Source organism: Mixophyes fleayi, chromosome 12 (assembly GCF_038048845.1).
Source record: "Mixophyes fleayi isolate aMixFle1 chromosome 12, aMixFle1.hap1, whole genome shotgun sequence".
Lineage (NCBI taxonomy): Eukaryota > Metazoa > Chordata > Amphibia > Anura > Limnodynastidae > Mixophyes > Mixophyes fleayi.
The window spans coordinates 5,338,201-5,410,289 of record NC_134413.1 but is presented as its reverse complement, the minus strand read 5'-3'; the positions used below and the strand labels follow the sequence as shown (position 1 = coordinate 5,410,289).

Below are 72,089 nucleotides of genomic sequence, written 5' to 3'. Positions count from 1 at the left end.
AATCCAAAACCAAAACACACGAGGGCAGTTTTGCCAAAACCAAAACACGAAGCTAATCCAGATCCAAAACCAAAACCAGTTCACGGGGGTCAGTGAGCATCTCTAGAGCAAATACGCAGCAATGATGACTTGTCATAAACAAGGTACATACGCTGATGAGACGGAGGCATCCAGATGTGTACAACTCTTCATATGGGGGGAAACACGCTCATTTTTCATAGTTTAATCCCATTTTGCATCTAACACGACATCACCTCCTAAATGACAGCAATAGTGTGTTTTTGCTCCTGTTTTTAATTTGGGAAATGCCGACGTACCTGGATGCTTTCTCCTTCTATTAAAGGGTTCTCCACCTTCAGATGATAATTCTCTGGCTTACACATACCCTCCTGCCACTTTAATAAATACACCAACTTACCACCTTATCTGTGCCGTTTACATCTGTGCCTTCTAGCCTGTATTTATTTCATCAGTCACAGTTGTTCATTTCCGTTGTCCTGGGATAATAATCTGGGGCCTGATTCATTAGTGATCTTATCTTGTGCAAAAGTTAATATGCTTATTTTTAAGAAGAAACGGGGAGATAAGAGTGAAGTTAAAATGGATTTTCATCTTAACTTAAGATATTCTTCACTTACGCAGTGGATTTTGCTTATCTCCATTTACTGAGCATGCACAGAGTGGATTTGCTTAAGATAAGCAAAAAACGGCAGATAAGATCACTAAAAAATCAGGCTCCTGCTCTCTGGGTACAACTACAATTCTCAATATTTACCATATACCTGACAATACTCATAAAATAGTTGCATGTTATTTTCCACTTGTTTTGTGTTTACAAATATCAATATAATAAACTATGTTGTCTACACTATCAAGTCTTCGCTTCACCTCTCCTGAAAACTATTTATTTTAATTTCTGCAAAGATATACGTGCGATAGATTTCACAGATACAATGAAGCAAAAGTGTCTTTCGAGCAAGAGCAGAAATTGTGTGAAAGAAAAAAAAACAAATAAACTGAATGTAATTATGTTCTTAATCCTGTTTTTAATTAAAAAAGGATGTGTTGTCTGCTCGTACGGTGACTTTGAATGAAGAAGGTAAAGGCCACTGTCACGGATGTCACCCATTCAGGGGAACTCTTGTGGTGTGGCGTGGCCCGGGATCGGGGAAATACGATGCACATTGTGACCCCTTGAAATATCCAGCAGGCATCGGCGTGTAACCCTCCTGTAATTGAATCTTTATGTGAGAAAACAGATCTAAGCAGAATGGCATTTCAGCGTTTAATAAATAAGCAATAATAGGAAGCAGAGGCGGGTTATGTGGGATTAACACACAGCGGGGGGGCATTTTGCACCTAGGGGTGTGTTAATCCTCACAGAAGCCCCCTCCTGACTTACGCTGAGGAGAGGCCATTTCATGAATTCTTTTTTTTCACAATTTTTTTTTTTTAATCATCCATTAGCTTAGTGATTATATGAGCATCATTATTTGGAATTATTTTTATGGATTGTCTGACATGCTATTCTTGTGAAAGATTTACTTTTTGTGCTGTACAAATCTGAATGCCTCCAAATTTGGGCATTTTAAATAGCAATAAAGTTTATTCTGCTAGCGCAAAGTCAGTTATGTTGTGTAATATTGTGACAACTTCTGAGCACATTAGAAAGTGGTGTGTAACAAATCTTAGGCTGTCTCTGGTTTCAAACATTGGTTGTGTTCCTCTGGTTGGTATTTGGGAGACGGCGTTGGGACTGGTCAGGGCCAAGCTCAGGAAATACGGAGCAGGTCTGGTTGTGAGACAACAATTTGGAAATAGGGGGTGGAAAATTTTTAATAACTGAGCTAGTGTAAGATAGCTCCTGGTCAGTAATGTGGTTAAAGTTTCATGGTGGGAACTACATTGCAAGAAGGTCCACATTTGGGCATAAAAGTCTGGCCTAAAACCACAATTTAAATCCAGCTCCTAGTGAAAGGTGTTTCGGAAAATGAAGGTCGATCAGAGCTTGGTGCGAAATGAAGATAGCGCCTCTCTTAGGGTGGTTGGATAATGACAGTTTTTGGGTCCAAGAGTTGGCTTAATACAATGTCTCAGTTAAAGATATTGATAAATAGCTGTAAATCTCCTACTGTCAGTTAAATTACCGAAGCAGACTTCTCCGGTTAATTATGGCCAAGGCTACATTGTTGCAAGATGGAAACCCACTATACCAAAGTTCACAAACCTATAGAAGAAAAGTGTGGGAGCTTTTGGCTAGACCATAGCGCTCTCTTCACTTCTATCTTATATGCAACTGTATCTTATATACAATTGTACATTTATAAGAACACGTGACTTGTATATGTGTAGGGTCCCCTAGCCACCGTCCTCACCCATGTACTTGCAGAAAAGCGATTATAAATAGTCACATTATTCCTCCACCGAATAGAGAATAACGATTAGCTGGTAGACCTTTACTTGACCGACCCGTTCCTGAAACTGCGGCCTGCGGACAGCGAGATAAGAGGAGACTTTCACCGATGGGTCTTCACCTAGAACGGACAGCACAAAACCCTTACACTAGCACTAAAACAAAACCAAGAGGCTCAGTGATTACCAAGTTACCAGACAGCAATTTATATATAAAAAGTAAAAAAAGAAATAAAACATTTATGAATCCCATATAAAGAAGAAAAATTTTTACATTTTGTGGTGCTAATTTATTGAAGCCAGGGACCCAACAGAATTGTAGATGTTGGGACTTTGAAATGTAATTATGTTGGTGGCGGTAAGTGGCGTATTGACGCTGCAAGAGGCAGGATCGAAACTGCGCTCCTCTGCGCCCTATTCTGCAAGTCAGTCCCTCCATTGACTATGCCCAGTTTTACCAGGTACCGCGACAGCACAAAGGAAAGATGTCCAATAGTATGGACCCTCATAATTGGACTATAGTATCGACTCTAATAATTGGACTATAGCATGGACTCTCATAATTGGACTATAGCATGGACTCTCATAATTGAACTATAGCATGGACTCTCATAATTGGACTATAGCATGGACTCTCATAATTGGACTATAGCATGGACTCTCATAATTGAACTATAGCATGGACTCTCATAATTGGACTATAGCATGGACTCTCATAATTGGACTATAGTATCGACTCTAATAATTGGACTATAGCATGGACTCTCATAATTGGACTATAGCATGGACTCTCATAATTGGACTATAGTATCGACTCTAATAATTAGACTATAGCATGGACTCTCATAATTGGACTATAGTATGGACCCTCATAATCAAGGAGAATAGTGGATTAAGATTTACAGTTATTAGTGGAATTACCCTTTTCGAGTTGTATTTTGATTTCCATTAGCCGCATAACGAGACTTTTTCACTTCTCTTCTTTTTTTATGGCATGAATGTCCTCTCCGATAATGTGACCAACTGTGTGAGTTCATTGTTTCTCTTATCTCTGCTGATTATGCAAAATCGAGTTTATAAACCTGGAAATGTGTTACCAGCATTGAGGAGTAACAACAAACAGGTCTGTCAAATTTACGAACCGCTTTCTTACACCCCCTGGGCTACCCTACCTGATCCCCCCCCCCCTGTACAATGTTCACTGAAAGCTTACATTCTTTTTCTATGCTCAAATAACCTACTGACCCCCAAACCACGGCTGCTGTGAGACTGGATCCTCCATATCATTTTACAGGTGCCTAATATTACCTGTGTCTGGGAAAGTAAAGGTGGAGAGCGTTGTGTTGTATCTGTAGGTTATAGGACATAGATTACTATATTATAGTTATGTGGAGTTTGCCTTTAAGGCAGCAGGTGAGTCGGTTATGGAAAGGTCACACATAGCTGTGCATTTGCTGGTATTTGTTCCACATTATTTACCATCTTGTCATTGACAGCTGGAGATGAATGGACTGTAAATCAACAGCGACTGTCCAGCAATAACCCTTGGAAAGTGTATCCAACTCACCCTGCTCCTTCTAATGGCTTCTGGCGACATCTCACCCAACTCTGTACGATCACCACTATCTGCTCACGCTTCTCTCTTCGACAAAACTTCTGATTCACCTCGTACTCCCAAACCCTTCAACCTTATTCACATCTCGCCATTACCCTACCTCCTTTTTTTCCTATGCATTCTGGAACTAGAAATCTGATTGTAACAAATTCAAATCTATCCATGATTTATTCTTTTAAAAATCCCTCACACTCCTTATCATTATTATTATTATTATTCTTATGTGGCGCCACAAGGTTTCTACAGCGCCGTACAAATACAATTACCAAGTACAATACAAACAGTGGACTCTATAGGGTACAATAATACAGAACGCGACAAGTAAAACTAAAACTCCAATAGATCCAAGCACAGAAAGTACAATGGGTGAAGAGAAGAAGAAATGGAATTGAGACGGAAGAGGACCCTGCACGTAAGAGCTTCCCTACTAAAGGGAGGTGAAACAGACAGCGGGCACGAGAGGAGTCAGTAGAGGAAGAGCGTGAAGGTGAAGAAGGTTGGAGAAGGTTAGGTAGATGGCTGGTAGGCTTTGAGGTAAAGATGATTTTTGAGTGCCCGTTTGAAGGAGCTCAGATTAGGGGACAGATGGATGGAGCGAGGGAGGTCGTTCCAATGGAGGGGGGCAGCGTGGGAGAAATCTTGAAATCTGGTGTTGGATGAGGTGTTTAGTGCAGAGGAGAGGCGACGGTTATTGGGGCGAGTGCAGGAAACGGGTGGGAGTGTGGATGGAGAGTGGGTGTTCTTACAGAACAGGTAAGCTACCTTATCAGTACAGAAAGCTGACTTACCTCCTCTTTCTGTGCCAGAAACAGACAAGGTGGAGCAGTAGTGGCTCTTCTTTCTTCATCCACAATCTTCCAAGTTATACCCCCGGAACTTTCACTCTACTTTTCTTCTTTTGAAGTCCACAACATCTGGTTATTTTCTCCACAGTAGCTTTGACCTTTCCCTCTGCTCGGCTGTTAACATCCAGGCTCTCTCTCAGTCGTGTTGCTTCCACCTTTTAACTATTACTAGATGCTTAAGATGCAACCAAAACGTATTCATTCTTCAGCCTCAGCTACTGCAACCTCCTCCTGTCTGGCATTCCCAAAAGTCACCTATACCTGCTTAACTCATTCCTAAATGCCACTGCAAGACTGGTCCCCGACGCTCCAAATTCACTGAACATATCCTCCAGAGCCCCCTATTTCCTTCGGAATCCAATTAAAATTACTCACCCTCACCTACAAAGACCTTAGTAACATCACATCATCATACATCTCAAACCCCCCTTCCGCCCTCATAGATCTCCGTCTGAACTGCCCTTTACCACTTCTCTGATAAATACCTCTCACTCCTGCCTGCCACACTTCTCCCATGCTGCTCCCCACTTAAGGAATTCCCTACAATGACTGATAAAACCCTCCCCCAGTCTTCAAATCTTTCAACGCTTTCCAAAAACTCCCCTCTTTATTAGAGCTTACTCTACTCCTGTTAATATGGAAGGCTACGCTCCCTCTCCCATCTTGGTAGTGGTGTCCTCTGTGATCTAGTGAAGACAGGAAGTGGGGCATCCTCCAGCCGCTCTACTGAGCATGCAGAGACAGGAAGTTCCCCTCTCAGCAGGTTCTTCCAGTGACAGTTGAACTGTCAAGACGTGATCACTGGAGCTGCATCCTTTTTGTGCAAAACTTACTTATATATAGATATATAAAGTGAGCGGAGGCACAAAATATATATGAGCAACCTGTTCTCTGACATTAACCCCAATATAAGCTTATTATCACCTGCATATATTAATGTACTATAATAGTGTTAAGTACATTAACTGTATAAGCTTGTCCCACTGCCTGTCTGTTACAGTTAGTACCAACTGTGAGCAACTGTATATATGTATATATCATCTGTTACAACAAGTTCTGAAATAAAACCAGCAAATTGGTTAAGCCTAAAAGCTTCTTGTGGTTTAACATCTACCACCAACGCCACTGACACTTCTTACATTTAAACCGTAAAGGAAAGGGAAAAAAAAAGTTTTCACATTCCTGAATCATAATTTTCTTATTCATTTAATGTTTAATATTATATCCAAATAAAATGAATCATCAGGTGGCGCACCCAGAACATTAGAAAATGTATATGTTAGAATCAAAGAGAAAAGAGTGCTCTATATGGATAACACAATTAATATCAGTAAAACTTTATTAAATTCATTCAAATAAATTCCCACTCGATTCAAGTTAGTTTGTAGCAAAATATTTAAAAACAATCAAAGTGAAAAAACTGTGACTGGAAACATGTGATTAAAATGGTGGAAAGAGCCTCGCTATGAGGTATGATATATTGTCAAATAAAGTATAATTATTCTCCTATAGTGTGTTTCTTTATTCATGTAGGTAACCACCTGTCTAAGTGCTTCTCACTATATGAGATCTCTTAATTATATATATATGTCTTATATAAAAATATACCTCATTACACTTAGACTAATTCACAAAGAAAAGACCAGGTAGGCTTTTAACATTTAATATGATAAACAAATGTTGGAGTTTCAAACATTTTATTACTACTTAAATCTCACCAGCAGCAATTAGATTGATATAGGTTTGCAAAATAATCATTGTTCTAGCAGTCTGTCTGTATCTCGTGCTGGGTTATCCATTGCTATTGGTAACGGCAGCTACTTTCGAATTTGATGGTTAAAAACTACAATTACACAGTAAGAGATCTTACTATTATCCCTTGACCTCAAAACAATTTTGACAATGGGATCATATTCCCCATTAATTACTTATAATCCTTTAATTGTGTAGCCATCATTTAATATATACCATAAGGATTTTAAAATAAATAGCCAAAAAGGGCTTTGGTTGGAGTTTTCAGCAGCAATTATTATAAAAAATGAGAATGACTAATATTTCAGTAGTCACTCAGCTTCTTATTTATAAGCTGTAGTTAACAAACACTGATGCTATTAATTCTAAGGGGCCATTAACCTAGCCCTCCCTTAATCAAACCCTTCATACGCTGCATCCCAATAGGGCAGCTATTATGGGCTTGCTATGGAGAACGGCTATATTTCTGCAGTACGCATATAACTTATTGAGGCTTTATATAGAGACCTGCCTATTACATATAACAGCACAAATGCACTGATAATAGGTGTCAGCCAATAGTTCCCACTTATAATACACCCTCACTACTGCCCCAATCTCCACTCTGAGCCACACTCGCTCCTCTCCTCTCAGCCGTGCCCTCTTCCCACTAGATTGTGAGCTCTCTGACAGACAGGGCCCTCCCTACCCTGTGGCTTCAGATCTGCCTATTTTGTATACTTTTTATATTACACTTTTATGTATTATATGTTCTCCCCTCTGTCCGGAGCTGCGGAGCAGACTGGTGTCTCACAAACCACCAATAATTATAACAATAATAATAGAATTATTAAGAAGGAGAACTTCCTGCTCACGAAACAAAGCCGTATTCTGGCTCAGTGACCACAGAGAAACTTTTGCAATATCTTATTAAACTTAACAAGTCCTGTCCAGCCTTAAGGCTAATTAGTCAATTGTTGTCTTGCATAATGATCCTGTGCACACCCTAAAGCAACATTACAAGGCTGAAGAATTATGTCTAGTCTGGAACTGTCATGTAAGATCATTAACTGCTTCCTTGCTGCATGAAGACGCGATCGTTGTACAGAACTGAAATATCTGACGTTCCATGTCAATGGCTTTGTTAGGTATTCGGTGACTGGACTTGGGTGTTGCAAAGTAAATAAACACATAACAGAAACACAGAAAGGCTCAGATATTACCAGTAGGACATGCACCTATCTGTCTATCTAGTCCATAAATAGTCACACAGCTACTTCCTTGCTTGGGAAGTTCCCTTGTGCACAATGTTCTACGTAGGATTGTATAACTGTCACTACAAATTCCATCACTCTAGGTTGACCCTCTTCATTCATTTCAACTTTCTGATTTTTCTTCTAATACACAGCTCGATCCTGGCTCTGCAGCCCTCTGCTAAACAGGGAATGCCGGGGTCTGATTAAAGGTTCAGGCCGCCCTAGGATAATATGCTCATAGCGCTCTCTCTCGCCTTACACAGCAGGCTAATACGCGGTAGGTAAAAACTAACTTGTACTTAATTTAAAGTCCAGTTTCCTTTACCCGCTCCCCCATCCACCAATCATCATCATCACCATTTACTTATATAGCGCCACTAATTCCGCAGCTAATCTCCACACAGATAAGGTCATGGTCAGGAATTGAACTCATGACCCCAGTGCTGTAAGGCAGAAGTGCTAACCACTGAGCCACCGTGCTGCCCAATGGTGATGTTAATGTGTTTTTTTAAATTTCACTCCACTTGGCTTTTAAAGGGTCACAGCATACACTGTCACTCATCTGACTTTCTTTGCGATCAGAACTGTACAGCAGAAGGTGGGTATGAACGAGCGCTACTGAGGGTGAAGATGTGAAGGGGGAGGGGCTGCTATGTTTGCACCTGCACCCTCCTTGTCTCTACTAAACGCTTATACTCGAGCGCCCGCCTAAGGATGACCCATTGTCTTCAGCCTTTACCTTGGGAAGATTTAAATCTTTATTGCATTTTGCATGCAGGTTTACTATTTAATTTGGAGAACAACTAGTCTCTTATATTTTAAAAATAATTTCCGTTTTTACCTCTGCCTGTCACAATTTTGCACCAACAAAAATCTTGCACCCCTTCCACAAGCGCCTTGCACCCCAGGTTGAATCATAGCCAGTCTACTATAGGATAATCAGACCCTGGGGAGCGATCCCATAAATGAACTCTTTTCACAGTTGAATATCTTGACCCACACGACAACAGGAAATCCTGTTTTGTCCCATGGTCGCAGAGGGGGGCCGTTACCTGCATGCATGCCCTGATATCTGGATTCACCTGTCAGTAGACAGTTTTTGCAATACTGAATTTGACACCTTCTTACCTAACTAAATAAACAGAAAAACAACATTTCATAACTGTTTGCAGAATCATTTCTTATTCTGTATTTGGACAAAAAACTTTGCACGAATCCGTAGCAAAATTTAGTTTTAGTATTACCAATCTTATCCCAGCCACTGCTATTTTTAGAGCGTAAAGTCCACAAAATGCAAATTTGCAAATGCGCTGCGGAATTGCGCAGAATGGGAGAGCAAAAACTGAATGCGAAGATTTTGTTGATGGAACAAATGACCTGTTCCACCACACAACTCGCCATGTTTAGGACCATATACAATTTGGAAAATATAGGCTTGCGAAGTCACAAAATGGCATTTCTGTCGCATGTTAGTTTGTCAACGATCCTTAGAACGTCATGTATCAGAAGGTATCAATAACCTTAACAGCTTTGATTTTTGAAACAGAAAACTTTATTATGCCAGTAATTACTTAGTGTGTGTTAAACGTTTCACAGCAGCACCGTCCGGCTCACCTGGAGGTGTCTAAGGTGTACAAATAATCAAAGGCTTGGTTCAAGGTCGTGAGCAATTTTTTGAAGTGATCTAAGAAAACAACAGAGGCTTTTATTGGCTTCGGACTGCAATGAATCAGATCCGGTAGAAACGTCTTGGTGAAATCATTGCCCAGGCACAAAAGCCTTTCCCATTCCAGGAATGATGATTAGAGCTTGTGGTAACAGGAAAGTCACACAGGTAAGACTCTTTTTTTTTTTTTTAAAGGTCACTTTTGTTTTGAGCTTTAACTCTGTCTCGGCAGCGCCCAGCCCAGTTCTCATGCGAGGAAGGAATGTTCTCCCTTTGTGTTGTGGGGCAGGCTCCTTACAAGCAGTATAAGGTACGCTGGACTTATGGAAAAGAGGTGTGTATAGATATTAAAGTCTGAATCACCCCTCCCGAATTCAACACCTGCCCGTGACTGGAGTGAATGAGCAGCAGGGACAGGAGAAGTCATATTACTGGATATAATGCACAAGCGATTGTCTAGTGCTTAAACTTAATATCTTAATGAGTGATGATGGATTTGGTGAAGTCAGGAGAGGGACCTCCCAGGATATACGATAGTTGTTTAAGAGCCGTACTCTAATGAAACTCACATGCTGCGAGTCTTCATACAGGGTGGGCAACGCAACACTTTTCAGGGGTCTTGTAAGTGAGCCAGGAGACGGCTGCAGGTTATCTTTGTAGAGAAGCTTCAGATCTCATTATTATCAGAACACCAGCATGAAAGTATTGTGTCTGGTCTGTGACATCTATAAGAAGCTGGGTCTGGCTGGGCTGGGGGTCATCTGCGCGCCCCCCCCCCCTCAGGGTCGGTCCCATAGTGGCTACCTTAGGTCGGGCTACCTGTATTTTTTTTATCTTTTAATGGTTCCTTGCTGATGAGCTAAGTCTTTATAAAATTTACCAGCCAGCCCCTGGTAGGAAGAGACACCAAAAAAAATAATGTTAAGGGGGGACGTTTACAGTGGTCACCTGGGGCTCTGGGACCCCCGGTTGCTCCAGGCTGTTAACTGTACTGTGAAATCGTTTCACTGTCAACTGCAGACTTCAGTAACCAACTGTCCTTAGGACCCAGAGACAGCCCCAGGTAGCTGTCCAATCAGGTCTATCGAGACATTGGCACTGAACAGTGGATTCATTCAAAGTTCTCCAGGTTGTCAGTCCCTGGAGAAATGACCATTACTGGCGGACGCAGCGGTACGTTTATGTATAGCTGGGGAGCAATCCTAGACATGAGAACATTGTGAAGTTTAAATAGTTATAGACCTTATTCAGTAAGGCACGCACAACTAACTGTGGCAATGGGAGTGGTTTGCCACAGGCCTCTCAGAGTGAAATTGGCTATGGTGCTAACTGTCTGCAGGTAAAAGGCTGCAGACCAAGTTATATACAGGTGTAGCATTGTGCTTAAGTTCAGTAATGTACAGGTCAGAGACATGTGGTAAAGTAAATGTAAAAAGTGATTTACTTGCACGGTTTAACGTGTTTGTATCCACAGCTAGCAGCAGGGCTGATAGGGGTGGCTGTGCTGATTAGGTGTTACAGAACACCTGAGGAGCCCTCCTTTAAAGACAAAGTGGGAGTGTCACCTGTCAGTCACACCTAACAAGAGCACAACTCCAGGTTAAATACACAGGTCTCCTCCCACAGGCTTGGATGACTGACAGGTGACACTCCCACCTTGTCTTTAAAGAAGGGATCCTCAGGTGATCTGTAACACCCAATCAGCACAGCCACCCCTATCAGCTCTGCTGCTAGCTGTGGATACAAACACATTAAACCATGCAAGTAAATCACTTTTTACATTTACTTTACCACATGTCTCTGACCTGTACATTACTGAACTTAAGCACAATGCTACACCTGTATATAACTTTGTCTGCAGCCTTTTACCTGCAGACAGTTAGCACCATAGCCAATTCCACTCTGAGAGGCCTGTGGCAAACCACTCCCATTGCCACATAACATATTGTGCATTTTTTAACAACACATGTAATTTGGGCATACGCACATCCTTGTTCAACTACAAGCGGATCTGAAGAAACGTCCCTTGTGGAATACAGGTGTAGGTACGCTCTGCTTATATGGTACTTGTCATATGTAGACAGACACAACATATATATGTGTGATATAAAGTCCCAGCAGAATGCACAGAAAAAAAATTCAGTTATTGTCACGTGTTAATAATATAGTAATTACTGAAAAAACATTTAGGGGAAAAAAAATTCAGATTTATTTTTAACATGAAATACATTCATCAGGGTGTTATTAATTGCGTACATGTAATGTATTTTTACAGTTGCTGCTGATTGCAAACACATGTTCTAGCTGAATACACAGCCATCATTACTATCACTCAGCACTTACACCTGACCTGTAGCTGGTGCACGTGATACGACAGAAAACCACGTACCTGAGAGATACCCAACGCTCGAGCTTGGAACGCCCTTACTGTACAATGACTATGTGCATACGCCCCTTCCTCGCCCATGAAATCATAAACTTTAGTAAGGGTCCTGCATTCAAAGATGAATTGGGCATGGCTGAGTTTACTGGCATATGGTCCAATTCTGGGCAAAATACGGCACATATCGGCATTTATGTTCCTTAATGAATCAGGCCCAATATCTTAAAACAAAATATTATTCATCTTGCAATTTATTAATAAAATAAGCAATTAGGATACCAAAAATGTCATTACACTAGAGATGCTTAGGCTCGGTTCAGTTCCAAGAAATGAACACACCTGAACTTAGCAGATCTGAGTACCGAGACGAACCGGCTCGATACTTCCTCGCGCCCTCGGAATTGAAAAATGAGGCAAAGCGTCATCGTTATGTCGTTGGATCTCGCGAGCTTTGGATTCTACAAGTACCACCCTCCACGGCGATTCAGCGCCATTTCACAGAGGGACACAATAGGGGTAGCACAGTCTGTAGAGCAGTTGGGCAGCAACATAGGTAGAATAGAAAGAGGAGGGGTAGCAGTGTTCTTTAAAGTCTACAGTGACATTCAGGAGAGCTCCATTGCTCCATTGCTAATTGTCATTGCTGAAATAGGTCTGGCAGGCTTGGTCTTCTAAATCTGCAGTCACATTGTACTGTGTTATATAGGTAACACACAAAGAGGAGAGCTCCATTGCTCCATTACTAATTGTCATTGCTGAAATACAAATAATAGATCTGGCAGGCTTGGTCTTCTAAATCTGCAGTCTTTGTTTGAAAGTGTATGAAAATAATATAGTGACCTGCGAGGTGATCAAAATTGACTGCAAATCACTTGAAATTAGTGTTATTGAGATTAATAAAAATGTAGGCGGGAAAAAAGCAAAAATATGTGATTTTAACAAGAAAAAAAATAGGGATTTTAGAATAAAAATTGGGAACCAAAACACGAAGTTAATCCAAAACCAAAACCAGAACACGGGGGTCAGTGAACATCTCTACGTCACACCCACCATCAGCAAGCCTGCATGTTGGCATATATAATGTACCATAGTCCGACTAGATTACAAAATGATTTGTGGTTAGATAATCCTGTCCAGCAGTAACTTATTATGCTAACTATTAGACTTGTAACGTGACACGTTTATAAGACTGGTATTTGCCTCTGTTTGATTGAATGTCTCAGTTAATGTAGTGATAGAAATGACTTGTTATACAGCAATTAAATAACTGAACCCAGTAACTACAGTCAATAAGTAAGTGAGGAATACTGGACCAGAGAGACGTTTGCCTGATGGGCTGGGTTGGTTGGCATTGCTACTTAGTGTATGTTTAGTGAAATACGCATCTAATTTTATATAAGAGAAGTATGGACCAAGTTTCAAGAAGAATCTCCAAGGCTTGAACATATATGTTTTACTGCCAGTACATAGCTGTCACATGTATGTGTAAAAAATTGTAAAGAACGGTTCTTGGTAGGCGGAGCTTTTGTGCCCAACCCGAATTCTGGAACAACAAAGGTCATTCCCTTCTAATTAAGAGTTTAATTTCCAGTCAACAAGGATGTGTAGGGTTTCTAAAATCTGACAGAGAGGAGTACATGAGCACTCCCTTTAAAAAGACGTTAACGCCAGGTATACCGCGGGCTTATTAGAGGTAGACTGTCTGTCAGTGTTGTATTCCTGAGCTTATAATGCCTGGTAGTCTAATGTTTTCTAGTCTTCAAGTTTTGAGGCAGATATAATGTTTTGTATTAAAAAAACAAAGCTAAAAAAACCACACCTGAAATACTGACACAGTGATCTCACTATGAAAGCAAGGTTGGAACTTCAGGGGGTGTGGCCACTACAGAGCTCATAAAAGCCGAGTTGACCACCCCTCCGAGACCCTTGCTCCTCCCCCGAGGACCCACACTGCTCACAACAGAGGCTTCATCTTAACAGGCACATGTGCTGGGGGTGTCTGTGCCAGATTGCTCAGAAAAACAGGGGGGCCTGTGAGGCTAGAGGGACACAGCCGGTCTCCTACCCAAATTTTGCTATAGGGCCTCTGATGCACTGTTCTGCCCCTGTATGGCAGGTCTCCTCTTGCTCTCATAACATAGATATGCCTCCAAATACTGTATGACCCCCCATGGCACCTCTGTTTCCTAGATAACTAATAGGCTGCATTCACCTCTCCACAGAACTTTCTATCCAGTTAGATAACAAAAAACAGGTATCGGGGAGTTTTTAGTCTCTTGTAGTTGCGCTCGCTAATCTCTCTTATGACCGGAAGAAGACGTGGCCTGTGAGAGCTCCCAGCTTCTGCAGCATGACCTCGTTAACTGCCACGACTTAGACCTTACATCATCCGCATTGTGCAGTGGGTCACTCACAGGAACATTCCCACCAGGCCGGGCACCCTCATCTGAGCGCCAAAAAGAAATATGTCAGCTTCCCAGATGTGTGCGACAATGTCTCACTTCCTCTCCTGTATGTCTCATACGTTCCCAGTACCTTCCTGCGCTCCAATCTTCTGGCAGACAGGATACATCCCTGCTTATAAAGATAACTAGGCTTCTTAACCCCTGCCTTACTGAGCAAATAAACCCTAATGTAGTGTTGCACCCTCAGGTTACTTTAATTTGTGAACTCGTACACTTTTTGTTTCTGGCCTCCCTCTGTGCACTTTAGCCATGTATGTTTTTCATCAGGCTGAGCTGTTATTTTTGGGGTATGACATGGCTCCGCCGCACTCTCTGCACACCGGCTGAAACTTTGCTTTGCGCCGTATCACAGAGACGCAGATCGGAAACAGGTCAGGTGAAATAAATACATTCAAGTGATCTGAGGGTGGAAACACTTTGTAAGAACAGAAATCTGAAATGTTATCCCATGTTGTTTCCTTCCATTGTTCCCACTGAGATGCTGGTGCTCTATTAAGCACCAGGTTGCCCATCACATACCTCCCTTCCTCCAACATTCCCACCTGCCGGATAAACATGTCCTCTGGCGGGATAGAGCCCTAAAATCAGGACATTCGAGAGGTATGGAGCGAGGTGGCACCATTGCTCAGCTGGCAGAAACTAGTGGGCGGCAAGTAGATACACTAATTATTACTTTGATAATATTTTGGCCGGTTCACATGTGGACGACCCCGACAATTAACTGTAGTTATCTGTATAATATATTCCCCAGCTGTCAATCACTGCTGCTCCGCCGTACTGGCAGGAGATAGCGGGTGGCGATTGGTCAATAAACAACCTAACCCCTATTCGTTTCTCCCTATCCACGACCTGCTCGTCACTCCCTAACCGGAGGCTGTAAAGGTGATTGGAGTCATTCCCTGACCAATCACTAACTATGAGGGCTGAAGGACCGGCAGGGGGTGTAACCGGATGCACTCAGACCCCTCTCACACCATCACCAAACACACCTGGGAAACAAACATGGTGCATGTAAGGTTAAAGATTCATTGGAGCAAAGCTGGTTAATTGGCCCCCGATTATACAAGAATAAAATAAATACTGAGTCCGATACAGATTTCTCTTACACCCCAGCAACTTGTTATCTTTTGTGACTTTTAACTATGCTGGATTCAATTAACATAACTTGTAAAAAAGGTGATAAATTTCTTTTAACAATCCGGCACCAATAAGTAAAGTCCCGTTACTGATATTTGTCACCTACAACCGAGAGGATCAACAGGAAAAGTTTCAATAACATATTCTGCCTCTTTTCTAAAGACGTGGCTGTGATTACCAAGGGCTATCTTTAAATAATTGCTGCTAAACACACTTAACAGCGCTCGCCACCCGCCACTGGTCCATTATCATTGTTTAATCCCGTACTGAGCACTGGAGACAGATCACAAACGTATTTATTTGATTTCCGTTGAGGGTGTAGGAGGCAATTTTTTTATTTTTTTTGTTATCCCAGAGATGTGTTTGCCTTCACGGCTTCAGAGCGCTCGCTAATTCCATCTGTCCACAACAGAGCCATCGCATCGGAGAGGCAGAGTATTTCCATATGTGCAAATTAGCATCCAGCCTCTCTTAATCTGTGCTGTGCTCCTCTGATGTAAATGGCGGGGACGTCTGCCAAACCCATTAATGGCATTCAAATAAAGGACTTTATTGGCTTCGGTTGACACTTTTTTTTTTTTTTAATTCCTCAATGTGAGACAGCGACCCTCTATTATCGTGTGGCGTTTTCACGCACGCCAGCCAGTTAACCCTCTCTGCACTGGGAAGGGCCGGGAAGAGATGGCTACACGGCCGGCGTTTAACTAGCCGGCTTTAATTTTTTGGCGTCAAAGAAGTCCCAGAGGGCTGGGGGATATTCAGCTGTTGGTGAACTACAACTCCCAGGAGGCTCAGCAGAAGCAAATAAACTATGCATTAACTATAAATGATTCTAATCTTGTCTACGTAGATATTATAGGGTGCCACCCGGAGTATACAGCACCTTAGGAGGAACAGATAATGCATAATGGATGTAACGGGAGTAATAAGAGAAAATAATTAGTTGAAAATCTAAATTCAGGCTGAAAAGAATATAGAAGGATGATTCTCCTTATTGAAGATGCCCTGTTATATTGCCCCACTCAGGGGTAGATTGACTTAAGCTTCTAAAAAGGAAAAGTGGAGGTGTTGCCCATAGCAACCAATCAGGTTCTAGATATCTTGTACGTTCTACAAAATGATAGCTAGATTCTGATTGGTTCCTTACCTGTTACCTGTTACAAACTGGTTCTGTTGAGCTTAAATAGTGTCTTTCTTTGTTAATGGACTCTAGAACCATGCAAATGCTGGTCCGGAGCAGACTTCTCATTGAATACACTGTTCTCCTGCTGATACTCAAAATCAGTTATATAATGGTTGTAGTCAGAGCCTTAAATAAAAATTTTAGCGCCTGGGACGAAACTGCCGCCCCCAGCCCTCAATTGTAACCAAATGAACCTAAAATATTCTTAGACTGCTCCCCCTTCAGCATCACGCCCTGGGCGGTTACCCCTCTCGCAGAGCCTTAGATATGGCCGGATACGAGCCCCCAATTCCTAAGGCTATTGCCTGTATTACTGTATGCCTGTGTATCTAAACTGCTCCCCACTTTATATTTCATGGAAATATCCCCAGATTTGCTGTTCCATATGGCAGAAAGAGTGACACTATCACTTCAATGTCCCACCTACTATCACATTAGGGGCTAGATTTACTAAGCTGCGTGTTTGAAAAAGTGGGGATGTTGCCTATAGCAACCAATCAGATTCTAGCTGTCATTTTGTAGAAGGTACTAAATAAATGAAAGCTAGAATCAGATTGGTTGCTATAGGCAACATCCCCACTTTTTCAAACCCGCAGCTTAGTAAATCTAGCCCTAGGACCGCTCCCTTCATTTCAACATTTACATTTTTCTCCTAAGATGCTGCTCAGTCGTAGATGAGAGGATGTCGGGTCGGTCATTATTACATGCGTTACTTTTGGGTGTTTGCTAGTTTTTATTACATTCTTTGTAGTGGGTCTAAATGTGCTTCTATAGAAAGGTGAAATCGGGGGTACATCATTGAAAGTGCAAGATAAGACCGAAACTCCGCTACCTCAGAGGTGGGGGAATAATCAAATCCTTTAGCAGAGAGGAAAATGCCCCTCTGCCCTCCAGCAAGGTGCGGCCTTGCCCCTCTCAAATTAAACCTTATTCATTTTCATTGAAATATACAATCAGATATAAAGAATTTGAATCACGGAAATGTAAAGGAAACTATACACTTCATACTACAACATAATAATGCTATGCTATGAGAAAAGCTATAAACATATGGACAACTTTATTAATTTTTATTACCCTATACAGAAAAATGAAAATATTTTATTGTAAAACATTGCTATGAAAAATTGAGAATTGTATCGTTAATCCTACCTGCAATTGTCAAGTACCTGTGACCTGTTGGAATTCAGTTGCAGCTGCTGGATGGAGGATATAGCACCGGGGCCCTGTTGGGTTGCAGGTGGGGGCCCATGATATGGTCTATTGGTATACTAATACAATGTGCATTACGTTTGCAAACATTCTCTACTGTCTCCCTGAACGACATTATTAAACACACAGGAGTTGTTCCACCCCCAGCTGCCGGCCCTGTAACTGGGGGGGGGGGGGGGGGGGGTCGAAGAGTGATGGGGGCTTTCCTGTCCTGTAAAAGCCACATCTGTTGTGTTTTACTATGGGGCCCACAAATGTCTAGTTTTGCCTCTGGTTAATCCTTGCTTATGTCATTGTGCCCGCAACACTTAATGGAAGAGACACAGCTCTGCGCTCCAGAGGAGAAGAACAACTGCCAGGAGTGACGCTAAGAGAGCTTGTGGGGGTAAGGATAGGGGGGGGGTGAGGATCCAGAGAGGGAGGACTGTGAGAGAGAACCAGAGGTGAATGGAAGAGGAGAGAGGAGCGGAGGGAGAGAAAGTTGGAAAGAGGACCCAAGGGACAGAGAACTGGAGAGGAGAGGAAAGGAGAGAGGAGCAGAGAGTGAGAGAATCAAAGTGGGGAGGGGAGGAGCAGAGGGAAAGAGAATTGAAAAGGGGAGGAGAGGAGCAGAGGGAAAGAGAGTTGGAGAAGAGAGGAGAGGAGAAAGGAGCGGAGGGAAAGAGAATCAAAGAGGGGAGGAAAGGAGCAGAGGAAGAGAGAGTCGGAGAGGGGAAGAAGGGAGAAAGAAACGGAGTAAGAGAGAATTGAAGAGGGGAGGAGAGGAGAGAGGAGCAGAGGAAGAGAGAATCAAAGAGGGGAGGGGAGGAGCAGAGGGAAAAAAGAAGTGAAAAGGGGAAGAGAGGAGCAGAGGAAGAGAGAGTCGGAGAGGGGAGGAGAGGAGCAGAGGAAAAAAGAGTCCGAGAGGAGAGTACAGGGCAGAGGAGAGGAGCAGAGGAAGAGAAAGTCGGAAAGGACAGGAAAGGAGAGAGTAGAGGAGGGAAAGAGAGTCGGAGAGGGGAGGATAGGAGAAAGAAACGGAGTGAGATAGAATCAGACAGGAGAGAGGACGGGATCAGAGAACCAGGTGGTGGAGAACCAGAGGGAGAGAGTATCTGAGAAGGGGGTAAAAGGGTAGAGGAAAAAGCTGGAGAGAGAGAAAACCAAAAGTAGACAAAAATGGAGAACGGTGGGGAAGAGACTCATAGTGAGGGTGAAAAAGAGAATTGGAGAGGTGGACAGAGTTGAGCAAGAACAGAGAACCAGAGAGGGGGCGTGGGAGATGAACGGTGGGGGTGAGGTGAGAGGTCACAATGGCATTTGAAGGCAGAACATCTGATATACGCTGTTTTGTATTTGGCAGGTCTGCAACTCTTAAGTTGTTTTTCGAATGGGGTTACCAAATAAGCCATTTAAAAAAACCAAACATATATGATGACACATGATGCAAGGCACATGCAACCATTTAAAATAATCTGGACTGAATTCATTAACTGGAGTTAAGAGAATTTTCTTTTTTTGCTTGTCCAGTTAACTAATTCAGATCAGGTTATTGCAATTGGGAAATAAATGGGAAAGTCAGACACCGAGTATCGTTACACTGCATAAAGGAATATTGCTCTCCAGGTGTTTATGAAACTACAAGTCCCAGCATACCCTGCCAGCTATCGGCTGACTATAGGCTGGCAGAGCATTCTGGGGCTTGTAGTTTAACAACACTTGGAGAGTCACAGGCTGTATCCAGATCCTGCTCTCGTACACTCTCCCTAATCTCTCTCTGCAGGCGCCGTGTCCTCTAATTCCCCAGAGATAGGAAACCAAAGTCTTGTGAGAGCTGCCGGCTCCATATGTTTTGCCTCAGAGCCGCCACACCAGCCCCAATATGAAACATTTCTAAAGTGTTATTCTATGTTGTAGAAATGTTTTTAGACAACAAAGGCTGACTTACTGGAAACGCGTGTAATAAATCTGAGTCAGATTTTAGGGGGGGGAGGGGATATTTTATTGCCAACAGGGGCAGTGCGGCAGCCACGAACCAGTTAACTCTTTGCTCCCAGCAGCTAAAACTTACAAATAGTGCTCATTCCACCTGTCTAACACTGAAGCAGGCCTGAGGTTTATACATGTGATTATAGCAATAAAAGTGATTAAAATGCATAACGGCTGATATATCTCACTCAGCTTAAACCTCTTAATACTTTACTTAACTTATCTGAATAATTGACAGAAGATAAAATTGTGGCGATAATAAAGGCGTTTATTGCAAACCAATATGGTGGTGAAGAAAAGAGCAGCCAGTACGACCCACAAGGCCCCCCAGGATATCACTACAGAACCCGCAGCCCCTCTGGGCTGAAAGGAGCGCAACACAAGGGGTGCAAGTACAGCCAAGATTACATCCGACTTATTGAAGGGAGGCGGGTTCAGGGTGCCCACTACCATAATGTGAGTCCTAACCATTGGCCGCCGACTGCACTGCGTTTTCTGGCATCACGCCATCCAGGACCTCTACAGTACAAATGTTAAACAGGCCAGGAGCGGGCAACATAGGCAACCAGAGAACAGCAGGAGCAGAGGTCCATCTGAACCAGGGAGGGTGGGCAGTCAATGTCCTTGATCTCTACAGCCTGATTTACCCTCGGACACTCACTTTTATAGACTATTTCTATGTCCTCCCAGATGGCATCAGATGACTGTACTCTTACCAGTTAAAATTTTAACCTTATAGAGATAAAGTTTGTTAAGTAACAGCCTCAGCTTTTAATTCCCTTCATGCTTACTTCAGCCCTCAATCTGTTACCCATGTAGCAGATAGATGGCTGAAACCAGATGGAGACTTGAGTGTATACGGTCTAAGGTAACAATTAGTAAAGTCCTATTATATTAATTATTATAAATACTATATAATATAGATAATTAGTAGATCAGAAGAGATTTGGGGCTAGATTTACTAAATGGCGGGTTTGAAAAAGTGGAAATGTTGCCTATAGCAACCAATCACATTCTAACTATCATTTTGTAGAATGTACTAAAATAAATGACAGCTAGAATCTGATTGGTTGCTATAGGCAACATCTCCACTTTTTGCAAACCTGCCGTTTAGTAAATCTAGCCTTAGACTGTACGTAAGTGGGGACATTTAAGAGGAAACTTTTTCTTAATGAATTGATTAAGTTGTTTTCCAACTCTGGTCATGTGGCTTGTGGGTGTGTTTTGTGTAACTTGTGGGTGTGGTTTGTGCACATGGGCGTGGTTTACACAGCTTATACAACATATGTAACATTCAAACAGCTATAATCAGATAGAATGAATTTGACACCTACACGGAGAGCAGCTTAGTGAAATAGAATAGAGAGAGCGTCCTAGAGATCACTGTACCATGCCTACCTATTCTGTAGAGCACAATACAATGCAGACACAAAAAAATTCTAGTGCCTATACAATGCTGCCCCCTCCTAATGTATAATGACTATACAAAGCAGTTCCCCAAATCTCTGGTTTCAGTCCAATGGAAACCTCCCCTTACATCCTTGGTAGCAATACAATGCAAACCCCTTAAAATATCTGATGGAAATATTTTGCAGATCTCAGATCTGTGGCATCAATACAATGGAGACCACCGTTCTGTGGCTATACAAAGTACACACCCTTAAATCTCTGGTGGCAATACAATGTAGACCCCCACTGTGCAGTAGCAAATACAATGCAGACCCCTACTGTCGAGTGGCTTTACAATACAGACCACAGAATTTTGGGGATGACACATTGTAGACCCCAGATCGCTGTTGGTTTTACAATGCAGATCCCAGACACCCAATAGGTCTGAGACCTCCGTCGGTCCTACGCTGTCACTCTGGAACGCAAAGCTTTGACTGCGGTGGAAAGTTGCCATATTCATCTGTTGCCCTTATTCACTGATTATTGGGATTTACCTGCATTTCATCTAGCGATTGGCCAGAGAGCTCCACCAATCAAATTATTGTGAGTCATCTAGTGAGTATGACAACAAGTGCTGGTAAGGGGGTTAACCCTTTGTCTCCCGGTCGCATGGAGTGTGACCAATTGCGGGGGTATAATTGTGACAGAAGCAACATCAATATAATAATGGCCCCTTCTGACATTAAACATGTAGATTTTAATGGAATTCTGATCTCACAAATAACTTCCTCTCCATTCTATAATGTTCATCCTTAGGACTAAATTGCACCAGACATTTTCCGCGGAATCTGTTTTCTATTAAACTAGTGATCTATGGACACTGCATGTTGGGGTAGGGACCACTGATCCCTACTGCTGTTCAAGTTTAGCTCCTCCCACTGAGACAAGTGATTATTTTTTTCGGCAATGGATCACAACCACATTTATATTTGTGGGGTGTACCTGGCTGATCACAGGGCACCCCTCTGAAGACCCCTGTTAATAGAGGACAATTTAATGACTATTGTTTTAACAATATATACATATAACCATTTATATAGAAACATTAGTCACTGACTATAACTGACTTTACTTCATCTTTTCTAATGCATGGTCCATATAGTAATCTATATGTTGTGAACACTTGTGATACTGTAAATTCCATTTACAATGTGTAATGTGAATATTAACTAGAGATGCTCAGGCTCGGTTCCCTGAGAACCGAACACACCCGAACTTAGCAGAGCCGAGCCGGCTCGGTACTTTCGTGCGCCCTCAGAATTTAAAACGAGGCAAAACGTCATTCTCGCGAGCTTCGGATTTTATAAATACCACCCTCCACGGCGATCCAGCGCCATTTCACAGAGGGACACAGAAGGGTAGCACAGTTCTTGGCAGTCTCTAGTGCAGTTGGGCTGCGTCATAGGTAGAATAGAAAGAGGAGGGGTAGCAGCGTTCTTCAAAGTCTCCAGTGACATTCAGGAGAGCTCCATTGCTAATTGTCATTGTTGAAATGGAAATAATAGGTCAGGCAGGTTTGGTCTTCTAAATCTGCAGTCTTTGTTTGAAACTGTAGGAAAATAATATTGTGACCTGTGAGGTAGTCAAAATTGACTGCAAATCACTTGAAATTAGTGTTATTGAGGTTAATAATAATGTTGGGGGGAAAAAAAGCAAAAATATGTGATTTTAGCAAAAAAAAAAAAAAAGGGATTTTAGGAAAAAAATCGGGATCCAAAACCAAAACACGAAACTGAACATCTCTAATATGAACTGAAGAGTCAATTTATTCCTTTCCTTCTGTAGTGACAAGATTAAAAATTAAGTTTATACATATTTCATTTCTACATAATAAAGCCTTTTCACAAAAAAAAAAAGGATAATACCACCGTTCCTCTAATTAAATCAGAGGAAACTGCCTGCAGCAATGTTGCAGTGTTACAATTAAATGTCTGCCAGGAACCAGCCTTTTAAGTGTGATACTTCTATCCAGACTGTCCCACAAAATATGTTCCTAATCTTTTCTTGTGACAGAGGCCGTTTCACTTTGCAGGGTTTGCAGAAAGGACCCACCATAGAGAACTCCCATGTGGGCTGCTATGTATCCCGATATTCCCAAAAGTGCATTTTGCCACTGGAAATGTTAAAATTATTATCACTTTGGAAATCAGACTCTAAATTCACATAGATTAGAAGTAGACAGAGGTGGACTGTGGATGTCTGAATCACATAATTCCCAACAGTCTGGAATCTTGGGCTCAGAGAGGGGTGTGGTTTTATGAGCCTGTGGGCGTGGATTGGTCAGAGGCATAGTTTTGGATGGGTAATGGGAGGGGCTTATTGTATCCCGACTTTACATTATAAAACATTGGACGTTATGGGGTTCAGTGTCGGAGGGTGAAGTTGAGGGTGGTCACAAAAGAGTACTCGGGGGCAAATGTCATTGAATCTCAGAGTAGTCCTTAAATAATGTATATTTCTTTAAAAAAAGACAATAAAACCACTTTTAATTATTAAAAATAAAGCCACTGTTATGTCTGGAGGGTTTTTATTTGCCTGCGATATCTATTCTGTTAGCAAACATTTTAGGATGGCGTTAATAGCAGTGTACACTGGAAGAAAATAAATCTTTATTGGTTAATTATCAAATTATTAATATAATGATTTTCAGTGCAGGTCACTTGGCCAGTGACCGTATCTTGCTCACATCAATGGTCCATTCATTTCAGTGGGGTGTCCAGATTGTAGTATGGGAGGATGCTCCACTAGTAAATAAAGAATGATAAAAGACTCGGCTCAGCAGCCTATTAGGGACATTTTTAAGGAAAAGAAATGCCGGTGGCCCAGTGACTCAGCCCAAGGTAGCCCACTATAGGACCGGCCTGGGGGGCAGATAACTTCCTGCCCCCCCTACTCCCCAGCTAAGCCAGCCCCCTGCTTGTTTGCACTAAACCTGGGGGCCACAGGCTGGGTGTCTACAGATAAAATAGTTGCAATATAATGAACTGAGGTCCCTAAGACTCTAAGACCCTTGTCCACTGTCACAAAATAGTAAAAACACACAAAAAACATTGTTACAAATCCTCATTTTTATTTTATATAAAATAATATCTTCGCTCTTTGTTCTGGATCCTTTATAACCCAATGGGAAATCCTGTTGTCTTTGTAATTTATTGTGAGATAAAAATAAATCAAAGCCGACCAAAATGCTCGCTACCATTTCATGCCTGTGACTAGCCAATGGCCCCTCAGCCAATAACAAGCATTCTCCCATGCTGGCCAATTGTTATTGGCTAGCGGCTAAGGAAGGTCGTACAGTTATGTCTCGGTTACGACTTTAAAGTGTTTTTCTTTGCTCAGATTGGATGAACAATTTCACATTATATATTACAATGATAAACAAAAAGAGAAGTTTTTATTTTAGTGGAGAATGAAGGTTTGTGTTTTATTGAATTCAACTTTAGTTTTTTACAATTGCTGTTGTGGAACTACATGACCCAGCATGCTATTGGTTGAAGGGGTTGAGATATCTAGTTCCACAAGAGTTGGTCCAACAATCCTGCTCACCAAACACTGCACTTTCAGCACAAGGTCCGGTGATCTGAAGAGTCCATTAAATTTGGTGAAACATCAGGCACAATAAGTAAAACGGGATTGAATCATCAGTGTTTGTTATAAAATGCCTTGACACAATGTGCAGGGGATATCTCTTTGTTCCTAATCTGTGTTCAAAATCTGTGTTATTTATCTACCTTTGAGCCTTAGCTGTTCAATTTTGTAATAATGTTTAACTCCTTCCTTTCCCACTTAATTTCCAAATGAAGTGACCTGGGCTGAATTAATTAACAGCTATATTAAACTAGACAGTACTTGCTTGCTTTGGGAAATTGAAATCAATACCATAAACCAGACGATACTGTGGTTTTGTCCAGTGATAGCGCATATGGGTTTGCGGTGTAGGAAAAACATAGAAATCAGGCAAATATTAATTTAACCTCCTAGACAGTCTGCCTAATGATATAAAGGAACTAGCTGGCGATTTTTGCTATTCAAATAAAAACAAATGGGAGAAAATATCAATAAATGATAGCCAGATTATTTACATTGACATCAAATTCATGTTGGGAGATCTGCCGATAATTCTGTTGCAATAATTAAAATCGTTAATAAATTAAAATCGTTGCAGGGGACATACTGGGACGATCTTTGAATTTTTTAGCAACCTGACCGTAAGACCTTCGGAATTGCCGTAGATCGCCTCCGTAACCCTTCGCTCATGATGGTATTAATGGAAACAACTTATAGACTAAAAACTAACTGCTGTCTCCTGTGGATGCCTAAAGAGTGTTTTTTTTTATTTATTTTTATTCCCAGACATATTTTAAACTCTCAGCAAAAAATAAGAGTAATATGCTGGTATAGCCCTGTCATTTCTGTAGCAGACTGAAAGCTCTCAGCTGTCAATCACAGCCAACATTTAAGTCAGCCACCGCGGGCTGATGTACCATCAACATCACTTTGTCAGCAAAGTCATCTACATTTCCCCCCGGATTACCATGCACCACCAGTGCCGAGATAGGACTGGGAGCCAGGGTTAGCCAGCTGCAGGAAAATACTGCAAGACCTTTAAACAGAGCAACGTTTACAACAATCAACAGATCAGGCAAAGGGCCGAGTATTGGATGGTGGGAATTACAGAAGTCTGAATGTAGACTGGTCCCAGCTGCTGCGCGTTTCTTAACCTCTGTATATTATGTGACCAATTAAAGCGACTAATGTTTACCTAGAACCTAAGGATGAGCATAATGTTTAGAACTCTTCAGAACAGGGAAGCGAAAGCAGAAGATTCTATCGCTGGATTGTTGTCAAAACTTTATTCACGTGAAATTCTGCTGCAGCTTTGCACATGTCTACGAGTATTCCTTAACGGGGATCAATATATTTTATATGCTGCCCTAAAGGCAGTTCATTTATACTAAGTATCCCTTAATGTGTATACTTGTTTATAAATTGACCCCTTGAGTATTAAAACAAATACTCTATATAATTTGATTTGTACAACTTTACTGATATATTAAGCTGATGCTTTGAGTTGAATCCATACTTGCCAACTCTGGGGGGGGGGGAGGGAAGGGGGGAGGGCAAAATGACGCATTTGGCTCTGTCTGAAACAGAGACAATTGAGGAATTTCTTGGAACTATGGGCAGCACGGTGGCTCAGTGGTTAACACTTCTGCCTCACAGCACTGGAGTCATGAGTTCAATTCCCAACCATGGCCTTATCTGTGTGGAGTTTGTATGTTCTCCCCGTGTTTGCCTGGGTTTCCTCCGTGTGCTCTGGTTTCCTCCCAAACTCCAAAAACATACTAGTAGCTTAATTGGCTGCTATCAAATTGGCTCTAGTCTGTGTGTATTTTAGGGAATTTAGACTGTAAGCCCAATGGGACAGGGACTGATGTGAGTTCTCTGTACAGCACTACGGAATTAGTGGCGCTATATAAATTAATGATGAAGAAGAAGAACTATCGCTCACTCTGCACTAATCTTTGCGTCCAGCCTTCATCTCGGCACAGAGCTGACACTTCCTTCTGCCGTGGGCTGCAGGAAAACAGTTACTTCACAGTAAAGTGTAAATTATTCTCTATATTAATATAAGTTGTAAGGCGAGGCGGCACCGTCCTTGATGATGCAGTAATTGAGCCATCTTGTTACATCAGACACATAGGTAATGTATCTCTCATCAGACGTTTATTTAGGCGGCTCATATTAATATCACAGTAATTACAATTAGCATTTTCTCATGCTCTTACAATGTTATAGCTATGTACGTATAGACACAGACACAGTGACAACGTGTAGTTCTCACCAGGAAACACGGAACTTAAAACGCTTCACCTCTGAGGTTATGAAAGTACTCTAAATAATAATGCATTTAATTAAATAATAATAAAGTGCATTTTATGACAGAGTGCAAGCTGCCATGTTGTGGGTTGTGTAGCTGGGCTGATAGGAAGATTATTTTTATTTTACTGTAAATGTTACGGCAACGTCAGTGAAATTACTGCCGCACTGCTTGATAAATAACAAGCTCTCCAGAAGCACGGGGGCCCAATCGCTATACATATACATATACATATATATATGAACAGTGAAAATGACTTACTTAATACAAGCCTTGTGATAACTCACTGAAGTCATGAACATCCTCATTCTTCTTGCTGTACCCTGATATATTCACATACTGACTGGTGCGCCTGTGCTAGCCCGGACTCATGCGGGTATTAACCTCCCAACATTTACAATCTCGAAATCAGGACAACATTAGCCATGCCACCATTCAGACCAAACTCCGCCCACACGCCAATTTTGTTCAAAACCCCGCCCATTTTGCTGATAAGGCCCACCTCCTTTTCTGGTCTGCGAATCAGGATGTCCCTCCAAAATTGGGGCCGCTGGGAGGTATAAGTGTGTGACACATTATTACGTGTGTGCATGTACAAGCCGTTAGTTCGGGAGGGACAGAGAGGGATCCCCCAGAGTCTAGGAGGTCTTCCAAAATTCTGAGTCCATGTATTCCTCTTCCGAAAAACCTTTTCACCACCTTTCCCTCCTTTCCTCGCTCCCAGCTCTCCTCACCGCACCCTTACACTCTATCACCCTCATTTACCTCCTCTTCTCCAGTGGTCACTCAAACCGTATTCTGGGCGTATTTGTCTAGCACATTGTAATAACGGAACGCAGGGCGGGCTGGGATATTGCGCCATCACACAGGCATGCGCAAGCGGCTAATTCGGGAGTTCCCATTCAGAGCCAATATCACTGAGAGCTGGCAGCCTGATGATGTCACAATAATACTTCTCAGGGGCCCACTGAGCATGCTCCCACCAGTACGTGGGTCGTCCTTATTCTCATTAATGCTCATGAATTTTCATTGCTGCCCATTAGACCTACAAATACGGAAAAAGGTGAACATAGGATAAATTATACAGCAGTAAATATAACCATATACTTCATTACATGATGTCTGTTTAATGTTGTTTCCAGGTGCCCGGGAGAGGGGTGGAGTTCAGTTTTTTGGAGTCCCTTTGTCCCTTTTTCTTTTCTGCCACTGCTGTGTGCCAATGTGTCCTAGATGTACTAGGAACTGCTGTGTGTTTGTGTCATTGCTCTGTCGCTTACCATCCAGCCAGGTCGCTGCAGTATTTGTCCGAAAGTGTATGAAAATAATATTGTGACCTGTGAGGTGGTCAAAATTGACTGCAAATGACTTGAAATTAGTGTTATTGAGGTTAATAATAATGTAGGAACCAAAAAAGTACAAAATGATGTGATTTTAGCATATTTTAGGATTTTTTCTAAAAAATCCAAAACCAAAACACACGAGGGCGGTTTTGCCAAAACCAAAACCAAGACCAAAACACAAAGCTAATCCAGATCCAAACCCAAACCCAAAACCAGTTCACGGGGGTCAGTGAGCATCTCTACTAAAAACTGCATAAAGAGGGTAAAGTAAGTAATAAACAAACAAACAACACTGCATACCGGCAGCACAAAGAGGGTGTTCAGCAGCTGATATGAATATTTAATCATCTGTGCCGTCTGTATTGCCCGCAGTGAGTCCTGATCGGGTCTTTGTGTTTCTGCAGTTCCTTCTCACATCCTCTGCTGTACACTCCGTGGAACTTTGTGTTTACTAAACGCCAACAAAACTTATTGCTTCATTCAACTCACATTGACACATCATGATAAAGCCTTGTAATAAAATGTAATTGCTTCTATTTAATAAGAGAGTCCTAATTGATGCCTCGTGGAGAAAGGAATGTGTTCTGTAACACCATGCAGTCCTTATTTCTTGAGATATAATTATAATATAATATCTAATTAAATAGTGTGCAGATCGTTAAAGAAAACCAGCGGCGCAGTGGACAAAAGGAGCGGAGTGCGATCGTGGTGAGGCCCCGAAGAGGCGTCTGTGGGTGATTCGTTAAGTCCAACAGTGGCTTATTCTTTGCTCTTCTGCAAAACAAGCCCCGCCCACTCATGTGATGTCATAGGCCTGATTATCCAATAATCCAATAGGCTGACTAGGCTGCAGTCTAGGGAGCAATGCTTTTCTTTCGGAAGATTGACAGGAAGAGATATTAACTAAAATTATTTAAACAAGAATGAAAAATGTAGTAAGGTTTAATCTTGACGTATTCCCACGATAAAAGGCTGCGAGTCATCCTTGGACGGGCGCTTGAGGATAAGCGAGAAGGAGAGACAAGGACGGTGACAGGCGCAGGTGTGACAGCCCCTCCCACCACCCTCGGTAGCGCTCATTCATGTCACCGGTCTTCTATACAGTTCTGAGTTTAATGAACATGAAATGAGTAACAAAGATTTCGAGGAACCTTTTAAAAACACAGGAATATAAATATTGGTGACGGTGAGGGAAGTCGGATTTTAAATTAAGGAAGAGTTCGTTTTTACCTGTTAGGTGAGGGGGGCGCTACTTGCACATTAGCCTAGGGCAGCCTGAACCCTTAATTAGGCCCTTTGTCACTCCAAAGTAAGCAGTGGTCTTAATGTATTTATATGATGTCATATAAGAGGGCCAAAATGACCTAACTAGGGCCAGAACTTAAGGTGACAGCATTTACGGTGTTGGGAACTCAGCTGCTCAATCTCTTTGGTCGCTTCACCCTTTTGCATGAATATCAGTGTTTCACTCGATTGCCAAAATGTTTCAAAATTCAGAGCAGAATTGTCTCCTAAACTGTCACTTTTAAATAGAAAATCAAAGCGTTTTTAAATAAATGTTTTGAAAACATTACTTTGAGATTTGTAAATATTCATTTACTGAAAATTAAACTGTTGATACAATATTACAACCCCCAAACATGCCAGCTTTAGGCAAACCAAGATATTGATCCTGTAGATTATATGAATATTACGTATCCTGGGTATTACTTGTGCAAACACTAGCGATCATTTCTTCTGTGTGAGGCCTGGGTATTCCTTTAACAACATTAATAATATTCTTTATAGATTTCTAAATGCTCTAATAGAACATTTAGAAATGGATAATAATTCTAAGACCCTGTTGACCTGGTCTCAATTCATTGTCTATATCTTAAAACAAAAGTTGAATACAAAACACTTAATCCAAAAAAAAACATGCTATAATTACTTTCTTTCCAATGACAACAACATACTAAAGTACAAAACCTGATTACAATAAATTATGCATTGCTATGGCCCTGGAATTGTAGCATTGCTAACAAGTAGCAACGTTCTGTATGTCATTTTAATTACTTTTCAAAGTAATGAGTGTAATACAACAACATCTGGGCCCCGTGCGCAGTGAAGTCATGACATTTGGGTCTTCTTTTAGTAACTTCATTTTAATTCAATGTCATTTCTCTAAGTTTATTTTACTGTTGTATTAGTTGGTTTGTTTTTTTCTTTTTTTACAGTTTTCACTGATTCTGTTCAATACTGCAGTTATTGCTGCTTTGTGTATAATATCCAGGGAACAGAGACAGTGAGATTATACAGTGTTCTGCGGGAACGTATAACATTATGCTGCATTAATAGATCGCAATTGTGTCTGAGCCATAAACTGTGGTATTGGCTGGTTCTATTGGGATCTGGGCTCCTGGCTCGATTCATTATCTCACCAAGGTGCAGATTTATTGAAGGTCAAAAAGCATTGTTATCCTTTGCATGGGGTTCAGGAAGCATATCATCATCATCGGCTATTTATATAGCGCCACTAATTCCGCAGCGCTGTACAGAGACCTCACATCAGTCCCTGCCCCATTGGAGCTTACAGTCTAAATTCCCTAACACACACAGACCGAGAGAGACTAGGGTCACTAGCATTCAATTACCCTACAAGTATGATTTTGGAATATGGGAGGAAACCAGAGCACCCAGAGGAACCCCATGCAAACACGGGGAGAACATACAAACTCCACCCGAAGCATAGGGGCAGTGCATGTGGAAGTCCCAATCTTGCGTCATAATATGTGTTTTTCTCATTTTTGCAAGACCAGGTTGGAATTGAAAGTAACTTCAGAGAGCCCGCCAGAGTCACGTGACCCTGCGTCAGTCACATGATGCGCAAGATTAAGTGCAGCAGAAATACCTTGGGGTGTAATCGGTGTGTCGAATGTGCATGGCGCATGTTTGTGTTTGAGGGGTGGAGTCTGTAGGTGGAGGAGCGACTGGTGAGGAGAGGGCTTGTATGTGGGATAAGAGGTCTATAGCTATGCCACTGGTCTTACATGGTCCTATTAGAATTTTAGGGGCTTGTGAAGATTTGGGTGAGGAGTGCTGCATATAATATGCGTTTTACTTCTGCGCATGCCCCCAACACTAGTAACAATTGTGGCCGTACATAGACTGAGTCGCATCTTACGCTTACGGTCACTGTCATGTAAGGGGGTGTTGGAGCAAATGCAACTGATATTCAGCCGCACGTTCACCTGTCAGGAGACGGGTTACTCAATGCTCGATCACTGATGTTACAAACTGATAGTAATGATGATCTACTGGTTTGCATCAAGCTAAGCTTTCCCAGTGCCATTTTTTGGCATGCATTGTCCATCTGTGTTTTAGATGGAAATTGCATTCAACTTTACATGATGCATTTAATTTGCCGACAAATAGATCTGGTGTAGATCAGACCCTGGACCTAATGCACCACATTCGTGGGAATTATAAATAATTCATACAGGTATTTTGCTTGTTCTGTGTATGCACAGAACTTCCTATCCTTTTATCTGTGGTTAAGGTCATAGTTTACACCCCCTGAGAGTGCACTGGACATAGGAGATTTAATAATTGAAAAGGGAGGGGAAATGTTTTTGTTTATTCATCGAAAAAATAAAGGTTTTTTTTGGATATTCCGAGATCTGTGATGGCTGTAACGGTCCCGTACCGCACTCCTTATCATCATCATCATCATCATCATCATCATCATCATCACCATTTATTTATATAGCGCCACTAATTCCGCAGCGCTCCTCTTGACCTTTGGCGCTTTTCATCCGTTATAAACTGCTCATCCATGCTATAAAATGGAATTATCGCCATTACAAATGTATATGTCTGGGGCAGTCGCCACCCCCCCCCCCCTAATGTCATATTCTGACTGATTTCAGGAGTTCCGCCGTGAATTTTTCAGCTCTGTGATCAATTAGCTGACGGTCTCAGAAAATTTTTTTTTTGTTTGGTTGGTTTCACACATAATGAGAAAAGCTGAGCTGTTCCTTTTGTGCTCTGTAAATATACTAATTTCAGTCAATTTGCATTTTGAATGATACCATTTTAAGTACACAATTAAAAATGAAGTGGCCTTTTCTTCCAGCTCACACAAGACATAAGTAAACATGCCCAGGACAAATGCTCACGTTACTGTGTCATACACAGGAAACTCTGCAAGCGATCCGGACGCAAACCAACGACACCGGCGCGGAGCAACTTCTGCACTGTGCACCTTACAATATAGCCTAATAATGTAGGACGTGTCTGTACTTCAGTTTACTCATTCCTGTCAGTCCAGGCCACAGGAATTAAAGTGCAATCATTCATCTCTACACAGTTGGGGCTGAGCTTAGACAATATTTCATGAGAATGAGGTGAGTGAAACTACAATGACTCGTATCTCGGATGATTCAGAATGTTAGGCCAATAGTTCAGTTTTTGGTCAATCGATTCACAAACCTTTCATTACTGGTTCAAACAAAACTTGCTGGTAAAGTCCTTTTAAGGGTATAAAATGTCATTTATAATGTCCATTTGTCCAATTTTTATGAAAATGGTGGAATTAACAAAGTGCCATTACCTGGAAAATTGTTATTACTGAGATTAACGATAATAGGCAGCCTGAAGGTTAAAAGGAGATCAGGTTGACTATAACTATTGTAGACCAGGACATACGTCCTACCTCCCAAATCACATCCTTAAATATGTACTAAGCCAGGGTACACACTGCAGGTTTTTCACCTGATTAATTCATGCACTCATCATCTCCCGCATCAACTATTGTATTTCCCTCCTAACTGGTCTTCCCAAAATCAGACTCTAACCCCTACAATCTATTTTGAATGCAGCGGCTAGATTGATTTTCCTTGCAAACCGTTCTTCCTCTGCTGAGCCACTCTGTCAGTCTCTACATTGGTTGCCTGTATTTCACCGAATCCAATATAAAATTCTTCTACTAACATACAAGGTCATCAACAAAATCACACCAACATACATCTCCTCTCTTGTCTCAAAATATCTCCCAACTCAACACCTCCGTTCTGCACAAGATCTACGTCTCTCTTCCACTCTCATCACATCCTCCCATTCTCGATTGCAAGACTTCTTCCAGGCTGCACCCACTTTCTTGCACAGTAATACTTTCCTCTAGTCTTCAAACCTTCAAGCGTTCTATGAAAACCCACCTCTTCAGACAAGCTTATAATATTCCTCAACCACCATCTTAATCTCCCTAGGTTACCCTATTACCACCTTCTACACAGCTAACACAAGACAACAACCCTCTGACCAACATTTCCACACACAAAGCCCCCTCAATACTTTTACCTTTGCATTCTAGCTGGTTCATTGTGCAATATGATGTAGCATATGCCCTTGTGGTTCAAACTCCCATTGTCCTATAGATTGTAAGCTTGCGACCAGGGTTCTCTTACCTCTCTGTCTGTATGTATTACCCAGTATTGTCTTATCAATGTTTGTTCCCAATTGTAAAGCGCTACGGAATTTGCTGGCGCTATATAAGTAAATGTTGATGATGATGATGATGATTATCAGGCCAATTGCACGATAAATGACCGCTAAGTCCAATATCGCATTAGTGTGTACGCTCCAACAATCATGTTTTGTCCAAAGCACATTGCATAGTTTCATTTGGTTTTATAAATGGACTACAAATCTCTATAAACGATAGAACGAGGTCGGGCCGATTCTGCAGTGTGTACGCACTCAGGAGCGGCAGTGTCCATAGATCTCTATGGAGTGTGCAGAGTCACAATCTTTTCAGCCGATGGTTTTGACTGCTGAAGAGTACGGATCTGACTGTAAATCGTGTAAAACGTGTATAGTGTGTACACATGAATCGGCTGCTGATCGGGACTTTCAGCCGTTGAAGAAATCGTTAACGATATCTCATCGGGAGAAGTTTTCTGTAGTGTGTACCCAGCCTAAAACTCTCTCTGTATTTCATCTGATACAAGTGTGTCTCTCTTTGCATCTAGGAATAATCACACACAAACATCTAACGTGATTTATTATTTCACCTTTTAGGGAATTTATCTGTAAACTATAAAAGTTCACAGCAGACTAGTGTTTTTCTTTCACCAAGTCGGTGTAGAATGTTGGCATCGCCGTTCCACGACTTCCACGTCGCACTTCAGAAAGATTTTAATTGTAAGAGAAATGCGCTGACTCCCTGACTGCAAACCCTGAACATTAACTCCTGACAATAGATGAAAACTATAGTCGAACAAATCCCAGTTAATATTGGTCAGTTTGTGCCTGATACCTAATTGAGAGCTTATATTATTTTATTTTATTTTTTCCCCCTGGGCAATGTTTCATCTTCAAAGCCCGAGCCAGGGAAATTCACGTCTTCGAGTTGTCTGTGAGCTGTTTCTTTTTCCTCCAGTTTTCCGTCTTGGCTCATTTAAACAATCCTATTAATCCCCAAGTCAAGTGCATGCATGCAAAGCCCTGATGAAAGAAAGAAAATGTGTGTGACAAAGAATTGTAGCTGGGCGCGATAATGTAACTCTGCTGCCGGACTGGATTCTTAGCAAATTTTCTTAACTGGCAGACGAGATGTTGGATTTAAGTTCAGTAAGACATTCTCTATCACCCCCCCCCCCCTTCCCTCCACTTCCATGACAACTCTTTATCGACTTTGGTGGTATCTGTAAACCTTAGCATGTCAATCATTAGATATATGTTGTTTTAATGTGTCAATCACAGGATATCACATTAAGGGCAATTTTGTTTTTTTTCTATTCATTCAGAGACTAAACTTTCTCCTCTGATTTTAAACGGAGACAGTCATTACAACTCTTGTTTTATGGACTCCTTGTTTGAAATCCCATAATAGGTTTATGTCAGCGCAGAAATTACCCCAGGGTCCAAACTTCTCATCAATGGACTTTTAAGAAGTCGACGGGTAAACATTACAGCCGGTATTTGTTCTGTAGCGACCGCGTTGCTGAATTGCTTGTACAAACGGAACTTGTGCTGTGTCTCCCCAAGTCTTGCCCGGGAGCTGGTGGCAGGATAAGGAACTGTGTAGATGTTTCATAATCGTTGCACAAAAGGATTATTCAAGAAATACAAGTATGTTGTATGAATCATTGACCTGGTAGCTTTGTTCTGGCAATATCCCAGGCATTGACCCTTGGGGCTAAGGGCTCGGTCAGTATTTTAATTCTCTTGTGAAGTCATTGTCCTTTTTGAAACTGAGTGCGGTTATTATCTTTACAGGCGGATTTGTTTTACGAACTGGTGTGCTGTGATTGGAGTGAAATGTTTGCTGTATAAGCTTTTCTCACAGTTAGAGCACAATGAAGGTACTCCCCAGAAGTATAGTACCATCGATAGATTAAATCTACTATCAGTTCCTGGCAGAGACAGGGCCATTTGTCCACCATGCACATACTTTTTGAAACCCATGAAACAGTTTCTAACGAATGACTGACAGAAGCCCAAAATCTGCTACATTAACTTGAAGAGCGCGTTACGTTTATTAGCAAAGATAATGAGATAAAGTATTTCTATATATGCAGACACAACATTGCATTCAAGATAGCTCTTCTTAACGCCACCAACATTACTTTAGTGGACCGTCGCATTTCTCTGTGGATGCAGCGTATACTGATATGTTGATTTTGGACGGTACACGCGGTGGATTATTGTCAGCCTTCAGCAAACAGTCAACTTGAAGATGATAATGCAATAAACTTGCAGGGTTCCTCTAGACGTGCCAAAATCTAAAAATACTTTTAGAACTGTGTGCAAGAACCACAAAACCGTCACGTCAAGTAAAAACTGCTAATTGTTTAGCAAAATAGAAAAAACACTTAAAGGGGCTTGCTTTTTAACATCAAGCCTTAATATGTTTATACATACTTATGTATTATTATTATTATTATTATTATTATTATTATTATTATTTTTATTGATATTGTTGTTGTTGTTTTATTGTCCTGCAGAACGGTAATTACGCTCCTTTGAATCCTAAGCCCGTCAGTACTTCTGGCCTGGGAGCCAGTGACAACCGCAGCTCTGAAAAATTGTTCACACTCCAGAGGTCAAGCAAGCGTGGCAGACAAATAGGCCAACGTAAGAGAGATTTACTTTAGGTTAGTATTGCTATTGACAGGCAGGTATGTTGCTACATTTATTACGGGGCTGTTGTTCTATCCATAAAGCGCGCTGCTGACATTAAAACATTTGTAAGAAATAAGCCTCTCATCCATTTTCTTTGTCAAATTACGAAAAATAATTATGAAATATGGAATACTTTTCATTCAGGCATAATCTACATAGAATGTAGCTGGTTGCACAATGGCATACAAAAATATAATATAATAAAACAAAGCATGTATAACAAGTGGGATGGATGATGGTTGACACCACAATCTTTCACCATCAGTTGGACAGCCTCTATCATTACTCTACGTTATTTAGTTTAGTTTATTTAGTGCTCAAAAGGGAATTAGATTTAGTGGACAAACAAAGTAAAACATACACTCCATTCAGGGCACTATATATAGATACACAAACTATTAATTAAACCAAATCGCTTCACTGAAATTTGTTCATTAATGATTTATAATAATTCCCTTATAGTAAATATTAATCAATAAATGCCAATGTCCATATGATGATGATGGGTACTTTTAGGCAGGGTTTGCAAGTAAATACATTAGGAATTGAATGGATTGTCCTATAAATTTGGAAACTCACATGGACCTGAGTCATTAAGGAGAGCAAAGCATAAAAAAGGAGTAACATTTGCACCTGGGCAAAAACATGTTGCATTGGAGGGGGAGGTAAATTTAAAATGTGGGGACAGATTTATAGTTGGTGTAGGGCATGTCCTAGATCAACTTTAAATTTCAGTGTAATAATAAAGCTATTAAGTATTTGTGTGTTAGATGAAAAAAAAGCAGCCGGTATTTAACTTATGTGCAAAATAATAAACTAATTTGCACCCCTTGCATTGTAACATGGTTTGTCCCAGAGAACATTTACTCCTTTTTTGCCTTAATGACTCAGGCCCACAGAGCTTTTACTTATTATTATAACACTTTATTTATATATTACAAACACACTCTAGTCAGCTGTACAACACCAGTCCTCTATCCATGCACATCAGTCCCTGTGTATATTATAATATAATACACCTACCACATACTCGCACACATGAGGAGCAATTTAGTCAGAACTCAATGCTATATGGGGGGTATAAGAAGGGTGGAGGGATCTCTGAAGTGAATAACTTTCTAATAACTATACAATGAAGCACAACAGTTTTCAGTTCTTTACATTCATTAAATACTAGTAGAGCACAATACTTTATAGACTTTCTTTGTGTTTGCTCACGGTGACAGGCTCCGCCTTGTGTGGCTATGACTCCACCTACCACTGCGCGTTGCATTAGCCCCGCCTGCCACTGAGGACCGATGTGGTTATGGATAAGTGAGCTTAACCCGACTACTTTGGTGTTGGTCCCGCCCACAGCGTGTTGGTCCCGCCCGTGGGAGATGACTTCCAGAATTGTTTCCAGGGCCACTTTAAGCTTCCAATCCACCCCTGCTAACCACTGAGCCACTGTCGGGAACATGACTTGTATATTTCTAAATATTGAACTATAATAAAAATATACTCACTGCAATACGTATTTACCGCTGAACTTATACTTCCATTGGATTTATGTTGGGTTTAGCAGAGTAATCTTCAAGATGATTTTCTTCATACAGCTTATTAAATACACAACATTTACACCCCATCATTTAACTCTCTGCAGGGTCATTAAGTGGTATTATAGGGAAAATATGTCCATCCATAATACAGTCATGTAGTATTTATAAAGCAGCACTCTTGTAATATTTATCTTAACAAAATTTAACGCTATAGAAGTATTTCTCCCAATATTGGGCAATTTGAAAATGAATCATTATCTAAAAGACAAAATTAAATATTAAAGTGCACGACCACTGCCCAGTAGCCAATACTCTCCCCATGTGCGCTCTTCTAGGTGTCTCCTTGGTTTCTTGCACACAAGTGCATGAACAGGCAATTATGTAGCCAGCCAATCATGTGACAGCAGCACTATGCATAAAAGCAGACAGACATGGTCAAGAGGTTCAGTTGTTGTTCAATATGGTGCGTCAAGAACCCAAGTGAGATGCCTCTTACCCACCGATACCCTGGTGCGATAAGTGGGGTCTTTGTTTTCTTCCCTAATGCTTCTTTTGATGTAAAAGAAAAAAAAAAGACAGAACACTCCAAGAAAAGGAGACCTTAGGAAAGTAATCGAGCCTTAAAACAAGGTTGGAGAATGTTTATTTCATTAATGTTCTTTTGGTTTTATTTGTTTTTTGTTTCTTTACAGTAGATGTTATTTTGTCTTTGATTTTGCACATTAAAGCCGCATGTAGAAGGCTTTATAAACCCTTAACTCTGTTTAGAAAAGATTGTTTTAATGAATAGACCTTCAGAGGTGCAGGTATCTATGTTGTCTCACTATGTATTGGATATTGGTGCTTTCTATACTAAATGTTAGGCTGGGAGAATGCAGAATTCTCCCTGTGTTACTGCATTTCTCCTACATTTCTGTCTTTTCTCATATCTGAAATATTAAAGTGGAGCGAGGTAATGAGTCACTTGTTATCTCTCGCAGAGTAAGAATATCGGATGACATTGAATATGCTTCTTCTAAAAGTACAGTATGGATATCACCCTAATGAAAGCAACAAGTCAGGTTGTGGACAGCGGGACTGACGGCAGCGCTCTCCGCGGAGGAGAAAGTCTAATCGCAGCGGTGAGGTTGGCAGGGGACAAGCACAAATATACTGTTTATTATGTTTTAGATGGTTGAATTCCCAGGTTAATGAGAATATTAAAGATATATGAAGGTATGGCAAAGTTGAAAGGTTAAGAGATTTCTTGATGATCAATTTCGGTTATTATAGAACCAACGTTGAAATTGTGAGTAGGTTGAGAGTGGTCATATTAGCAGTGAATATGTTATTCTGATAATATGGTTCCTGTTCTCTCAGAGCAGAGAAATCAAGAATCATTTCAGCCGGCAGTTTCCAGTTTTGTTAAAGGGGATTTGATCCTTTTTTGTTAACTTCATCCATGAGCCACAAATGACCACAACGTCTGATACATTGTGCGTGCCATTCCTTAGATTTATATATACTGAGGTCTAAAGCTTTAGAGAGAGCTGTTCTACAGACGCAGGATTCAGAGAGGAATGTAACCGTAAACTTAACTTGCGATGGAAAAAGCCGCAGCAAGTGTGTGCGTCTGTGCGCTGTAATCTACGTTGGAGATGCGTCCACTTGACTCTAGACACACCCCTCAGACACTGACGTCCAACTGGCGAACATGTACAAAATCCATCTACTTTATATGTTACAAACGCAATTACGATGCAGCATCATTTAAACCCGAATAACTTAATGCCGTCATGCAAGCAAAAAATATTTTTTTTATGTTTGGTAAAACATGCTCAGCAAATCCTATGGCCGAGCGACTACTAATGTTTCAATAAGGGTCTCCGAATCATTTGCAAATCTCTTAGTTGCAAGCGGTTTGGTATTTTGGGTGTCATCATCATCATCACTTACACCCACCAATAAAATCTCTTTTTCAGGCTTATCTAGTCTCAATCCATACGCAATTGCTCAAGTATGCCCTTTTTGTACATTACCTCTGTTAGAATGGCCCTTCCCTCCCCCGTCACACCCGTGCATGCCAACTCTCCCGGAATGTCCGGGAGACTCCCGGATTCCGGGTAGGTCTCCCGAAAGCCCGGGAGAGCTGGTAATTCTCCCGCATCTGCCGGCATGGAGGGGTGTATGGGCAGAAGAGGTGCAGACCGTCGCGCCTAAGGTCATTTTGGCCCCGCCCGCAAAGACGCAATGCCTCCTTAGGGTCTTTTTACCACTGTACAAAGACCCCCAAACAGGCATACGTCACTGGGGGCTGGGCCAAAATGACGCAAAACGTGAAGCCCTGCCCCCTTCCGTCCTCCCTTCACACCCCTCTCCAGTGATCTCCCGGAGGGAGCCTGTCAAAAGTAGATAACTATGATCACACCTCTTCGGATGTAAGGAGTTATAAGTGCCAAAAAGTCCCAGGTATGATTGGCTGTATTTGCGCACATTCACTTTCCGAGCATGCACGGTGTAAAAACCCGCAGAGCTACGCTATGCAAACAGGCGCCAGTCTCACCCACATTGGCTGCCTTTAGTCTAACACACATTTATTCCAAGGTTTATCAATATGCGGATTTCAATATCTTTCTCTGTTCTATAACAGTGTTGACTGTACAGAAGAAAACATCTAGTTATCCCTCCACAATTAATTTAAATATAGAAGATTCGCTCAATTAAAACGATGCGATGTTACCGTAGGATGTACAGAACGAAAAATAAAAAAATTTTCAAAGATATTTTCTTTTCCTATATTCCTCACATGTAAATATATGTAGATGTCATTATTACCCTCTCTGACAATACTCGGATACATTAGTACGTTACATAACACTTCATACGTAAGGATTGTGATAGGTGAAGTACCCCTGGAGTATTTACATTGATACAGGTCTGTGAGCTGCCGAATTTCAGGGAAGAGGCCGCGAGGACAACTCTTCTCCTTTCTGTGATTTTCCCGTTAGCAGCTCGGCTTCCATCACATCACCTTGTGTGTTCCGCTCTTCTGTTTCCTGCTGCCCTGTATTGACACCATCCTGTCCGTGCTGTCTAATTCTACTGTTACTTTGCCCAATCTTTGTGCTGCATTCTCTAATTACACATCTAATTGCTCCATTTACGGTGCCTTCTGCCCTGCGATGTTTGCAGTTTTCCCATTTAATAAATTGTTATTCTGTAACAAATTTCTCATAAACTTTGCTTTAGGTGGGAAGAAACAATCACCTGAGTGAGTGCGTGTGTGAGTGTGTAAGTGCCCGTGCTTAAAAGTGAGTGAGAGTGTGCATGCATACGTGTGTATGAGAGAGCGAGTGTAACTTATAATGAGTTGGAACAACATACAAATACTTGTTATCGCATTTACATATGGGCAGAGTTCTTTAAATAGTCGCATTTGTTAATTGCTGTTATATGTGATACCTAAAAATATGCATAGTAAAAAAAAAAAAGAAAGTAATTAAAATGTAATTAAGACTAATATTTTTTGTGTCTCTGTATAATTAGCAATTAACAAAATATATTATTCTAGGAGGAACCATTGTCACTGTTAGGGCCTTTGAGAACGGTACACGTTCAACGTTAGCTCTAAGAGCCAGGTCAAAGTGCTTCAACATTCAAAAACTTAGTGTAAGTGAATGGACCGGTCACATGACATTGCATTAAGTACATAGTGCACTGAGCTGCAGGGAGGCACTGAGAACCTCTAATGCTCCAATGAGAAAATAAATGATTTTGTTTTACATTACGGGTCATTTACTAAGCTGTAATTATGCACGTTCTCATTGGCACCAATGGACGTATTTCAGTAGCCCTAGCAGATAAAATAAAAACACAGGGCTTGATTCATTAAAGCAGGTAAAACGAATGTAAACTGCATTTTTTTAAGCGCACTTAATTCGAGTATAAGCAACGTCTATATTAAACTAGGAGCGGATCTGAAGAGAAGTCTCTTGTTGAATACAAGTCTAGGTCCGCTCTGCTCTAACAGACAATACACTGCAGGGTATGTTCAATACATATGTGTAATATAAAGTTCCAAAAGAACGGACAGAAAAAAAAAAAGTATTAAATTATTAATTTTGTCATTAATGACTAAACATAAAAAAATGTCATTTTTTTCATCTTCCCCATAGAATCAAGATGTTATTAATGTCTACTGTACACATAAAATGCAATTTTATGGTGGCTCATGATTTCAAACACATGTTTTAGCATACATACATGAATGTCATCACTCAGCACTTACACCCAACCTGCAGCCGGTGCAGGTGATACTACAGAAAAACACGTATCTGAGAGATGACCAAAGCTTGAATCGAACGTTGCTGTGTGCGCTTAAGCTTGGTACATTGACTACGTGCATACACCCATTCCCCTCCCCGTTCCGCTCCCATGAAATTGTCGGCTGACGTAAGTGTCCTTTGCGCTCAAAGATGAATTAGACGTTCTTGCACTCACTGGTGTATAGTCCATTTAATTTTTCAATTAAGGCTAACATGTGGTCCTTTTGAAGGTCAGAAAGCCACCCATGTGGCCCTTGAAGTGTATCAGGTCATCTAACACTGACCTAGTTGAATCCCCGGCCCTGCACTTGGGGGTTACAGTAGTCTGTCCATCCCCGACTGCAGCTCCCAAATATTTTTGGAGAAACTAAACAGGTCACCGCTTGCTTATTTTTGCGATCAAACCAATTAGAATCCCATTCCTCTCTCCTTTTACTTATTAATTAGGTCCCACCATAGGTGTGAATTCTGTCGAAACAAACTTTTCAAGTTTAAGTTGACAAAGACAGAACTGTCCTGGAAAAAAACGTGACACACACTGCCAGCCATAACCATAACCAACGTTAATAACCTATCTTAGGAATGACTGGTGGACACAAACATTTCTATCTGAAAAATATTTTTTAGCTTTTCCACCTTGCACTTTCAGTACTGTTACACTGCGTCTGCCCATTTAACAAGACGACATCTCCCACAAAGCCTGCACAGACCATGTTCAAGGTAAAAGAGCTTTATGCCGTTCGTTCTTACTTTTTTTTGGCATTGGGCTGGATGTAATAATTCTCATGCATTATTGATAGGCCCAAAAGCCTGCCAAGCTGGGCGGCTCAATGTGACAGACAAAGGAGGGTACAAGGATGGCATTTCTGACTGCTCGGGGCCTTGCTTTCATTAGGAACATTTTCTGCCTGTTCTCCAAGGGCATTCTCTGTCAGAGGCTGCCATACAGTTAAAAAAAGAAAAGGAAAAAAAAAAAAACAGCTTTGAAGCCCTTTGAATAGAAACAAAATGAATCGGCGTTCAGGTGTTTGTGGAACCTGATTACAAAGGCCCAATTCAGAGGTGTCCTTCACACCTTTTCACATGCCCCCGAATAATCACGACACATCTCTTAGTCTCTCCCTGCCTTTTGCTTTTCCCTCTCGTCCCTTTATATCCTAATGCTCGCAGGTCCTCCAGGAAGACACAAGCACTTACAGTTGTTGAGTGATTAAATATTTATAATCGGAGAAATGAGTGAGGTACTGAATAATGAATGCTAAGGTTGAGGCAGCTTTAGATATTTTCTACACATTTTTTTTTTTTTTGTCTTTATTATTTTATTTTTTTTTTTCCATCCGGAACCTCTTTGATTTTGGAAGCAAAAATCCTTTTAATTAACAAAAAAAAAAAACTTTTTCTCTTTTCACATCTGTGACAGTTGATGATCTTTTATCAATGTTTTTCTGGCGAACCTTCACCTCGCAAAAATATCTGTCATTAAAATGGTAAAGGAGTGCGGTGGCTTTTAAAATGTCTTATAGAGAGATATTGATAAAAGAAAATAATAAAAAAAATAACTAACCATTTAACTGGAGTGTGTAAGTCATCGTGGTAAGAAAGGAGACATTGTGTTTTGTAATATGCTGAATTTTTCTCAATATATTTGTGGATAAAAAAAAATAAAAAAAATAGTGTAAATTTTTCTATTGCCACAAATGTAAATAAAGCTTCACGTTCCCACCGTGGCTATAACACATAAAGGCCAAATCGTGACATCAAACGACGCCACCCTTACGTGCTCGCTAAATTAACTGGATATAATGCTTGTATCAAATGGTGATGGCAAAACCTCCACCTCCTCCTTTCCCATCCCTGGACTTCTTAATTATTTCTGTAGTATAGGTATTATTGTCTAAAGATCAACAGATAATAACTAGTTAGGGGGCCCCTTTGTTGCAGCTGTCCCTGAGTTTCTAGGTGCCAGGATGGGGAGATGGGGCACTTTTAGTGCCCTCACCCCAGTCGCTGGCTTTGCATTATTTTTCTGTAGACAGTGTGTAAGGAGGTGGGGTTTAATGACATCATAGCTGTGACATCATTAAGCCACGCCCCTCTCACATCGACCTCCAACAGGAATTAATGGTGGGGGATTTTAACTCCTTTGAAACCCCTGTCCGCTAAGTTTGAATCCCCCACATCCCATAGGCAAACCGAGAGGGGGTTTCCTAGTGCCTGGAAACCCCCCTCCAAGCCTGGGGCACTGTATAATTGAGATGGCTGGACCCTGCCCCCGCTTCACACGACTCTGCTTGAAAAGGGAGAGCTGCGTGCATCTTACAGTAGTGCACAAAGCGTTGCCCATGTATATTATGGGGATAGGAAGAGTTGGAGAGCAGCCAAGCAAGGTCTAAAATTATAGCCACGCCCCCATGCATGCTTGTCATGCCCACTGGTGGCGTGGTGTGGAAACCCCCCTCTACAAATCCTGCGTTTGCCCCCGCATCCTTACCACTGAAGGGAATCAAAAGGTGCAACTATAATGAAAGTGGTTTTCAGATCAATTAATATAGATTATTGTGTTATAATGATTTATTGACATAAATATTGAACTATTGTCCTGTCCACTCTGCCCATTTAATGCGATAACAACCTCAATATATTGTGTGTTAAGCACTGTAATGGGCGTTAATGACAATAGTAATAACCATAGGTCCATCTTGGCAATAAACCAATTATCAGTGATAAAGCGACAGACTAGACGGGTTATTCCAATAGCAACCTGGCACACATGCTGTAATGTTTGTTGACAAATGATCAATAGCAAATTAAATAGTAAATACACAAGTAATAGTGTAACATATATTACACAGGACACAGTGTAATATCATAATAAACAATATACAGTGTAAGAGATAGTTCACGGGTAACGTTAAAGGCAATAATACACAGATAACAGTGTAACATATAATACACAGGATATAGTGTAAGAGATAATACACAGATAACAGTGTAACATATAATACACAGGATGTAGTGTAAGAGATAATACACAGATAACAGTGTAACATATAATACACAGGATGTAGTGTAAGAGATAATAAACAAGTAATAGTGTAACATATAATACACAGGATATAGTGTAAGAGATAATACACAAGTAATAGTGTAACATATAATACACAGGATATAGTGTAAGAGATAATACACAAGTAATAGTGTAACATATAATACACAGGATATAGTGTAAGAGATAATACACAAGTAATAGTGTAACATATAATACACAGGATATAGTGTAAGAGATAATACACAAGTAATAGTGTAACATATAATACACAGGATGTAGCGTAAGATAATACACAAGTAACAATGTTACATATAATACACAGGATATAGTGTAAGAGATAATACACAAGCAATAGTGTAACATAATACACCGGATATAGTGTAAGAGATAATACACAAGCAATAGTGTAACATAATACACAGGATGTAGAGTAAGAGATAATACACAAGTAACAGTGTAACATATAATACACAGGATGTAGTGTAAGAGATAATACACAAGTAACAGTGTAACATATAATACACAGGTTATAAAGTAAGAGATAATACACAGGTAATAGTGTATGACATAATATAGAGATAATGTAGTAAAACCTAATACAAAGGATTATTCTTTTCTAAATTTGAACTAGAACATCTTAATAATTCCCAATTCAGCTACTTTTTATTAATCAAGCAGCAATCATACAATCGCAATTAAAACAATCATCTTAAAACTTTTTTTTTATAACATACTCATATATATCAGATTATTTCATTTTTTTGGGCGGGGGGGGATAACAAATGAATGAAAATATTATTTTATTCAACAATTTGATTTTGCGTTATTGCCCTTTAATCTCGCTCTCTGTCATGGCAGCGTGGAAGCCTCTGGACGCCCTTTATCATCTTCCCATAGATAACAAATCCAGCAGGGAAGTTAAACTAACTGAACATTAAGCCTGAATGGGCTAATTGATATTGATTTAAAGTTGGATTAGCAGCGATAAGAAGACACCTTTCATTCTTAAATGACAAATCTAGTGCTGATCTGTGGGTGGAAAAACCTAACTGTATCCCCTACTCGCACTGGAGTCAGAGAATGTACTTCAAAGCCCACCAGACTTACACTTCAGATCCACCCTTCATAGATTATCAAATCTTCAATAGGCAAAACTGGAGGTGCTGTCCATAGCAACCAATCAGATTCTAGCTCTCATTTATCCAGTACAGTCTAGAACATTATAGCTACAATCTGATTGGTTGCTATGGGCACAACCTCCACTTTTAGTTTTTCGAAGATTTCAAAGATATATACTGCTTAAACTGTGACCATGTGACCATGTCGATCAATAGGAAACCCCCCCCCTGCCCATAATCTAATAGAATGGCTGATCAATGGATTGGCCAGGGGCCACAGATCACTGGGCTGTGGCCCCATCTGCTCCCAAGCCAGCTGCTCCCGATCTTATCAGAATGGGGGCAGTCGACTCCTTTGTCACGTGACCTCTGCTGCACCGTGCAGGGAGGTCACGCAGCATACCTGGAAGAAGCGAGACGGCTCTGGGCGCTCCCTCCTTCCTCTGTGCATAGGCAAACCGAAAGTGAGGGGGGGTTCTAGTGCCTGGAAACCCCCCTCCAAGACTGGGACACTGTATAATTGAGGTGGCTGAACCCTGCTCCCACTTCACACAGCTCTTCCGGAAAAGGGAGAGCTGCGTGCACCTAACAGTAGTGCACGCAGCATTGTCCATGTATATTATGGGGATAGGGAGAGTTGGAGAGCAGCCAAGCACTGTCTAATATTATAGCCACGACCCCATGCATGCTGGTCACGCCCACTGGTGGCGTGGTGTGGAAACCCGCCTCTACAAATTCTGCATTTGCCCCTGCTGAGAGTCCCCTTTGGAGGCTGAAGGGCAGCGTTTGCGGCCCCCCAGCTATGTCACGTTGCCCGTCATTGATGTAGACCACATTTGACCATTTCGAAAATCCAGGGGTCCCCAGCTCAGATTCCGCACAGCGGCTCAGAATGTTTATCAACGACAACGTCACTGTCTCACATGTGTTGTCAGGGTGCATTTTTACACTTTCATAAATCACTCATAATATGTTTTTAAAATTACATGTAAATAATGTAAAATAATCATATTTCATAACATCAGAGTATAAATTCTACAACGTGTCTCCAAGAGGATTTACTATGTTGTGATATTTTTTTTTATTGCCGAATAAAAGTATTGTAATAAAAGTATTTATTTAACCTTCACCAGGTTTCACCAGTGGATACTGTTTCATTGTTTTTATTTTACTCATTTTAGTTTCCTTTTTTTATTTATTGTTGTTGTTACTTGGAATAAGTACAAAACATTGTTGCATTCCGCATCGGCACAGAGACAGCAGCAATTCATGGCAGTCACCTGAGAGGTTAAATCTCGCTGTAGCGGTATTTTGTCAGGGATTGTTATGCTTGGCTGTTCAGAACAAGCACTTATACTGAGCTACAACTGCAGTGGAGCACAGAACGTCTACTTACAAAACCCTCCACTGCTTTCCCCTCTGCCCACCAAAGGGGTAATTGCAAAAACACCAACAGCTAAATAGATTTATCAGTGAGGGCTGAGTACGTTGCTGCTAGGTTCCAGCCAAGCTGTTCCCAGTAGGGGCCAATACAGAGCGTTAAATAGGAGGATTGAGAGCAGAACATATATCACTGTGAAATGGGAGGGAGTGAAAACTGCTCTGGATGGGGGGGGGGGGGGGGACTAGAGTATTGTACAATGTTATGCAACCTTTGGCTCTCCAGCTGCTGTAGGACTACAAGACCCAGCATGCCCTGTTGAAAATGCATCCTGGGACTTGTGCTTTTATAACATTGCCTGCCTGTTGCATAATGAATTTATTGCAATGCTATGCCTACGACATTAACATACACAGCTAGCCCACACTTTCTATTACACATTTGTTAACCCTTTTTGTTGCTGTTTAGGATGCAAGAAGACTATTATATATTAATATTTATGTCTGCTCTCAAATCATCATTTTTGGCAATAAGGGTAATAAAAAGCATAATATTAAGTACACGGCAGAACAGCTACACTGTGATGTACTTATCAGAATATCAAACATCACTGAGGAATTTCTGGAACTGGGGTCTGTGTGATCTTATAGGGGAACTGACTTCTTATAATCTAACAGATATGTTATTGAGTACACTTTTAGCAGGAAGTGTAACAAACTGAGGACAAGTATATTTTACGTTCTCCTTAACCCCTTCACTCCTGGTTACCCTACAATACACCAGGGATGACCAGTGCTGGAAAAGTTGCAGGTCAAGATGTCCCAGGCGATTCTCCTCCCCTCAATTCAGGTCCTTTCCTGCAACATCAGCAGAAACCTCACCCTCTCGCGACGTTCAATGGCCGAACAGATTCATGTAGGAAACTTAAATGCCTAATATGCCGTATTTTCTGTAACATCGCCCAGCGCTGGACTATACACAACACCAGTGAGTGCAGCAACGTCCAATTAATCTTCGAGCGCATAGGACCCGTAGGACAGACTACGAATTCAGGGGCGGAACCAGGAGCGGAATGGGCGTATGCACGTAGTCAATGTACAGTAAGGGCGTGCCAAGCTCGAATGCATGCAACAATGTCCAATTCAGTTGCTACAGGTCAGGTGTAAGTGCCGATTACTAGTGATGACGGCTGTGTATACAGCTAGAACATGTGTTTGTAATCAGGAACAACTGTGAAAATGCATTTTATGTACAGTAGACATTAATAACATCTTGATGAATGTATTGGATTGAAAAAAATTAAATAAATGTTTTTTTTATGTATTTTATTAACAATCATCATCATCATCACCATTTATTTATATAGCGCCACTGATTCCGCAGCACTGTACAGAGAACTCATTCACATCTGTCCCTGCCCCATTGGAGCTCACAGTCTAAATTCCCTAATATAGACACACACTCACACACACACAGACAGACAGAGAGGGAGACAGACAGACAGGTAGAGACTAGGGTCAATTTTGATAGTAGCCAATTAACCTACTAGTATGTTTTTGGAGTGTGGGAGGAAACCGGAGCACCCGGAGGAAACCCACGCAAACACAGGGAGAACATACAAACTTCACACAGATAAGGCCATGGTCGGGAACTGAAGTCATGAAACAATTTTTTCATATATATATATATATATATATATATATATATATATATATATATATATTTATACACACTTTATATATTTCTTTCTCTGTGAGTTCTGCTGCGCAGAGGTGATGATTATTATTATTATTTTCGCTTATATATAACAAAATGCTTTAGCTAATAATTAAAACAATATAAGGTGATTACTGAGTTTATGTCTGTAGGCGGCTGATTGATAAGTTCACATTACTAAGACTGTGGTCACCGGTAACTCAGTTATATGTAACGCAGGTAAAACATCTCCGGAAACTGATGTAATAAGTGCTGATGCCACTGATAGTTTAGTGGGAATTGATTGTGATACATTGTATCAGGGCCCCACGCTGGTGGCTTGGTGCTGCAGATTCACTTTCACACAGAAAACAAGGGCAGTTTCACTTCTTTTATAGTCAGCAGAAACCTGTAGGTGTTTTCAGGTTAAGGACTTTATCTTTCACTACTGTATGTTCCAGTAATCAGTGACTAGTCCGACATTGACGGGCAGTGCGAGGAGAGAACATCTGGATGAAACTCACCGAACCTCCTCAATGTTTCACTTCAATCTCTTTTAGATTCCACAATTCAATTTAAAACAGTGATGGGCAACCGCGAAACACTTCAAACGCCGCACGGTGGCCCTCTAACCTTCCAAAGGGCCACACGTTACTCTGACTTTCAGTTATAAGTTAAAACAATACATTTGAAAGAAAGAGACCCCTATCTGTAATAACAAATCATTAGCATTATACAAGTGTTACACGCTACAACCAACACATCTGAAAATAAAGCAGGAAGCAGCCGGGAGCCGCAGATGAAGGCTCGGGGGGCCGCATGTGGCCCTAGGGTCACATGGTTATCTTGAATTTCCATTTTACACTTTATAACTTTCTATTCTACTGTAACAGCTGCAATGGCCTATTTGGAGGTGACTGTTTAGTGCATTAAATTAGTTACTTTGCAACCTACAAACTCGTGCCCATCCACCCAACACCCTTTACTGTCCTTATTATTATCTTATATTTATAAAGCACCAACATAGTACACAGCGCTGTACATTATATATAAAGACATAAAAAATAAGTTATAGACGGGGAGCACGGTGGCTCAGTGGTTAGCACTTCTGCCTCACAGCACTGGGGTCATGAGTTCAATTCCCGACCATGGCCTTATCTGTGTGGAGTTTTTATGTTCTCCCCGTGTTTGCGTGGGTTTCCTCCGGGTGCTCCGGTTTCCTCCCACACTCCAAAAACATACTGGTAGGTTAATTGGCTGCTATCAAATTAACCCTAGTGTGTGTTTGTGTCTGTCTGTGTGTATGTTAGGGAATTTAGACTGTAAGCTCCAATGGGGCAGGGACTGATGGGAATGAGTTCTCTATACAGCGCTGTGAAATTAGTGGCACTATATTAATAGCTGGTGATGATGATGTTAGATGGCCCTTCCCATATGAGCTCACAACCCTTTGCTCTGATACTTCTACTGTTAAAAATAAGAACGCGGTAATTGCCACTGTGGCAAGCAGAGTGAAAGTTTATGTCCAACTGTGTGAATGTTTGTAGGTGTTAAAAGTGCAAAATAGACCCAGATGTACTATTATAATCCCATCAATATAATCTCTTGTGTCCGTCCCTGGTTCCAACTTCAGCCTCCGAGATGTTACCCATGATTCACATCACTGGTGATAACCAGACACACGTTTTGCACAAGGGACCTGGGACATATATCTATATGATACAAACACCATAGTAACCAAATCCATCCTGTGTATATTATTGCAGATCTTACAGCCAGTAAATGCAGAGTAAATTATACAGATCACTAGCTTAGTCCAACAAGAACTAAATTTGGGGAAAAGGATGTATGGACAATTTGGATACAAAAGACATACAGTCCATCTATAAAACGATAGTAAGAAGGAACACACTTCATCTTAAGCGGGTCTTTCATGTTGAATAAATATTATTGTGGTCAACATGTTCTGGTATCATATGAATTCTGGTAGCAGTGAGAATATTCCAGGTCACAGAACCTGATTAAGTGTTCAGGTTGCCGTAGGCGAATACGCTCTTGTTCTTGATATAAAATTCGGCTTCCTTAACGCCCCCCCCCCCCCCATCCACCTTACTACATGTTTCTTTCATGTTTGTTTTTACTTTGGAGAACAATTATTCTTTTATAGTTTAAAAGGAATTTCAGTTTATCCGACTCCATCTGACAATTTTGCTCCCCCCTCTAAAAGCCTGGCACCCTACGCTGCAGCCTACTCAGCCTAATGGATGATCAGGTCCGATCCAGGACGGCTGAGTGGAGCAGTTTGGCAAACAAGTCAAAAAACACTTGATGAAAATTAAAATATGCTTGTTAAGCCCCTTAGACCTGGGGTGTACGGAATCCTGGACCGAAACGTAACCTTATTTCTGATTATCCAAAATCTTCAGAAATTTTTATTTCGTTTTTGTTATTTTTAATGGTAATAGTTTTATACTCTTTGTTTCCTGATATGAAAAAATCCATAGTTGTTATAAGGAAGATAAATGACCGATAGGTGTCCATCTTTTGCAAGCAATAAAAACGTTTGGTAAAAAAACACATGACACTACCTTAAATAGAAACATAGAATTTGACGGCAGATAAGAACCACTTGGCCCATCTAGTATGCCCATAATATAATCTATGGTAACCTCAAACCCTATGTGATCCTTAGATCTTTGTAAGGATATCCTTATGTCTATCCCAAGCATGTTTAAATTGCTGTACTGTATTATCCTCTACCACCTCTGATGGGAGGTTATTCCACTTATCCACTACCCTTTCTGGGAAGTAGTTTTTCCTCAAAATGTCATCACATTCAAGATATTGCATGGAGGGAATGCTCTGAAGACAATAATATGTTGCCATGTTTAAGGTAGGTGTCATCAGCCGTGATATAGTACTATGTATGTGTCAGGCTTTGAGTAAAGTACACAGCATTTTTTCTCTTCTTAGATTTAAGGGAAATAGTTATGAAAATATGGGGGGTGGGGGAATTGTAATCACGAGAGGCATTGACACGTCGGCGAAAAAAACTTTGGAGGGAAAAATGCACATTTTTCTTAGTTTTCGTTATGCAAAGTTTTTCTTGTTTTTTTGTACAATTTCCTCCTATACCTCATTCATAAGTCAATTAACTGAGTCTACCTAAATCTACCTACATGTTCCCAGACTTTAGCATCGATATATAAAATGTTATTGTATTGTCCCTGTGAACCTACAATGTTTATTCTCAAAGTACTTTTAGGACAGAAAGTGCGATCACTTTGCATGAAGTCCTCCAGCCTCCGCCACAACGATTGTGCTGATCCAGGTGTTTGCTTTCTTCTGACACCAAACCACTAGCTGTGACCCAATAAACAGTAGAACATAGGTGGCTTCCTTTTGGCGTGACTCCTCAGCCATGATTCATTGTGAAACTGGAAGTGAGTCAGACGTACAACATGAAAACTGTTGATGAAGCTCATAACATGTGTCCATTTGGGGCGGTGAGAAAAAGACCCAGGGCCGTAAGGATTACTCAAAAGAGACAGGTGGATGGGTTACACCTCAAGATGTTTCCGCTGCAAGTGTTGCAGAACTGCTCAAGAGCTCAACTCACATAAGAACTTGTATGTGATGTGTTTGGGGAGAGGGGAAAAACGTATTAGTTTCAACTCATCAGTTCAATGCAGTAAGTTCTAGATAGATAGATAGATAGATAGATAGATAGATAGATAGATAGATAGATATAATAGATAAATAGATAAATAGATATGAGACAGATAGATAGATAAATAGAATAGATAAATAAATATGAGACAGATAGATAGATAGATAGATAGATAGATAGATATGACCATGGCCTTATCTGTGAGGAGTTTGTATGTTCTCCCCGTGTTTGCGTGGGTTTTCTCCGGGTGCTCCGGTTTCCTTCCACACTCCAAAAACATACTGGTAGGTTAATTGGCTGCTATCAAATTAACCCTAGTGTGTGTTTGTGTCTGTCTGTGTGTATGTTAGGGAATTTAGACTGTAAGCTCCAATGGGGCGGGGACTGATGTGAGTGAGTTCTCTGTACAGCTCTGCAGGATTAGTGGCGCTATATAAATAAATGGTGATGATGATGATGATAAAATGAGATAGGTAGATATGGGACAGATGAATAGATAGACAGATAGATATGAGATAGATATATAGATAGATAGACAGATAGATAGATAGATATGAAATAGATAGATAGATAGATATGAAATAGATAGATAGATAGATAGATAGACAGATAGAGAGATAAATAGATATGAGATAGATAGATAAATAGATATGAGATAGATAGATAGATAGATAGATAGATAGATAGATAGATAGAGAGATATGAGAGATAGATTGATAGATAGAAAGATAGATTGATAGATAGATATGAGAGATAGATAGATATGAGAGATAGATAGATAGATATGAGAGATATGAGAGATATGAGAGATAGATAGATAGATATGAGAGATATGAGAGATAGATAGATAGATAGATAGATACAGATAATTAATTAAGAAGTTAAGAAATATTCATCTGATCATGAAGGAATACAATGTTTCAGGTGATGAAGGGGTTAGAATGATACATATAAAGTAGAGGTTACACTGTATCATGTGCTTCTGTGGTATTAGGTCTCTGGAGACAGTAAAACTTTGAAGGTTGAACGGGTCTTAGCACAATCCCACATTAATCACACGTAGTTTATGCAAAAAAAGAAGAAAAAAATACCCAGAAATACAATAAAATCAGCATAGATTCCCCACTGCTGATTCTGGTCATTTATGTAAGTTGTTTCTTCATATCTCTTCAGCTTCTGATTATCAATGACCACAAGATTGTATTATCTCATCTAAATTCTATTGTAAAGCCTTAAATTATAGCACTTGGTTGATCCCAGTCATTTCTCACTGATTGGCTGTACTTCTTTTGTTCAATAGTACTTTACTTATAGCGTCTGTGTTCCCTGAAGGCTCCGTTTCTGACCCATTGTTATTTGAAATGATCTCAATGCTTATTGTGTCGGTGATACTTCCTCAGATTGTAGTTATGTTATTACATGCAAATCCCATCTTCTGCATCACAGCCATTTACAGACTCATTCTGGGCTTTTTTTAAGGCACATAAAACAGATTGGATATATGAAACTTGTATCATATAGAGGTGTGTTTCATGCCACAATGTTTAATAGAAGCCTCATATCACTACTCTGTGCTGTTACAGTGCTCTGCTCCTTCCTCTATATAACTCTCAGTCTGTGGCTTCCTGCTGCCTCCATTCCCCTCCTCACATCATGTCACTGCCCCTGTCGCATGCAGCCCTGTCCTCACTAACACATCACTAATCTCCTGATATACTCTGTGCTGCTGGGGGACCCTGCTCCTTCCACTATATAACTCTCAGTCTGTGGCTTCCTGCTACCTCCATTCCCCTCCTCACATCATGTCACTGCCCCTGTCGCATGCAGCCTTGTCCTCACTAACACATCACTCATCTCCTGATATACTCTGTGCTGCTGGGTGACCCTGCTCCTTCCACTATATAACTCTCAGTCTGTGACTTCTTGCTGCCTCCATTCCTCTCCTCACATCATGTCACTGCCCCTGTCACATGCAGCCCTGTCCTCACTAACACATCACTCCTCTCCTGATATACTCTGTGCTGCTGGGGACCCTGCTCCTTCCACTATATAACTCTCAGTCTGTGGCTTCCTGCTGCCTCCATTCCCCTCCTCACATCATATCACTGCCCCTGTCACATGCATCACACCCTCTCTCCTCCTGTTCTGTCTTCCATATTTCTCCCATTCCTCTCTGTTTTGCCAGTTCTATCTATCCTCCTTATTTCTCTTTCAATCTCTCCATTCCTTCTTCTATCCATAACCCCTCTGTCTCCTCTTCTCCCCTCCCTCTCTTACAATCTTTGACCCTTCTTCTAACTTCTACCCTCCCTCTATTTTCCCCCTTATCCCTCCTTTCCCCCCCCACCCCATCTACCATCCCTCTCCCCCTCCCAATATCTCTGACACTCTTCTCTCTACCCTCCCTCACCCCCTCTCTCCCCTCTACCATCTCTCTCCTCCCCCCACCCAATCGATTTTTTTTCCCTCCCCCCTTCACACATTTCCACTGTCTTTCTCTCTTTCTCTAGCTCAAAAGAAATGTTTGTAAATAGAGCAATATTATAAATCCTGCATCAGGTTAGACAAATGCATGATGTAAAGTGTATTAGTATAAGCATGACACGCCACAAACAGAATTAATTAGCTCAGGAACAAAAATTAAAGAGATTTTGATAAGCATGCTTCAGTTGCAGCTTCCCCTTTTTCAATATTACTTGACAAATTACCTTAAGAATTGCAGGTTACTGAGTTGCAAAGGTGACTCTCTCCTCACTGAATCCTGTCGCACATGAAATGGAAAGGAATGATTGTCAATTCAAACACCAGGACACACACAAAAAAAAGGTTTAATTAACATTCAGATGTGCAAGGAATGATTCCCCAGGTACTGCCTCCTACGATAAGGCTAGCAGACTTGTTTACAAATGCATTTCCACATGAGCGACCTGTATTATTCATTTTCATCTTATAGAACTTAATGCAAAGCGAAGGAAGTCAACAATCCCAGGCTGGGGCCAGTACGACCACCTAGTCTCTCTTTCACGCACATGATAGATGTGTTTTGACTGGTAGTTATATTAAGTACAAAGCAGCCCACCAATATAGAGCGTGGAGTTGTTATAGATAGAGGAGGAAATGAAAATAATAGCTATGTATGTCAACATACAGTACTGCTGTGACCACAGCTTGTAAGTGTTTTCCGAGGCATATAACCGAAGGTACAAGGCTGAGAAATTACTTGTTCTTACACAAAACAAACTTCACATTCTATGTCCGTCACTGTTTGGCGATAGAGCGAAGGTATTAAAGTAAAATTATATGTTCTCCGTAGACTTCAATGAAATGGGGCTCAAATTACTATGGCACACAGAGAACTTGTTCCCAGCATCACCAAGACATCGCAGTCAAAGGATCTAACGAGGAAGCGCTGCTTATATTAATTGGGGGGTGGGGCACTTAAAGTCATTTGGGGACCAAGTGCAATGATCCTATTAATGGACCCTTGTATAACTTGGTGACACCTAGATTGGTTATTACTTAGGCTGGGCACACACTGGAGCATTTTCGTCCAATAATCGGATAAATCAGCCAAAATACGACCGATCGGTTGGAAGTCGGGTTAGTGTGTATAGTGACACGATGGTGAAAAGTCATTCCAAAGTGTCGATTGTCGGCTCATTTGGTTGGTCGTACTGTTTAATATTTCCTGACCAATCACCAACCGATCCTGTAGTGTGTACGCACTCATCATGCTTACGATTTCCATAGAGTTTACAGAGTCGTGTTCTTTTCAGCCGATGCGAGCGATGAATGTCCCGGGGAATAAATGTAGTGAGTGCTGTAGATGGAATAATTCATTTGTTGGTTCTGAGACAGAATGTTTCTTTTCAGAGTAACAGAAGCTAGCAAAATTCGTTAGGACATGTGTATAGTTATAACAAGGTGGTTTAATCAGTGTAACAACGTGACAAGAATGGATGAATGAATATTGTGCTGTCATTCTCTGAAGACTAGAGGACCAGATGAAGGACCAGATGAAGAGCATAGATCTGAAGGTAAATCGTGTCGGTGTGTATGGATGAATCGTCAGACTGATCGGACTTTCAGTCGTAGGTATAATCGTTTGTGATAACAGGTCGGTTGGAAAAATTTTCAGTGTCTACCTAGCCTTAGACTAATCTTAGATCTTCAATTAAAAGTTTAGGGCAGGGGTAGGCAACCTGCGGCTCTCCAGGTGTTGTGAAACTACAAATCCCAGCATGCCTTGCCACCTATCTGCTGGTTATCTACTGGCAAAGCATGCTGGGATTTGTAGTTTCACAACACCTGGAGAGCCGCAGGTTGCCTACCCCTGGTTTAGGGTATGTTTATATTTAGGCCTGAGCTGAATTGTAGAGCTATTTATGGGTTAGGAATACAACCGTTTGGCTGGACTTGAGGTCAGTTTTTTTGCTTTTGTTGTTTTTTAATTTGGCCTATTTCCATGAAACAAGGGAGCATATATAAAAGCCCCCTGTTAGGGCTCTTCTTGTCCAATCCTATCCCATTACTAGGAGAGTTATTTGAACTAATACTAGAATTATGATTGAGCATGTTGAGGTTGAGGTCAAGCAGATCACTTGAAAGAGGAAAATACCACTCATTGTAACTAGGGGACGTCTTGTCTTGTTAGAAGAAAGGGGAGCTGAGATAGAAGCTCGTTTAGAGCCTCCGATGTCCAGGATTAATTACTAAAAAATATGAACAGATTGACATTTTTAAACTTACATTTGTAGTTTCCTAGCTTGCTTCTGCAGTTCCTCACTTCCCTCCTCACCTCAACATTCCATGAGTCTAAATCCCTTCGTGGTTTGTCTAAAGAAAATAAATAGATATTTTCTATTGACAGTCCAAAAGTGTCGTAATTTCTTCGCTGACAGGCATAAGGAGCACAAATTGTATCAAAATAAAATGGCCTTGTAAATAAGGTACTTTTCCCTTTAAGAGATAAGTATTCAATATGCAAAATGGTCCTGTTATTCTCCTTTGTTATTCTATAACATAACCACACAAATCTCCATTCCTTCCTCCATTCCTTCCTCCCACCTCTAATTGCTCTCTTATAATAAGCTTTTATTCTCAATAAGACATCAGTAAATGGTTCTGATGACATAACATAATCGGGAGACCAAGTACAAATCTTCACAGGCAGAATTCTGGCAAGCTCACCTGTGCCGTCCAGCCTTCTCCTTTATCCAAACATCTTGAGCATATCATTTCCGTTCCCCAGAGATCTCCTCTAACATGTTTTGGCAAACGAGAAAAACAAACACCAAATTGTCGCTCCTCGTTGAAACGCAGCTGAAATTAATCAGACGTCTCTAGGAAAAGTAGTCAAATATTTTCTATTTTTATTTTTTTAGCAATAATATTTATTTTCGTTTATTTACAGCTCTTAAATAATGCAATGTCCTCTAGTGACACTTTTTTTTTTTTTTTTCAATTTTGGTTTATTATGTTTATTTTTGTTTTGTTTTCGTCTGCTATGTATTTTTTTGGGGGGAGGAGGGGGGAAGGTGGCCTGTTGGCAAATGTAAGAAGCAGTTATTGGAATCATCTGACGAGTTTAAGATCCTCATGTAGACTATGGGCCTGAGTCATTATGGAAATTAAGGCGAAAAAAGGAGTAAATGTTCTCTGGGACAAACTATGTTACAATGCAAGGGGTGCAAATTAGTTTATTAATTTGCACATACGTTAAATACTGGCTGTTTTTTCATCTAACACACAAATACTTGATAGCTTTATTTTTACACTGAAATTTAGAGTTGATTTAGGACATCCCCTACCCCAATTATAAATTAGTACCCACATTTTACATTTACCTCCCCCTCCAATGCAACATGGTTTTGCCCCGGTGCAAAGTTACTCCTTTTTTATGCTTTACTCTCCTTAATGACTCACAAAAATGTGAACTTAAATCTGTATGTTGAATCGCACGTATTTCAAGATAGGTCCAACTCAAAACCTGGCAGTATTTCATCCTGGTACACTTACGCCCGCCATAGTTTTTAACATTTCTAGTCAACAAACACGACTTCTTCTCTCACACAACTTATTGTGAAAATCCCCCCAGACCCAATATTGCAGTCCAATATTTACCCTATGTCCACTACTATCCTTCATTTTAATTTACGGTGGTATCCCTGGATACAATTTTCCGCTAAAAATTTGTCTAACCCTTTCTTAAACATATCTATTGAATCTGCCATCACAACCTTCCCTGGCAGTGAATTCCATATCTTGACTGCCCTTACTGTAAAGAACCCCTTCCTTTGCTGGTTGTGAACTTTCCTCTCCTCTAACCTTAGGGGGTGACCACGTGTCCTGTGTATAGTCCTTGGGGTAAAAAGTTACCACAGAGGCAAATATTTACCATGTCGTCATGTACTGCGCTACCGCAGTAGTGTAAGATATAGCGAGATCTGAGTGAAGATCTTGCTGGAAAATCCAATAACATTTGGGGGATGTTCTTTCTTAATGATAACGCAAGTGCTAGAGTGTTACATTTTGTGGGCGACCTTAATTCACTTGGGGTCAGGGGCTTGCAGTTTGTAAACTCAAAAGTGATCCAGACCGGATGTGACACAATTAGAGAGTTTGATTCTGAAAGATAGGTGGGGTTAGAGCCGGGGGAGGAGCAGTATATTATCGGGGCCCATAGCAAAACTTGGGTAGGGGCCCGACAATAACACTGTTTCCTCTGGGCCCCCAAGCTCTGCTCTGAAAAGACTCTTATCCCAAGCCAATTAAGTCAAGTATTTTGCAGTAAATTGCACAGATATCTACCTTACTTGGAATATTCACAGTAACTCATCCAAGGTCACATTACCACTTATCAATGTCATACTTACACAACTAAGATAGGTGCAAGGAAAACCCCCACCCTAAATATACTTCTTGCACCAATACGATTGTTCCTGTTTTGCAAAAGTAACACCAGTGTTGCTCACTTAGCTGTCTGTCTCTTCATATGTACTCAATGATCAAGGACCAGCCCCTCAGTCGATCATTTTTAAAACATTCTACAGCGGTTTGTAGTGATCAGGGGTACACCGTAAACATTTGCACACTTTAATACCCCCATATATTTTCATTTGTCAGCATTATGATATTTTCCAACAAAATGCGGCTACTGTAGACTTTTACATCCATAAAATTGGCATTTTTTTCTTTTTTTATGTTGCTGCGTCCTTAAACTGGATACACATTTCTAGATTTTTCTCCTATTCTGCTCAGTGAAAATGTTTAAGATGACAGAAAGGAAAAACTCTACCTGACTGGGGAAAACAGACAAAAATAGTTATCATTTATTCATTAGTATATTCCCATGAAGTTAGTTAGACCCGTCACAGAGTCACGTTTCTTTCATCAAAACAAAGATTTAATCAATTCAACCCATCGGTACATTGTTAAAACCTAGTGAAATGCTGCCATTTTTATTAATCATATAAGAAATATACTGTTCAGCATCTTGCAGAAACTGCGTTATCTGTCAGAGAAATGAGATTCTCTTATAACTGGCTGGGAAATCAAGAGGCTATATTAAAGAGTTAGCTAGTCATTAGCATCATATTCTGAAGACATCATAGACTGTGTAATCATGGTAATAATTGATTTTAGTGATGATAGTCACTTGTAGCCCACACAATACTCAGCAGTGAACTTTGTACCCTGCAGTTTATTATGTATAGTGAAATCTCTGATAGTGTCATCTATCTTGCCACAAAACTTGCAATGCTCCACAATTTTTATCCTTCTGTCTGATTACAGGGCTGGCCGCCAACAAGGCAGTGTCTGTACACAGAGAATTTCTTCCTCTGTCAATATTATTTTGCAGAATGGTGTCAACTCGAAGTGAAACATTCAACAAGAAGGATGATTTGATAGAAACATATATTTTATGAATGATGGGACATCGAGGTGATCTGTCAAAGTTTCCCATCTGCTGTAGGAAAGACGTGTAATCAAGGAAGGAGGTAAACAGGGTTTTTTTTAAACTAAATGTACCAATATACCTAAATACTAAATATGACTGGTTACAGGGACCGGTTGGCAGGGCAGGGCTAGGCTCATTAGCCTATTAGGAAAATTTTGAAGGAAGTCCATTGACTCAGTCCAAGGTAGACCACTTTTGAGAATGGCACAAGTATTGGTTTTCACAAAGTCTGCTGCCTCAGTTTCTATGATGGCAATTTGCATATACTCCAGAATGTCATGAAGAGTGATCAGATGAATTGCAATTAATTTAAAAGTCCCTCTTTGCCATGACAATGAACTTTATCCCTAAAACAACATTTCCACTGCATTTCAGCCCTGCCACAAAAAGACCAGCTGACATCCGGTCAGTGATTCTCTTGCTAATACAGGTGAGAGTGTTGACGAGGACAAGGCTGGAGATCACCCTGTTATGCTGATTGAGTTAGAATAACAGACTGGAAGCTTTAAAAGGAGGGTGGTGCTTGAAATCATTACTCTTCCTCTGTTAACCATGGTTATCTGCAAGGAAACATGTGCAGTCATCATTGCGTTGCACAAAAAGGGCTTCATAGGCAAGGATATTGCTGCTAGTAAGATTGCACCTAAATCAACCATTTATCGGATCATCAAGAACTTCAAGGAGAGAGGTTCAATAGTTATGAAGAAGGCTTCAATGCAAGCACCAGGACCACCTCCTAAAGTTGATTCAGCAGCGGGATCAGGGAACCACCAGTGCAGAGCTTGCTCAGGAATGGCAGCAGGCAGGTGTGAGTGCATCTGCACAAACAGTGAAGCGAAGACTATTGGAGGATGACCTGGTGTCAAGAAGGTCAACAAAGAAGCCACTTCTCTCCAGGAAAAACATCAGGGACAGACTGATATTATGCAAAACGTACAGGAATTAGACTGCTGAGGACTGGGGTAAATTCATTTTCTCTGATGAATCCCCTTTCAGATTGTTTGGGGCATCTGGAAAAATGCTTGCACGGAAAAGGAAAGGTGAGGACTACCATCAGTTCTGTGTCATGCCAACAGTAAAGCATCCTGAGACCATTCATGTGTGGGGTTGCTTCTCAGCCAAGGGAGTGGGCTCACTCACAATTTTGCCTAATACCACAGCCATGAATAAAGAATAATACCAAAACATCCTCAAAGAGCAACTTCTCCCAACCATCCAAGAACAGTTTGGTGATGAACAATGCCTTTTCCAGCATGATGGAGCACCTTGCCATAAGGCAAAAGTGATAACTAAGTGGTTCGGAAAACAAAACATAGAAGTTTTGGGACCATGGCCAGGAAACTCCCCAGACCTTAATCCCATTGAGAACTTGAGGTCAATCCTCAAAGGGGGGGGGGTGGGCAAACAAAAACCCACAAATTCTGACAAACTCCAAGCATTGATTAGACAAGAATGGGCGACCATCAGTCAGTATGTGGCCCAGAAGTTTATTGACAGCTGCCAGGGCGAATTGCAGACGTCTTCAAAAAGAAGTGTCAACACTGCAAATATTGACTCTTTGCATAAACTTAATGTAATTGTCAACAAAAGCCTTTGACACTTATAAAATACTTGTAATTTTACTTCAGTATACTATAGAAATAACTGACAAAAAGGTCTAAAAACACTGAAGCAGCAAACTTTGTGAAAACCAATACTTGTGTCATTCTCAAAACTTTTGGCCATGACTGTAGTGATGCCAGTGTAGCCTCCACAATGCTCTGAATGAGGGGGTGCCTTCTAGTGCGGAGAGGGGGAGTGCTGCAGTGCCCTTGGCATATCGGCCCCAAAGTGGGCCACTCCAGGCACCCATGGTAGTGCCGCCACTTTAATGAAACAATGCTGTATTAAGATGTTATTCTGAAAAAGTATTCTACACCTTCAGACAACATGAACGGTTTGTTTATAACCTCCTGAAGCATTTATCAAATACATTGTTATTTTCCTTTATTTCTAGCTACTTATTTGGGATTTAGCTACGGGTTTTTTTGCCAGACAAAGCCGTTTCCTTTCTAATATTATTTCTTCTTCTTCTTTTTTGTCTTCATCTTCTTTTTCCTCTTCTTCTTCGTATTATTATGATTATTACTGCATATTTCCACGTTTTTCCATCAGAAATCCCTGTAGAATTTTTTTGTCTGCCAGGAATTGAAACCCCACCACAGACCTGAATAAAGTGGAAATGGTCCTAACTTCACTAACAATTTTATTTTCTTATCATTTATGTGTCTTTATTTTACAGGATTAATGAATCATAAATCAGATATAATTATTAGACATATTAAAATGACAAATGCTAAATTGCACACGTTTGGTTCCAACCTTGAATGTTCCATGCACAATTTCTCTATCAGTTTTGTTCTGCCTGAACTTATCCCCAACCAAACCACAGAGCAGAGTGAATCAAAACTTTTCTCACAGCTCGATTCATAGACCATATATTTCACAAAATAGGGGATGCAAAATATATAAATACACTGTATAATGGTATTCTGTGGAATGGGAATGTATAAGCGGATCTCAATGATTGTGGAGCCAGAACTTTGCACCTTTGTAAAAATTCCGTTACACAAAATTTCACTACAACTTCTTTTATCTCTTAGACTTGCTGTTGTTTTGATTGATGACTTTGAGAGGTGTTTTCGGACATTTCTTATGTTAATTTTCGGGGGGCTATGGTGTATTTGTGTGTGTTTTTCCCCCAGTTAGTCCACAGTACAGTATAATCTGTCCTATGCATTTTTAAATGATTTAACATGACTGTCCTTTAACAGTTCAAAAGGGTGTTTTTTAAATACTTTTTACACATACAGCACAGAAACAATTTTTTTTATCACAAATCAAATAACATTACTATAAAAAAAAAATACAAATGTTAAATGGTTTACGGTACATGATTAAAGGTACGAAGGACCAGTCAAGCATTGTTATTGCCAAAACAACATGAACAAGGGACGAAAATAGAGATATCGTATTAAACAGGGAAGAAAAATCAAGACAAAAACTTCATATATCCCCAGTACATGTAAACTAAGCCTTTTACATGATGTTCATATCATTGACTAGTGCCCCTTAGAGATAATGTCCTTTTTTTTTAACACTCATTGTTCCATAACATTTTAATTGCCAACAAATCTAGTTTTGCTGTTTTACGGATAAAATAAATAAATAATAAAATATACACAGATTAATTAGTATAGATACATTGAGCAATATTACATGGTAGGCTACAGATGTAGAGGAAATTATATTAATTTTTACTTAAAATTAATTTAAAATTATTCAATAATATGTTTGAAGAAGAAAAGACCTATCTATACAAGTCTAGGAAGTGATGAAAATTCAATGTGAATCTATGTATGGAATATACAAACTTGTTCCACGCTAGAAGTATTCAGTGCTGGCTGGTCATGTATGGGTGTCTAAAGGGAATGGGGTTTATCAGAATATGGGTTAGGTCGGGTTGATTGGTGGGTAGGAGATGCGGTTTGTGGAAATCGCGGTGAGTATAGATTTGTTCCAAAAGTGCTTATTGCTGGAAGATGTGTTAATATTAAAAGCCTCAGACCTTTGTTGGAAACAAGTTAGGACATGCACAATTTTTCTCAAAAGAGATAGGAAGTTTTGTAAAAAATTTAAAAGGATAGCTTAGAGAAACTATAAGCAGATTCAGAAGAATGAATATCTGAGCTTTATCTTGCTCAGCAGAGTAAGGCCAGAAAGTAATCAGCTGTGCCAAGGTCCTAGCTAAGGAGAAGATGATTATACACCCATGGATGCTAAGGGAGCTTAAAGTGATGCTGGTAACAACATCACCAGAAGTATTGAACCAGTCATTATGAACAGAAGTAGTTATACAAGACGGGAAAATGTAGTTCCGCTTCACAAAAGTGGAGGAAGTGAAGAGACTGATAACTACAAACCAGTGAGTCTGACAATAGTAGTGGGGAAATTAATGGAAGTACCGCTGATAGAAAGAATTGTGGAATATCTTAATTCCAGCAATTTGCAAGATCCCAAGCAGCATGGAATAATTGGGGGTGGGGAAACTCTATGTCAAACGTATCTGACTTCTTACTAGGTGACTAAGATAACAGTTCAAGTTGGAGATGTAGATGTAACTTATCTAGATTTCAGTAAAGCCTTTGCACTGTCCCACACTAACGACTACTAAGAAAATTAGACATTTTGGGATTGGATTCAAAGGTGGTTGAATGGATAAGATGTTGGTTGATGGATAGATAACAAAGAGTTGGAATAAATTAAGTGCATTCAGGGATGAAATGTTACCAGTGGAGAATTCCAGGGACCTGTACTCGAACCTTTTCTATAGAAACTCTTCATTAACTTTATGGGTGATATTAGAATTGGTATTGAAGGTAAAGTCTACCTGTTCGCAGATAACACAAAGATATGCAACAGGGTAGACACACCAGTGATGGTAAACAATCTAGGTAGATTAGGATCTAGGAAGACAAGAGGATTGGTCAAGAGCGTGGCAACTACAGTTTAATGCAAAAACAAAATGTAACATCACATCATACGCTTGGATTTCAAAGACCCAAAGGCTGAATAGAGTGTCACTTATCCATTGGTCACTGTGGAGAACTGAACAGTCCCTTGATTGCTGGAGTAGTTCTGAACCAGACTCGGGAGTGCTCTGTGTTGTTGACGATAATGAGGAATGGGGTAGTGAAGGTGTGGGAGTTTGGGTGTGGGCTCGGGGACATGAGAAAATAGAAGCTATAAGAGGTGGAGAAATACGGGTAAGTTGAATTTGTTAGTGACAAAAAAAGTTGGAAATACAGGTAGTTATGGAAAGAGAATAATAGAAAGACAGAAGTAAAGAGCAATGAGAAGAGAGAGTATAGAGGAGGCAGAACAGGAAGATTACAAATGAGTAAAGGGAAAGTCACGTCAGGCGTAACTGATATAAGACTCCTACATCCGTTTTTTATGAACCGCGCAATGGAAAAGTGACTAAACTGGAGGTTCTGACATTAACATTGTCATTTAGTGTTGGATTTTCTGTGTTCATGCGGAGTACTATAATATATTGCACTATATCTACCGTTTATCTCTATTGTTGACCTCCATGGCTGTGGTTTGAATCATTTATATGTTGACAGGCTTCCAGAGCTTATACACAGTGGGCAGCACCATAGGAGAATCGGGGAGGCGGGGGGAGGGGGGATACGGTAAACTTAATGAGCCTCTATAATTTGAAACAAGAATCTGTGACTATGTTTCCATGATAAGGTGATAATGTTTCTCAATTCTAAAACCATATAAAGAGATACAAAATAAATAAATCTAGACAGAGTTTCAGGTGAAGGGTTAGAGTCACTGAGAGGAAGTGAAGCAATCAGTTAGTTCAACAATGCAGTCTAGCTGAATACTGCCCAGATATATATATTTTTTAGAAGCTGCTGTTATATCTTAAATTGTATGATAAAAGATACAATTTTTTTTCCAATTAAGAGCTATATGTATTGCGAGACATTAACATGCTTACTTAAAAACGTGTGCACGAGATCTCTCCCACAAGAGATGTTAAATTATTTCTTAGTGGTGCTAAACTAGTGTTCTTTAATCTCTCATTATAATCTGACCACTCCTGTAACGTTCTGTCTTTGTCTATGAGCGAGATTTAAATTTGCAAGATTAACCCTCTCACCACGAAGACATAGAAAATGTTTATAGTTAGTAGTAGAAAAAGCGGCGTGGTGATGTCACTACATCTGTTGGTAAGACCACAACAAAGAGTAGATCTAGCAAAGTTTCTAAAAAGCAAAAGTGGAGGTGTTGCCCATTGCAACCAATCAGATTTTGACTATCATTTTCTAGACTGTACTAGATATCTGATTGGTCGGTATGGGCAACACCTCCATTTATCCTTTTTAGAGGGATTGATAAATCTACCCCCCTAGAGAATGTTCACTTCTGGCAGCCAATGAGTGTCCTGTGCAGGAATCCCTATAAACTTTGGAGGTCACAGAACAAAATTTGAGACATATTGAGTGGGTTGGATTAAAGGAAAAATCCTAAAATGTATAACTTTTAATTTTATTCTTTCTCTCTATAAGTATAGATATAGAACCCTATATATTTCGTCTATATTTACTTTTTAATGATAGGGAAAGTGAACTTAACCCTGTCTACATGCAGTAATTATGATCTGACATTGCTTTCCCAGTTATGTCAGCTACAGCACCCCCGCATGCAGTGCGCGGATTGACAGGGTTAAGTGCTGATTGAATTGTGTTTTTCCTGCGGAGTCCATCAGTCTGTCAAGCATTCTGAAATATTAGCTCTTTTTTTTCCATTGCAACCTTTCAAATAAATCTGATAACTGTATTAAGAACTATTCATTTTCTTCCCCCCTCTAATAAATATATTTAGTAATGAACTGTCTAACACAATAACCTCGGCGCTCTTGACTTTTGTCATAGTGTATTGTGTTTCACAGTGTGAACAGCCGTAATGATCACGTGGCCACATGAGTCGATTCATTTTGGCATCCCAAATGACAGGTATGTAATACACTTGCCTAGCGGCTCTGAGACCAGGTTTCAAGAGCAGCCCTTACTGATGTGAGCGAAAATCATTCAGATCTCATAACTGTATCAAGTGTCAGGACCGGTAAATATCACCCAGCATTTACAGGGAGGATGATCGCTGTAGCCAGTTTCTAAATACTGACCCCTTCACCGGGAGCTGGCCAAGCCAGGCCATAGGGAATGAGAAAGACATTTATAAATATATAAGAGTTTTAGTAAGGATGTAAGGCAACTCATTGCAACCAATCAGATGCCAGCTTTCATCTGTCTGGTGTTGTCTGTCTAATGAAAGCTAGTGTGTGATTGGTTGTTGTTGGTTACCTCACAACTGTTTTACTCATACACTATCTTACTAAATAAGCACCATTTGCATTAAAAGGAACATTTAGAAACCATTGTATCCCATTAAATATACTTATTTGTCATTGGTTTTAAACTATTATATCATATCCCAGGGAGTTGCCCAACAAAATAGCAGAAATCATATTGCCCCAGGTTTTAAAGAATTTCCCCTGGAAATGTCCTCATTTGTCAATATTGTCCAACTGCATAGTGTGTTCCTACATATTCTGTACACTGGATGCAATTATCACCATTTTTCTAGGATTTATAAGATTGTTTTCATTGAAGAAGGGCTGACACTACAATTAGGCAAACCCAGGTCTTCACCTAGGGTGCCAAGGTTTAAGAGTGCCTAAATGCTGAATGAGTAATGTAATACAACTTTTCCATTGTTTTTAAGGTGCCAACGCATCTCAAGACAGAGCACGGACCCCTGACATCATCATCATCTATTTATATAGCGCCAACATATTCCGTAGCGCTTTACAATTGGGGACAAGCATAGTAAACTAATAAACAAACTGGATAAAACAGACAAAGAGGTGAGAAGGCCGCTGCTCGCAAGCTTACAATCTATGGGACAATGGGAGTTTGACACATGAGGCTAAGGCTAAGTCTACATTTTGCATTTTGGCCCAGCCAAGCTGTAAGGGTAAAAGTGATTCATAAGCTAAATAATACTGTCACACAACAATGTTGGCCAGGGGGTAGTTGTCTTGTGTGAAATTGTGTAACAGGTAATAGGGTAAGGTAGTGAGTGTAAGAGGGTGGTTGAGGAATGTTATAAGCTTGTCTGAAGAGGTGGGTTTTCAGAGAACACTTGAAAGTTTGAAGACCAGAGGAGAGTCTTATTGTGCGAGGGAGTGAATTCCATAGAGTGGGTGCAGCCTGAAAAAAGCCCTGTAACCGGGAATGTGAGGATGTAATGAGTGTGGATGAGAGACGCAGATCTTGTGCAGAACGGAGTTGCCGAGTTGGGAGATATTTTTTAGACAAGAGAGGAGATGTATGTTGGTGCAGCTTTGTTGATGGCCTGACATGAAGGAACAGCAGCCGCAGCTACAGCTCCTCCATGTCATTGACACGCTGCGGGTGTGGCGCTGAGCTATGATGTCACAGTCAAGCGCCACACTCTGAGGAGCAGAAGAGGCTGCCCCCGCCTACCTCCCGCCTGCCAAAGAAAGAAGCGGGATGTGGGGATGTTCAACCTGAGGAAGGGTGCATGGGCTGCCCATTGTGCTTCCACCAATCCTCCATTGAAGAGGAGTATTTTAAATGCACCAAATTACATTATATTTAAATTCAGATAGCATATAATGATGGTGATGTAATACACACAGATACACCTAAACAGGCCCAGACTCACGCATTTCGCATTGCGCAGTATACTTACTTAGTAGTAATGTGGCCCCGAAAAGAATGTTAAACTTGTGGCAACTGTGGAACTGTTCTGTATTCCTAGAGGCCCACAGCATTATAGTACAATTTAAACTGTGTGTTTGGTTAATAATAGGAGAATTATGAAGAGATTTTAAGGGTTACAACCTTTTTTTTAATATCTTCACCTTGTCAAACATCTGCAACCTCTAAATGAGACAGGGTTAATGAGGAAAAGATTCACAAATTTAGGAAGATCATAAGGCTGGAGTGATCTAGCTGTCATAATGCTGCATGCAGCGTTCTCACAACTAAAGCCCTCTGGATCACATCCTGTGTTATAGTAGCGCCAAGCGTTCTCTTCACATCAATGTCCGGGAGTAAAGGAGCGTCAGAATTTTGGGTTTTCCTGCCTGTAATTTGCAGGGGGTTTTTTTTTATAAAAAAGAAAAATCTACTTCACACGAGCCCAAAAATGGTGCATGCAGCGTTTACAGCTCAGTTTCCCAAGGAACTGAATATGCCATTACTCGGATGAAGTGTTCATTAATGCTCTGTAACACCAGTCTAATAGTTACCTCCCAACCTTCAACCGATAAACAGCAGGACAAAATTTGGTCAAGCCCTGTGCCTGCCAGGCATATGCCATCCAACCAGGCCCTCGATTCGCCAGTCACACCCTTAGGAAACTCTCCCGGAAACCAACCAATGATAGAATTCCAGAGATGTTGCCAATCTCTCCCTATCTAATACTTTGTGTATACCAGCGTTGATTTTACTCAATTTGAGTTAGAATCTCTACCTGTGCATTAAGGACGGCTGCACTCAGATCATACACATGTTATTCACGAAATGGTGGTAGGGGCTCTTTTTAGGGAGCTTACCTTGGACGTCTGCGCTTGACGGGCTTGGGGATTGGTGCTGCCGTTACGGAGTCTTCGGGTGTTCCAATTGCCGAACTTGTTGTATGTCTTCTTGTCTGTGCCGTGGCGCAACCTGGGGTGGAGAGAGAGGGGGGGGGGGGGGTGTATAGAGAACACATACATACACATGTTATAGCTAAAGAAGAACAGACAATATGTGATTCATAATCTCCTTCCTCTGATGTCTGCTCCTGGCCGTTCTGCACCAGCCCAGTGTTGCTGTCACTGTTTCTTCGTCAGCTTTGAGTACCCTAGCAATTAATGCACAGCGAAGACATTTATGTATCTAAAAACTCCGTCTCCTCCTGTCTCTTCTCAGTATGATCATCGTGTCCCCAGGAATTCCTGCAAATACCTTAAAGCGACAAAAAAAAATATTCTTTATAGTCTTTGCTTTTCCAGCATTTGGGGAATGTCATTTAGACAATACTAAGGAAATAAAATGGCACTGCATTGTCTTTAGTTTGTGTTCATGTTTTTATTTAGCGTGTGTGTGAGTGTGTGTGTGTGTGCCTGTGAGAGAAAAAGACAGCTGTACTTCTGACACAAGATTCAAATAAAATCCTTTTATTCCAGAATAACACAGGACATGTAGATGAGTAGGAGGCGGCTGTCCGTGGACACACCCTCACGGATGCGTTTAATGCCACAGTAATCAGTAATCAAGTGAATGTGTTCATAAATATCCTATCTATGGTTATATATATATATATATATATAAAACTAGAGATGCTCAGGCTCGGTTTTCTGAAAACCAAGCCCACCCAAACTTAGGGGATCGGAGTAGGCTCGCGAACTGGCTCGTTACTTTTGCGCGTCCTCGGATCTGAATTGAGGCAAAATGTCATTGTTGCGTTGTCGGATCTCGCAGGTTTTGGGTTCCATAAGTACCTCCCTCCCCAGGAGATACAGCACCATTGCTCACACAGAAACAGGAGGGGTAGCAGTGTTCTTGTCACTCTTCAGTCTCCAGTGACATTGCTCAGTGCTATTGCTCACACAGAGACAGGAGGGGTAGCAGTGTTCTTGTCACTTGACAAAAATTGACTGGAAATGAATGTTATTGAGGTTAATAATAATGTAAGGATAAAAAAAGTGCCAAATTATGTGATTTTAGCCCAAAAAAATCTGGATTTTAGAAAAAAAAAATCGGGATCCAAAACCAAAACACGCAAGGGTGGTTTTGCCAAAACCAAAACCAAAACACACAGTTAATCCAGATCCAAAACCAAAACCAAAACACGGGGGTCAGTGAATATCTCTATATATAACCATAGATAGGATATTTATGTACACCTTCAGTAGATTACATATAGGTGAGACTTGATTAAATTAGATCAATTTCCTAAGAATCTCTGGTGTATAAAATATTAAATGTAAGTAGCAGACAATCTATTAATTGTACAAAGGATCTATGATCCAAATAC

At 40.7% G+C, this 72,089-nt stretch overlaps 1 long non-coding RNA gene across 1 annotated transcript; it reads right to left on the bottom strand.

The window, feature by feature from the left end:
* Positions 1-27,491: 27,491 nt before the first annotated feature.
* On the bottom strand, positions 27,492-58,293 carry LOC142108621 (uncharacterized). The gene is made up of 3 exons (XR_012680188.1): positions 58,211-58,293; positions 56,170-56,222; positions 27,492-28,248 (listed from the first exon to the last, which is right to left on the bottom strand). It is a non-coding gene; the product is annotated as an uncharacterized LOC142108621 (long non-coding RNA).
* Positions 58,294-72,089: the final 13,796 nt, after the last annotated feature.